The 70,724-nt window shown below is 51.4% G+C and overlaps 2 protein-coding genes and 1 long non-coding RNA gene across 3 annotated transcripts; 2 read left to right on the top strand and 1 right to left on the bottom strand.

Moving 5' to 3' along the window:
• The first annotated feature begins 16,385 nt into the window (after positions 1–16,385).
• Positions 16,386–17,321, top strand: LOC142076409 (olfactory receptor 14C36-like). The gene has a single exon (XM_075138709.1). The coding sequence runs from the start codon at positions 16,386–16,388 to the stop codon at positions 17,319–17,321; it is 936 nt and encodes a 311-aa protein (XP_074994810.1).
• Positions 17,322–19,826: 2,505 nt separating this feature from the next.
• LOC142076397 (uncharacterized) lies at positions 19,827–26,333 on the bottom strand. The gene is made up of 2 exons (XR_012671184.1): positions 25,738–26,333; positions 19,827–21,572 (listed from the first exon to the last, which is right to left on the bottom strand). It is a non-coding gene; the product is annotated as an uncharacterized LOC142076397 (long non-coding RNA).
• Positions 26,334–45,566: 19,233 nt separating this feature from the next.
• On the top strand, positions 45,567–46,502 carry LOC142076408 (olfactory receptor 14J1-like). Its single transcript, XM_075138708.1, has one exon. It carries the CDS (start codon positions 45,567–45,569, stop codon positions 46,500–46,502), a length of 936 nt encoding a protein of 311 aa, XP_074994809.1.
• Positions 46,503–70,724: the final 24,222 nt, after the last annotated feature.

Below are 70,724 nucleotides of genomic sequence, written 5' to 3'. Positions count from 1 at the left end.
GTGCCTGAACCCCTCCTGCCTGGCCTTTCTGGGAGCAGTTCTCTCTTCCTCGCTGCCCATGGCTCTGCTGCCTGGAGCTCTTCTGGGCCAGGACCTGTTTCTCTGCCCTCACCTCTCCTCCCTCTTCATGCTCACAGAGCCCATCCGCCCTGCTGCGTGCTCAGCTCTGCCCTGCAGACACCTCCTGGCAGCAGGGCACTGCCCAGGGACATCTCGGTGTGTGCAGGGGCTAGGAAGCAGCTCAGGCAAGTCCTAACGAGAACTGGGGTCTCATTGCCTACTCCAGAGCAGAGCAATCAATTCCCATCTCCCACTGCCCACCCAGACAACCCAGGGGAGAAAACTCAAAGCACACACTGCTTCCCTTTCAGGTAATCCCCTACCTTGACACCCATCTTTAACATGACCCTCTGCAAATGTCCTCCGGCTGATGGAGAAGCCTGAGCAGCCCTGACCCACGCTGCACCCTCTGGACAGCAGAAGGACCGTGCCCTGCCGCGACTCACTCCTTCCACCCACAGCTTCTCCCCACAGCATGGTGGAGAGCTCCCCGGGCAGGCTGAGTGCTGACCCTGGCAGGCGGCAGAGTCCCTGCCCTGGTGCACAGCTCCCTGGGGTGCAGGGACCCTGCTCGGAAGGACAGCCCTGGCCACCCCTGCCTGCACACACGCCTTCACACCCTGGAGCAGTGCCCGGGAGAAGGCAGCCGTCATGCCCTCTCCTTCTGACGGTACAGCAGGGAAGCCCTGCTCTGCAGCACGTCCTCCTCCTCTACAGCAGGGAAGCTGTGAGAGTCCTCCTGAAAGATCATAGTTGCTGTGGCATGTACCAGCTTTTGGATATCCATCCAGGAACACCAGCTACCGTGTCCTGCACCCAGGCACTTACCATGTAGAGGGCTGTAAAGATCTCTCCGCGCAGTGAGCTCTCAGCATCCTCCCACTCCAGACTGCCTTTACGCTCTCTCTGCCTCGCTCCCTCCCCTCGCTGCCTGCAGGCAGTGCCCTCAGCCCTGCTGCGCTTTGCAGAGGAGCTGCTCCTGGGCAGAGCTGTCTCTCTGCAGCACTGCCCACTTGCCAGGAGCTCCCTCCTTCCAGGAGCCCAGCCCAGCTCAGCAGCAGAGGACCAGCCCAAGGCAGCACTTGCTCTGCCCCTCACGGCTCCCTCGAGGGGTCCCTGGGGCTCCAGGGGAACCTGCTGGGAAACAGCCTGAAGTCATCCCTGATCTTCCCTCCCTCAGCTGCGCAGAGACACTTCCTTCTCCTCTCAGGAAAAGACTTGGCCATGAGAATCCCCTTTCTTTGTCCCAGCATTAGACAGGACTCCCAGGAAGGTGACAAGCAAAGACCTAATTTCTCCAAGCTGGGGGGATATCCTCACTTGAATGAAATAGGCATTTCAGTGTGGCTTTGTAGTCCTAGGGCTCGAAAGACATTCAGCTCTCTGTTGTCCACGCCATGTCTCTGCTCTGAAGCAAAACCTTTGCACACAGGGGGTCTTGGGCGCTTGGGACCAGGTTTCCTTAGGGCAGGGACAAGCTTGCCTGCTTCCACAGCTGCAGGGCTTCAGCCCAAACGTGCAGCAATGGCCTCAGCCAGGGCCACAGGCAGGAAGAGCTGGAGCTGCTCCTGAGGAGACAGAGCTGTGACATGGTTGCAGAGCTCAGGACAGCTGCTCTTCAAGGACAGCATCCTCCAAGCTCAGCAAGGGTCCAGATTGAAACTCCCTCTGAACTTGAAAGGCCATTGAAGGGCACCATCAGGAGCGTTCACTGCTTCAGGAACAGTTAAAGAAGAAACAAAGATGCTGTGTGGCCACTGCTGAATGTGGTGAGAGCAGGAGCAGATAGATCTGAGGTTCTCTGTGTCCTCTTTGCCTCAGTCTTCCCCAGCAAGGTCTGCCAGACCTCTGGGACTCAGGGCAGGACTCTGGAGGAGATCAAGCAGCGGTGCATGGGGATCAAGTCAGGGATCACTTGAGCCAACACAATCCTTACCAGTCGAGGGGACAGGAGGGGCGGCATCCCAGGGAGCTGAGAGAGCAGCCCAACGTCACAGTGAAGCCACTCTCCATCATCTTTCAAAGGTGGTGGTGTCTGTGGGGATTCCCTGATGACTTGCAGCACCCAAACCTTGCACGCACCTTTCAAAACTGCTCCAAGGATGTGCAGAGGAGCGGAAGGCTGTGCCCCAGATCATGTTCCCTCAGATCCCATTTCTGGGGGTTTGAAAGAGAAGGTGACTGGATTTACTGGATTTAGCTTGTCTCTCGCCATCCTCTTTGCTTTCTGTGATGAAAGGAGAGGACTGCAGGACACAGGTAGACCAGTGGTTGTCTTTTAACCTGGAAGTCAGTGAAGGTTTCAACATGCCTGGAGGCATCGAGCTAGTAGGGTCCTGCAGGGGTCTGTCCTTCCACCTGCCCTCTTTTACCTTTTTTTAATGCCCAGGAGGAGATGAGCGGGGGCTCTGTGGCTGGGTAGCAGCTCTGTGGGAAAGGCTCTGCTGGTCCTTGGATTTCATCAGGCAAAACAGGAACCATCACCAAAGAAGGCCAACAGCATCCTTTGTTTCTCTCTTCATTCCTTGAAATTACAAGTGCTTCTCTTTTATTATCCTAATACCCTCCAAAACGAACACCCTACCCTCTTAAACCTTTCCCCATTGGCTGTGCATTTCTTGTTTTGCTCCTGCTTTTGCTCCTGCGGTTGGTGATTCCCCAGCCTTTGGTGGGAGCCTGGACCGGAGACCCCCAGTAGTCCCTTTTCCCACCATCTGTTCCATGTCCTTGTGCTTTACAGTGTCCCCAGGTTGTGGAGGATCACAAAATCAAATTAAGCAGGTGATAGATTCAAAAATAAACTTGATTTAAATAAAAATAGTTTAGCAGATAACTAACTCGAAATGAGGCTCATCAAAATCATTCAGCCTATAAGATGAGGGCTCTCAACCTCGAGGAGTTTCTTGGGCAGCGTCCCGACCCAAGGGGAGAGTCCCCGACTGCAGACCTGCTGCTCCGAGGAGGACCCACTCAACTTGCCCTCTGGTGGGGCTCCATTTATACCCCAGTTGAATCTGACCTGTGGTCAACTCTGAGTGGCTGAGGGCCTTAACTTTCTTACTCCTCGCCCGAGGTGTATACATGACCTAAAGTGTGTACGTAATGGCCAGCACTTGCCACCTTATAGGCGCAAAATTAAGGGCGCAAAAAGTAAGGATGCAGTGGTCCTGGTGCCTCTGGTCTTCGATTGGGGTGGGGGCACCCGCCACACAATCCACCCCCTGACCACAGTCACCATTCGACTGGTTTCCTTGGAGTGATGGTACAGTCACCTCTTGCCTCCAAAGTTAAAAGGGAGCGCAGTCTCGGTGAGGTCCGTGCTCACCGTGAATCTTCATTTCTCAGTTTAAGGTCGTACTGGAACATCAATTGTACCAACAAAGTCTAAAGGAACACCAATTAGACAAACAGATTTCGAGGCAGTATACTCCATGGTTAATATAGATTTCGTTATTGTGCCCTTAACACAACTTACAACAACACAAATCACAACAATCACAACTACTACCATTATCAGAGATTGGAGAAGGCTGGTTAGCCATCCTGACAAAGAAAACCCAAACACATCGAAAACTCTCCCCAACCAATTAGTCCCCAGTGCAGCAACAATTGCCTCTGAGTCCTCTGCTACTTTTGTCATTTTGTTGATCTGGTCTTGAAGGGGTCCTGACACGTTCGGCATGTGGGCACAGCACTCATCTACCCATCGGTTCACGACTCCACATACGCCTTTCTCCTTTACCAGCATCAGATCTAATACGGCTCAGTTTTGAATAGTCATTCTACTGGTATGCTGTCATTGATCATCTAAAAGCCCCGAACTATCAGACGTGACGTTGGCCAAGGCTGACAGCTCCAGACCCAGTTCCAGAATAGCCTGCCGGTTCCGTACCAGAGCAACTCCCATCCCAAAAATTGATTCCAGCCACCATCCTACTTGTGTTGAGGCTTCCCACCATTCCCCCTGCAAGTCCCTTGGGCTGCGATCCCACCGCTTATGTGGCATGGATCCTCCCTGATAAATGGGACAGAGAGAGAGCACAGCGAATGTGCAGGCTAGTCCCGGGATGGTTGGGTATCATCGGGAACACAGGCGGCCGTCAGAACATGCCCCCACTGAGTTAGGAGGTGCAGAGACAAAGGATGTTTGGCCTGAACCTGGCATGGCAGTAAGGGGACGACAGTAATCTTTCTTCCTACAACCCAGGGCAGAGGGCCAAAAGTAACTGGCATTGCTACATAGGCAGCCCTGTGTTAAAGCTTCCTGAGCAGGAGGGTATAGCCATAACAGTGGCATTTCATCTCTGTCTTTACACCCGATCTGTGCCTGGCAGTTCCAGAGCGGAGATTTCCCTACTGGGAATACCTTATCCTTTTCCCCATACCAGCTGGGCGCATGAGTGTATCCAGCCCACGTGCAGTTGAGGGGGCAGTCCCATGAATTCCCATTACGCATGCTGGGACATCCATTATTATCCTTTTTGGGGTGTTTGATGCACCATGAGGCATTTAATGGTTTTGTATACTGTAGGGAGAGGTCATCAGTGCTCCAGCGAGCACTGTATTCGCTAGCTCCCCATGGAATTTCGGGGCATGGCGTAGTGCTGTTCCAGCTCCACCCCATGGATTCATGGGTGGTTGAAGAATATGATCACATCTGGCATCCTGTCGTGGTTTAACCTGGCAGGCAGCCAAATACCACGCAGCCGCTCACTCACTCCCCCGCTCCGCTAGTGGGACGGGGAGAGAATCGGAAGGGTAAGAGTGAGAAAAAATCGTGGGTTGGGATAAAGACAGTTTAATAGAACAGAAAAGGAAAAATAATGATAATAAATAATGATAGAATATACAAAATGAGTGATGCACAATGCAATTGCTCACCACCCGCGCTGACCGATAACCAAGTAGCGATCGGTACTTCCTGGATCATGCCTACCGTTCATATACTGAGCATGACGTCACATGGTATGGAATACTGCATTGGCCAGCTGGGCTGGCTGTCCTGATTATGTTCCCTCCCATCTCATGTACCTAGCTCAGTCAGTAGGCATGGGAGCTGTCCTTGGACCAGGAGGGCACTTAGCAACAACTGAAAACATCGGTGTGTTATCAACATTCTCCTCATACTAAATCCAAAACACAGCACTAGGAAGAAATTTAACCCTATCCCAGCCAAAACCAGGACAGTATCCACCCCTTATTCCATACCATTTACGTTATGCTTAGGTCTCACATTTTTCGATATATTTCAATTAATCACCACTATCTTTTTTTATATATACATATATATATATGCACACACAGATATCATTCCCTTAGTCTATGGACTATCTCTTTAAAATGTCCATTGAGTTCATTTAGTCCACAACTTTGGGCTCCATCTGTCATAACAGTCTGTCAGGGCGAGAGAGATGGTGTGTGGTGTTGGGCTGTTGCATCCTGAAGCCAGTTCTCATTTCGGTACTGCTTCGGTAGAACGGAACGAACTCGTTCAGTTCTATCATCGTTGCACTTTGCTCAGTTTCATCGGAGTTAGTTCATTCTTCGTTAATCTGGGTGATTTTCACTGCTATACCATTGATAGCAACCATAGAAATAATGATATACAATATCATATAAAAATTGACATCAAAAAATTCAGTTCATTGACTATTTTCACCCAAAATCAAATCCCCTTGAGGTACACACCGAACTTCCACATCCTTTCTCATCACCCACCAAGTGCATCCAGGTCCTTGAGCAAAAGCAATCCCACGGATGGGTTTTCCCTTGCCAGAGGCAGGAGTAACCCAGACTGTCTTCCCCAGCATATTCCTTACGTGCACGACAGGGACTTTATCTCCATCTGCAGTACGTAAGAGTCTTGATTGGGCAGGGCCAGCTCGATTGGCAGATCCCCTGGTATTGACTAACCAGGTGGCCTTTGCTAAATGTGTGTCCCAATGTTTGAATGTCCCACCACCCATTGCTCTCAGCGTAGTTTTTAGCAGTCCATTGTATCGTTCGATTTTCCCGGAGGCTGGTGCATGGTAGGGGATGTGATAGACCCACTCAATGCCATGCTCTTTGGCCCAGATGTCTATGAGGGTGTTTCGGAAATGAGTCCCATTGTCTGACTCAATTCTTTCTGGGGTGCCATGTCGCCATAGGACTTGCTTTTCAAGGCCCAGGATGGTGTTCCGGGCAGTGGCATGGGGCATGGGATATGTTTCCAACCATCCGGTGGTTGCTTTCACCATGGTGAGCACATGGCGCTTGCCTTGTCAGATTTGTGGGAGTGGGATAGAATCAATCTGCCAAGCTTCCCCATCTTTATACTTCAACCATCGTCCTCCATACCAAAGAGTCTTTACTCGCTTGGCTTGTTTGATTGCAGCGCATGTTTCACATTCATGGGTAACCTGTGCAATAGTGTCCATGGTTAAGTCCACCCCTTGATCATGAGCCCATCTATACATTGCCTCACTTCCGTGATGGCCTGAGGCATCATGGGCCCACCGAGCTATAAATAATTCACCCTTATGTTGCCAGTCCAGATCCACCTGGGCCACTTCAATCTTAGCAGCCTGATCCACCTGCTGCTTGTTTTGATGTTCCTCAGTGGCCCGACTCTTGGGTACGTGAGCATCTACGTGACGTACTTTTACAGTCAGGTTCTCTACCCGGGCAGCAATATCTTGCCACAATGCGGCAGCCCAGATGGGTTTACCTCTGCGCTGCCAGTTGTTCTGCTTCCATTGCTGCAACCACCCCCACAGCGCATTTGCCACCATCCATGAGTCAGTATAGAGATAAAGTACTGGCCATTTTTCTCGTTCAGCAATGTCCAAGGCCAGCTGGATGGCTTTCACCTCTGCAAACTGGCTCAATTCACCTTCACCTTCTCCTGGTGCTTTCTGCCAGAGGCTCCAGGTAGGGCCATTCTCCCCGGCTGCGGTGCAGAGCACATTCTTCACATCTTGTCCTGCCCGGACTGGCCCAAGGGCTACTGCATGAACTATCTCCTGTTTAATTTGTTCAAAGGCTTGTTGTTGCTCAGGGCCCCATTTGAAATCATTCTTTTTCCGGGTCATGTGATAGAGAGGGCTTACGATCTGACTGTAATTTGGAATATGCATTCTCCAAAAGTCCACAACGCCTAAGAAAGCTTGTGTTTCCTTTTTGCTAGGTGGTGGGGATATGGCTGTTATTTTATTAATCACGTCCGTTGGGATCTGACGACATCCATCTTGCCATTTTATTCCTAAAAACTGGATCTTCTGTGCGGGTCCCTTGACCTCACTTTGTTTTATGGCAAAACCAGCCTTCAGAAGGATTTGAATTATTTTCTTCCCTTCCTCAAAAACTTCTTCTGCTGTGTTGCCCCCTACAATGATGTCATCCATGTATTGCAGGTGTTCCGGAGCCTCACCCTGTTCCAGTGCGGTGTGGATCAGTGCATGGCAAATGGTAGGGCTGTGTTTCCACCCCTGGGGCAGTCGGTTCCAGGTGTACTGGAAGCCCCTCCAAGTGAAAGCAAACTGTGGCCTGCACTCTGTTGCCAAAGGGATGGAGAAGAAGGCATTAGCGATGTCAATTGTGGCGTACCACTTGGCTGCCTTTGACTCCAGTTCCTATTGGAGTTCCAGCATGTCCGGCACGGCAGCACTCAGTGGTGGCGTGACTACATTCAGGCCACAATAGTCTACTGTTAGTCTCCACTCTCCATTGGACTTTTGCACGGGGCATATGGGACTGTTAAAGGGTGAGCGAGTCTTGCTGATCACTCCTAGGCTCTCCAGTCGACGAATCAGCTTATGGATGGGAAACAGGGAGTCTCGGTTTCTGCGATATTGCCGCTGGTGCACCGCTGTGGTAGCAATTGGTACCTGTTGTTCTTCAACCCTCAGCAACCCCACAACAGAAGGGTCCTCCGAGAGACCGGGCAAGGTGGACATCTGTTTAATTTCCTCCGTCTCCAGGGCAGCTATACCAAAAGCCCACCGATACCCTTTTGGGTCCTTGAAATACCCTCTCCTGAGGTAGTCTATGCCAAGGATGCATGGAGCCTCTGGGCCAGTCACAATGGGGTGCTTCTGCCACTCATTCCCGGTCAGGCTCACTTCGGCCTCCAACACAGTTAACTCCTGGGATCCCCTTGTCACTCCAGAAATACAAATGGGTTCTGCCCCTTTAGAGCTTGATGGCATCAGGGTGCACTGTGCACCGGTGTCTACGAGAGCCTTATACTCCTGTGGCTCTGATGTGCCAGGCCATCGAATCCACACAGTCCAGTAAACCCGGTTGTCCCTTTCCTCCACCTGGCCGGAGGCAGGGCCCCTCCAGTTCTGGTCATAGAATCCATCTCTCACTTCTTGCAAACGCGAGTCAAGAATTTCTTCATTACAATTACAATCCAAAGTAAGATCAGCCTTTCTACTCTTTCTGGGGAACTGTTCACTGGAAACTGGACCATCGTGAGACAGGTTTTTCCTGAAAACCGGAGCAGCATTTTTCCTGGGAGAACCCCCTTGTGTCATTGTTTTTCCTTGCAACTCACGTACCCGTGCCTCTAGGGTCAAGGTAGGTTTTCCATCCCACTGCCTCATGTCCTCTCCGTGGTCACGCAGGTAAAACCACAGGGTGCCACGAGGTGTGTACTTTCTATATCCTCTCTCTTGAGCAGAACAACGCTGACTCCTAATGGCTGAGATACAGGTCCGTACAGGTGGAGAATAGGACATATCCTCTTTGAGTTGCTGGACCTCCCAGGACAGTTTCTCCACAGCTGAGACAAGGGAGGAGGAGAGAATTTCTTCGTATTCCCAGAGTCTGCCAACCACGTCATCCACTGTTGGTGCTTCTTCCTCTTTCCAGCACAGTACTTCCAATGAACTGGCATGTGACGCTGTTGCACTCCGTACCAACTTCCTCCACATGGGTCGCGTGCACTGGACTTCATCCGGATCTTTGGGCATTTGGTCGTTGTCCAGATCACTATAAACCAGGCTGAGGACCTGTGTCCCTTTTGCAATCGCTTTGTCAATGACCCCTTCCCTAGCAAGGGATCCCAGCTGCTTCCCCTCTAATTCCAGGCTGCTGGCCCCATTATCAGAGGAGCCAGGTAACAATGTGCTCACCTGGATGACGGCTTCCACATATCTCGTAGCTCACTCAGGGATAGGGATCGGGTGGTTTCATCTCATTTATGAGTTCTTCCTCTTCCTCCTGCCCTCCTCCTGATGGCCCTGCTTTTCCATCATCCCTTTCTAAATGACCTGACTTTTGCCTCCAAGATTTCTTCTTCTGTACAGGGGTGACGGATACCAGCAAGGGTTGGTCCTCTGGTTCAGCTGTAGTACCTGTTGCTGGGGTTGGAGGAGCCGCAGTCGTTTTGTCATCGGATCCGGAGACCTTCTTTCCCCCTTGAGGGTTCTGAATAGTGTTGAACAGGGCTCGGTAGGCATGGGCCAGGCCCCAGCCCCTTGCAGTAATCTGGGTCTCTCTGGAATTGCCAGGGTGACAGCATACATTTTCCAATAATTTTACTAGTTTTTCAGGATTCTGCACTTGTTCAGGGGTGAAGCTCCAAAACATTGGAGGTGACCACTGTCCTAGGTACTTGCCTATGCTTTCCCACACACCCTGCCACTCAAAACTATCCAGCCTCAGGGCAGATATCTGGGTGGTATCCTTAAATAGTTTAAACTTAAACAAGGCCTGAAACATATTCAGAAGACATAGCAATAGGAACACGCTGGTTTCAGCATCCCAAAGATATCCAAAATCTTCCAGAGCTATTGTAATCAGCCTGGAGGAGAAGGGGAAGGTGAAGGAAGCTATCTCCCCTGTAAATTGGCTCTCCGAGGGGAAGGGGTAAAAAGTGTAATTATTAATAGTTTCCAAAGATAGCTCCCGAAGAACAGGAATGGTGGCAGTGTGTTATCAACATTCTCCTCATACTAAATCCAAAACACAGCACTAGGAAGAAATCTAATGCTATCCCAGCGAAACCAGGACATAGATGATCAATTACAGCATACCAGTAGAATGACTATTCATAATTGAGCCGTGTTAGATCTGATGCTGGTAAAGGAGAAAGGCGTATGTGGAGTTGTGAACCAATGGGTAGATGAGTGCTGTGCCCACATGCCGAATGTGTCAGGACCCCTTCAAGACCAGATCAACAAAATGACAGAAGTAGCAGAGGACTCAGAGGCAATTGTTGCTGCACTGGGGACTAATTGGTTGGGGAAAGTTTTCGATGTGTTTGGGTTTTCTTTGTCAGGATGGCTAACCAGCCTTCTCCAATCTCTGATAATGGTAGTAGTTGTGATTGTTGTGATTTGTATTGTTATAACTTGTGTTAAAGCGCACAACAATGAAATCTATATTAATCTGTTTGTATAATTGGTGTTCCTTTAGACTCTGTTGGTACAATTGATGTTCCAGTACGACCTTAAACTGAGAAATGAAGATTCACGGTGAGCACTGACCTCACCGAGACTGCGCTCCCTTTTAACTTTGGAGGCAAGAGGTGACTGTACCATCACTCCAAGGAAACCAGTCGAATGGTGACTGTGGTCAGGGGGTGGATTGTGTGGCGGGTGCACCCACCCCAATCAAAGACCGTAGGCATCAGGACCACTGCATCCTTAATTTCATGCCCTTAATTTAGCGCCTTTAAGGTGGCAAGTACCAACCATCACGTACACAGTTTGGGTCAGTAATTATGGTCATGTATACACCTTGGGCGAGGAGTAAGAAAGTTAAGGCCCTCAGCCACTCAGAGTTGACCACAGGTCAGATTCAACTGGGGTATAAATGGAGCCCCACCAGAGGGCAAGTTGAGTGGGTCCTCCTCGGAGCAGCGGGACTGCAGTCGGGGACTCTCCCCTTGGGTCGGGACACTGCCCAAGGAACCTCCTCAAGGTTGAGAGCCCTCATCTTATAAGCCAGTGACTGTGCACATTTTAGATGCTCATTTCTGAACCCGGCCGTGAAGTCTAAATTCCCTGTACACCATCCTGAACCTGTGGTTTAGTGATGTTGTTGGAGTGTTGAATGATTTTGGTGAGCCTCATTTCAAGTTACTTTGCTGCTAAACAATTTTTGCTTAAATCAAGTTTATTTTTGAATCTATCACCTGCTTAATTTGATTTTGTGAGCCTCCACAACATGGGGACACTGCAAGGCACAAGGGCATGGAAGAGATGGTGGGAAAAGGGACTACTGGGGGTCTCCGGTCCAGGCTCCCACCAAAGCCTGGGGAATCACCAACCGCAGGTCGGCTGTGACTTTGTAGAGCTGAAACCTGAAAACCTCCAAAGATGGAGAGCACAGAGAGTCTCTGGGTGTCCTGCTGCACTGCAGCATCACCCTCCTCGCCAGTTTTTCCTGAGGCCCAGTCTGAAGCCCCCAGGAAGAAGCTTGTGGCTGTTGTCTCTGCCATACCATCTGCCATTGCAGAAGAGCTTGGCTCCACCACCTCTCCAGGCAGGTGTCGCCTGCTTTTAGACTGCCCTGTGCCTCCCCTTCAGCAGACTAAAGAGGCCCAGTTGCCTCAGCCTCTCCACACAGCTCATGTGCTTTAGGCTCCTAAGCCCATGGTAACACACTTCCTCTGGACCTTCTCCAGTTTCTCCATCCTCCTTTCAAAATGGGAAACCCATGGGCTCCTAGGGCATCCACCAGAACTCCCATGGCCTTCTCCTCAGAACAATCCTCAGCCAGTCAGGTCCCAGCCTGTCCTGATGCACGAGGTTCTTCTGACTCAGTGCAGACCTTGCCCCCTTTGCCTTTAAAACTTCAGGAGGTTTCTGTTGGCCATGTCTCCATGTGTGTCAAGGTCCCTCTGGACTGAAACTCCAACACGTCTGCAGTTAAGGTTTGTGGGCAGTGTCTCAAACAAGATAACAAGATGGGGAATTGCAGGACACTCCAAGGACTGAAAGAGAATGATGTGCTTAATGGAATTGCTACCCAAGGTTGAAAACCAGCAACCATCTCAGAAATGCCAAAAGAGGGAACGAAAGAAGAAATGCACGGCCAATGGGGAAATGTTTCAGAGGGTAGGCTGTTCTTTTTGGAGGGTATTAGGATAAGAAAAGAGAAGCACTTGTAATTTCAAGGAATGAAGAGAGAAGCAAAGGATGCCGTTGGCCGCCTTTGGTGATGGCTCCCGTTTTGCCTAATGAAATCCAAGGACCACCAGAGCTTTTCCCACAGAGCTGCTACCAGTCACAAAGCCCCTGGTCTCTGTCATTGCACAGGATTGGTGCACATCAAGGCAGGACTTGCAAATTTGTCTTTACTGGACATCAGGATGTTACTTTTTGCAAATCCCTCTGGCCTTTCTTTGTCCTTCATGATGGCAGGCCTGACCTCCACTGCAGAGTCTGCTTTCCTCAATATAGTGTCCATCTACAAATGCGATGAAAAAGCACTCGCTCATCTCCTGCAGGCCATTAAAAGCACGTTAAAGAGGGCAGGTGGCAGTACAGACCCCTGCAGGACCCTACGAGCTCGATGCCTGCAGGCAGAGTACCACGCATTGATCACGTCCCTCTGAGCCAGACCATCCATCTGGTTATTTACCCATCTACTTATCCACCCATGCAGACCAAAATATACGACCTTGGGCACAAGAATATTGTGGGTGGGTGATGTGGAAAACTTCACTGACCTCCAGGTGAAAAGACAACCACTGGTCTCCCTGTGTCCTGCAGTCCTGTCCTTTCATCACAGAAAGCAAAGAGGATGGTGAGAGACAAGCTAAATCCAGTAAATCCAGTCACCTTCTCTTTCAGACCCCCAGAAATGGGATCTGAGGGAACACGATCTGGGGCACAGCCTTCCGCTCCTCTGCACATCCTTGGGGCAGTTTTGAAAGGTGCGTGCAAGGTTTGGGTGCTGCGAGTCATCAGGGAATCCCCACAGACACCACCACCTTTGAAAGATGATGGAGAGTGGCTTCACTGTGACCTTGGGCTGCTCTCTCAGCTCCCTGGGATGCCGCCCCTCCTGTCCCCTCGACTGGTAAGGATTGCGTTGGCTCAAGTGATCCCTGACTTGATCCCCATGCACCGCTGCTTGATCTCCTCCAGAGTCCTGCCCTGAGTCCCAGAGGCCTGGCAGACCTTGCTGGGGAAGCCTGAGGCAAAGAGGACACAGAGAACCTCAGATCTATCTCCTCCTGCTCTCACCACATTCAGCAGTGGCCACACAGCATCATTGTTTCTTCTTTAACTGTGCCTGAAGCAGTGAATGCTCCTTCTGGTGCCCTTCAATGGCCTTTCAAGTTCAGAGGGAGTTTCGATCTGGAGCCTTGCTGAGCTTGGAGGATGCTGTCCTTGAAGAGCAGCTGTCCTGAGCTCTGCAACCATGTCACAGCTCTGTCTCCTCAGGAGCAGCTCCAGCTCTTCCTGCCTGTGGCCCTGGCTGAGGCCATTGCTGCACGTTTGGGCTGAAGCCCTGCAGCTGTGGAAGCAGGCAAGCTTGTCCCTGCCCCAAGGAAACCTGGTCCCAAGCGCCCAAGACCCCCTGTGTGCAAAGACTTTGCTTCAGAGCAGAGACATGGCGTGGACAACAGAGAGCTGAATGTCTTTTGAGCCCTAGGACTACAAAGCCAGACTGAAATGCCTATTTCATTCACGTGAGGATATCCCCCAGTTTGGAGAAATTAGGTCTTTGCTTGTCACCTTCCTGGGAGTCCTGTCTAATGCTGGGACAAAGAAAGGGGATTCTCATGGCCAAGTCTTTTCCTGAGAGGAGAAGTAAGTGTCTCTGCGCAGCTGAGGGAGGGAAGATCAGGGATGACTTCAGGCTGTTTCCCAGCAGGTTCCCCTGGAGCCCCAGGGACCCCTCGAGGGAGCCGCGAGGGGCAGAGCAAGTGCTGCCTTGGGCTGGTCCTCTGCTGCTGAGCTGGGCTGGGCTCCTGGAAGGAGGGAGCTCCTGGCAAGTGGGCAGTGCTGCAGAGAGACAGCTCTGCCCAGGAGCAGCTCCTTTGCAAAGCGCAGCAGGGCTGAGGGCACTGCCTGCAGGCACCAAGGGGAGGGAGCGAGGCAGAGAGAGCGTAAAGGCAGTCTGGAGTGGGAGGATGCTGAGAGCTCACTGCGCGGAGAGATCTTCACAGCCCTCTACATGGTAAGTGCCTGGGTGCAGGACAATGTAGCTGGTGTTCCTGGAGGGATATCCAAAAGCTGGTACATCCCACAGCAACTATGATCTTTCAGGAGGACTCTCTCAGCTTCCCTGCTGTAGAGGAGGAGGACGTGCTGCAGAGCAGGGCTTCCCTGCTGCACCGTCAGAAGGAGAGGCCATGACGGCTGCCTTCTCCCAGGCACTGCTCCAGGGGGTGAAGGCGTGTGTGCAGGCAGGGGTGGCCAGGGCTGTCCTTCCGAGCAGGGTCCCTGCGCCCCAGGGGGCTGAGCACCAGGGCAGGGACTCTGCCGCCTGCCAGGGTCAGCACTCAGCCTGCCCGGGGAGCTCCCCACGATGCTGTGGGGAGAAGCTGTGGGTGGAAGGAGTGATCCCCGGCAGGGCAGGGTCCTTCTGCTGTCCAGAGGGTGCAGCGTGGGTCAGGGCTGCTCAGGCTTCTCCATCACCCAGAGGACAGTTGCAGAGGGTCATGTTAAAGATGAGTGTCGAGGTAGGGGATTACCTGAAAGGGAAGAAGTGTGTGCTTTGAGTTTTCTCCCCTGGGTTGTCTGGGTGGGCAGTGGGAGATGGGAATTGATTGCTCTGCTCTGGAGTAGGCAATAAGACCCCAGTTCTCGTTAGGACTTGCCTGAGCTGCTTCCTAGCCCCTGCACACACCGAGATGTCCCTGGGCAGTGCCCTGCTGCCAGGAGGTGTCTGCAGGGCAGAGCTGAGCACGCAGCAGGGCGGATGGGCTCTGTGAGCATGAAGAGGGAGGAGAGGTGAGGGCAGAGAAACAGGTCCTGGCCCAGAAGAGCTCCAGGCAGCAGAGCCATGGGCAGCGAGGAAGAGAGAACTGCTCCCAGAAAGGCCATGGCAGGAGGGGTTCGGGCACCTCCCTGCCATCCCCTGCAGTGCAGATGCTTTCCCTGGAGCAACCCCCTGCTCTCCTCACTCACACAGCAGAGCCTCTGCCCTTCATGTCATGGACACTTGGCCATGAGTTTCTTTCCCAGCAGCCTGACCACCAAAGAGGAGAAAAACTCAAGTCTCTGACTGTGTCTCCCTCCCCTGCCTCCCTTGGCAGGGGAACTCTGGCACGTTCTCCTCTTCTCCCTGCCGCCCTTGTTCTTACTGTGACACTCACTGCTGTGGGGGGTGAGGATTCAAGTGCAGCTCAGACACCAACGCTGTGTCTACTGTCATGCCCGTATGTCCGTGGAGGAAAAGCATCCAACTCGCACCCTGTTAACCTTTGGGGCTCTGGGTACTGCAGGGTGTGCGGCTGGCACACATCTCACCCTCCTTCCAGGACACAGGAAATTTAGGAGAGTTGAGTCTTTCCTTGGGAGGTCCTGCTGGGCTGCAGGCTGCCCGCCAGTAGGGCAAAGCTCTCCCGGGGCATCTCTATGTCATGCAGGAGCCCCATGGAGAAGACACCTCGGTGCTAAGGCCATTGAAATGCTGCTGGGTGGCTGTATGTGGGCAGCTGTAAGGAGCCCTCTGTGTCCGTGGTTGGGAGGGGAGAGCTGAGCTCCTCCTCAGGTACAATGGGGTGAGGGCTTTGGAGATGTGCACTCAGAACGTGGATTCCTCTGCTCCCAGCAGTGTCCGGTTTCTTTAGGGGGGAACACGGGAGTGCCATAGTCCTCCAGCTGAAAGAGCTGCCAGCACAGGGCAGCTGAGATCAGGACTGATGGACAGAGCGGCTGTCCTCACTTTGCACTGAGGGACAGTCAGGTCCTCTCAGGACCCACACGATTTCAGTTGCAGTACAGCAGAAATGCCCAGGATTTCTGCATTAGAAACACGGCTCAGCTGTGGTGGGGCAACCAGACCAGAAGGCACAAACCAAAACCCCCACAGCTCTGCTCTGCAGGCAGGTGAATTGGCAGCGACAATGCTGAGAAGCTCTTTGATATCACGAGTGGATTTAATCTGAGATCACCCCATGTTCCTGTTTACCTATTGCTGTGAGGCAGGATTGGCTCCTGCAGAGCCCAGAGCAGAGCCTGCGGCTCCCTGGGGCACCCTCAGCCAGCACCAACCAGAGCTCGTGCAAGGCACCTGCCAAAGGTCTTCCTGAATGGAGAGAGACACTTTGGGGGTTCCTATGAGAAATGGCTTTGATTTTGCTCAGAGAAGTCTCTCCTAACTTGTCACTGTCTTTTCCCTCTTGGACAGTCCCCCATGCCCAGAGGCAGCAGATGTCCAACACCAGCTCCATCACCCACTTCCTCCTCCTGGCCTTCGCAGACACGCGGGAGCTGCAGCTCTTGCACTTCTGGCTCTTCCTGGGCATCTACCTGGCTGCCCTGCTGGGCAACGGCCTCATCATCACCGCCATAGCCTGCGACCACCGCCTCCACACCCCCATGTACTTCTTCCTCCTCAACCTCTCCATCCTTGACCTGGGTACCATATCCACCACTGTTCCCAAATCCATGGTCAATTCCCTCTGGGACACCAAGGTCATCTCCTACTCAGGATGTGCTGCCCAGCTCTTTCTCTTTGTGTTTTTGATATCAGCAGAATTTTATCTTCTCACCATAATGGCCTATGACCGCTATGTTGCCATCTGCCAACCCCTGCACTACGGGACCCTCCTGGGCAGCAGAGCTTGTGTCCACATGGCAGCAGCTGCCTGGGGCAGTGGGTTTCTCAACGCTATGCTGCACACTGCCAATACATTTTCACTACCCCTCTGCAAGGGCAATGCTGTGGACCAGTTCTTCTGTGAAATCCCACAGATCCTCAAGCTCTCCTGCTCACACACGTACCTCAGGGAAGTTGGGCTTATAGAGTTTAGCCTTTCAGTAGCTTTTGGGTGTTTTATTTTCATCGTGCTGTCCTATGTGCATATCTTCAGGGCCGTGCTGAGGATCCCCTCTGAGCAGGGGTGGCACAAAACCTTCTCCACGTGCCTCCCTCACCTGGCCGTGGTCTCCCTGTTTGTCAGCACTGCCATGTTTGCCTACCTGAAGCCCCCCTCCATCTCCTCCTCATCCTTGGATCTGGTCGTGACAGTTCTTTACTCAGTGGTACCTCCAGCAGTGAACCCCATCATCTACAGCATGAGGAACAAGGAACTCAAGAATGCCCTGAAGAACCTGATTCAATCCATAGTATTTCAGCAGCAATAAGCTGCCCATCTCTCTTCACAAGGTTTCTCCAAGTGATCTCAGGCAACTTGTGTCCTTTGGGCATTGTACTGGTTATAATCGTGATCAGAAGTGTTTGCTTTCATCCTCCTTCTCAAGAGGCTGAAGCCAGTCTGTCTGGCCCAAAGGCCTTCTCTCCATGAGTCTATCACTGCGCCAATGCTGGCCTCCTTTGTGGCATGTCTGTAAATAAAGGGGATTGCCTGCGTGCAGCGTGTGCAGCTTGGGCTCTTCTTTCCACAGAGGAGTGCAGAATACGCTCAGGGAATTGCAGGCTAAAAGGCCCTGCTGTTGGGCTTGGGTGCTGCATTGGCTTAGGGGGACAAGGGCATGGCTTGATGTGTGAGGGAATGAGGGCTGGAGTGAGCCTTCACTTTACTGGTGCCCAATGCCATGGAGATCCTGGACGGTCAAAAGGTATCTGCTTGAGGCTCTCTCACATATGGCAGGGCTGGTCAAAGATGCCCGACCTTCAGACAGGGGATCTGAACCCACCAGGAGAGCACAGGGCATCTCTGGGTCACTGGGTGCCTCGGGGTGGATAGTGAATGGAGGTTTCCAAAACTTCCTCCAAAAGTGGAGTCACCCAATGGAAAAGGGCTAACCTGAAGGATGCATAGCCCAAAGGGAGTCATCCCATGTTCCTAGGGCAGCTCTGCAGAGCAGCAGCACCAGCTCTGGGCCCTGTGGGCACCTCAGGGGAGGGAGCCAGCAACAACTGGCCAGGCCAGCACAGACACACTCCCCTGGGGAAAGGCTCTCTGTGGAGCAGGGGTTTCCCTGGAGAAGAGTGGAGCACCACGCGTGGGTCAGAAAGAAGGCAAGAAGCAGGAGAAAGAGGTTTTTCTGTTCACCAGCTTGGGACAGCTCCTGTGCCACTGGACCTGGGGGTGGGGGTGGCACCGGCTGTCTGGGGGCTCTTCTGGAAAGGACACAACAGCACCCCAAGAGTGACGGAACCAATTCCTTGGGCCATTGCTGTCCTTGAGCCCTGGGAGTGATGGGGAGGATGAGAGCCCCTCCCCACCCCCAGGAGCTTCTGTGTCCTTCCGAGAGGTTGGGGCTGTGGTGGGAGTGCCCAGAGCTCTGCAGCACCCTGCAGCAGGCACTGCTGTGGGGCAAGCCCAGGCTGAGACTCACATGGAGCCTGCTGCCAACCAGCACCCCCAGGCCCCTTTCTGCAGGGCTGCTCTCCAGCCACTCCTCTCCCACTCTGTACTTGTGTCCGGAGCTTTACTCCGTCCCGGGTGCAGATCCCGGCAATTGGACTCGTTGAATGTCATGCCCTTCATGATGACTGCTCAATGCTCCAACCTAGCCGGATCCCTCGGCAAGGCCTCTCGTCCCTCGAGAGAGTCAACAGCACCTCCCAGTTTGGGATCATCAGCAAACTTGCTAACAACGGATTCCACTCCTGCCTCCAGGTCATTGAGAAATACATTAAACATTGATAAATGTATAGAATGGCCCCAGGATGGAGCCCTGAGGAACACCACTGGTGAGCAGCTGCCAGCCAGATGCAGCCCTGTTCACTGCGACACTTTGAGCCCTGCCGTCCAGCCAGTTCTTCACCCGTGAGTGCTCCGGGAACCCCCTCATCTCACAGCTGCACAACTTGCCCAGAAGGATGCTGTGAGGGATGGTATCAAAAGCCTTTCCGACATCCAGAAAAATGACATCCACCGCCTTCCCTTCATCCACGAGGCAGGTGACCTTATCTTAGAAGGATATCGGATTGGTTAAACAGGACCTTCCCTTTGTGAACCCATGCTGACTGTGCCTGATGATTGCATTGTCCTTTAAATGCCTTTCCATGCCACCCACAGTCCTAGAATCCTAGAATATCTCAAGTTGGAAGGCACCCATAAGGATCATGGAGTCCAACTCCCTGCTCCTCACAGCACTACCGAAAACTAAACCATATGACTTTCAGAAATCTAAACAAATTGGCAAAGATCAATTTTTCTACAAAAACACCCCCAGTGCTATGAAGATTCCCTCCATGGCACTGAACTATATCTGTCACTCTTCTCTAGTGGCACTCAGAAAAGAGAAACAACGTCTAAAATCTTGCTGCAGGGGAGGTCGGAATCGGATGTTGCTTATGGAAAATTTTGTAACAGCCATATCTAAAACTCTGTATTGCTTTATCTGGAATAAACACCTCTCCTCCTTCAGTAAGTTACGTCATCTCCTTCGGAGCAGGTTTCCTCTCTTTGTACCTAACGTACAACCTTGCAACTGGCATGTTGTGCATCAGAAGAGATCAGCTTTGGTTCCATATTCATCTGCATATATATATACGTATTGATTGACCTAATTCTTTTTGTGCATTTACAATTACTAACAAGTATAATCTGTGGTTAAGTTGTTTTAGTATTTGTAGGAACTTGACTAACTCTTTGTACAGCTGTCAAATTGATTAATGTTTAGGCACTGCTGAACACACTTGTTGCATAACGACGCGAGACAGAGACTTCTTCAATATGAAGCAGGAATCATGTCTGTCTTTATTTGCTTGTTAGCAAAGTATTTATAATCAACTCGCGACCTTCGAGTACATTTTTGGTCTTTGTCCAAAGCACAATTACAGATAAACAGGATCTTAAAACAGAATACAAGATAAAGCCAGATTATATTATAAACAAATTACAAGCTCTGTAATTAGCAAAATGTTCCTCCAAATTACGTTCCACCTTCTTTAATGATATTCTATTCCTTATTTATTGTTTCCTACTTATCGCCAAGCTCCTTATTCTTTGTACACAACTTTTCCGAAAGTCATAACTCAGCTTAATTACTGGATTTTGCCAAACCGTAACTTTTCCATAAGTCATAATTCAGCTTAATCACTAGACTTTGCCAAATCCTTATCTACCACGTTGTAACATCGTTCAGTCATTTTACTTAATTGCAGAAAATCCCACAACTCCCCTTTTTTGTTTTATAAAGGCTCTATTTGCTATATTCTGTAATATTCCCATAGCACACTGAATCAAACATGGGAAAATAATGAGTACAATTACGACAATTAAAATTATCATCAATACCCACTTCAAAATCATTCTCCACCACGATCCGACATTAAGGGAAACTAGCCAATTATCAAAAGGATTTCTTTCTTCCATTAACTTCCCCAATCCATCCTGGAGTTCTCTTAATTTACTCTGTATAGATTGAGATTTGTCCGTCAAATTAAAACAACACATCCCAGCAAACTCTTCACAACCATGACCATGGGCTAAAAGCAAAAAGTCAATTGCCGCCCTATTTTGCAAGGTTGCCTTTCGAATACTGTCGAATTCTGTGGCCATATCATAAAGAATTAAAGAAGTGCGATTGAATTGTTTTCCTGACCAACACATTAAGTTCCTTGCTACCTTTCCCAAATGCATTAAGGCCAAGGGAGGCAAGAATAAGGACATTGTCGTCAGAGTAGACTGTCCCTAAATTAGGACATCATCTGTACAATTCTCCAATAACGGTGTGGTAGATCGCTTTTGTCTATGACCACTCTGTCCCTGTGCTTGGTATAACATCTGCAATTGCTGCAAATGTTGTTTCTTTGGCAACAATAACGTCAATTTTCCGATCATACATGGCCCTCCAAATGACAATGGGGGAACCCCGGGCCAAGCTCTATCTCCACAGATCAAAAAATACCCAGGAGGCAAAGCGTATGCTTTGGTTCGGTTATAAGGTATATCTTGCATCGTATGATTGCAAAAACTCTCATTTAGATATTGTAATTGTTGAGGTGAAACATTGGTGGGCAGATCATTACTACTCAGGGAACTAAATTTGACACATCCATTGTTGGGAAATGTTCCAAGCAAATCTAACTCTTGAGGAGGCAACATTGCCTTCTTCAAATTCTTAATTAAGAATGCATTAACTGTAGTATTAATTGCCCAGCTCATAACATTAGACATTTGCTGTATAATTGACATATTTACAGACCCCTGGATCCAGTCAGTAAAATCTGATATATTCACATAAGCAAACCCGATCAAGCAGGTCCGGAATGGATTTCCTACTTGCTTTAATGAAAGACAGAAGTCATTCGTGTCTGTCGCTTGAGCCCATCTTATCCAAACATTGTCCTGATTCTGCATTTCAGCCAATTCCACTGGTACTGCATGAGCTCTTCCAAGGGTCAAGAAGCTTGCAAAGAGGATAAGGCAGCAACTGTAGGTCGAATCCATTTTGCAGGCAACCATTTAGGTCCAATATCTGTTAAAACACAAGCATACCCTCTTCCCCAGGTTAATAGTTCAGCAGGTCCCTGCCATTGATTAGTTCGGGCGTCATACCACAATACTGGAGGCCTGATTTGAAGTTCCTGTTTTTCCTGTTCTGGAACTAGCGTCTGTATAAACAGTAAGACCAGCTACAGGGGTAACAGATAACATTACGTCTGGCTCCAAGCAAAGTGTTGTGGAAAACAACCGGTGTTTCGGATAATGATTAGACAAAATTCCCTTAAAGTCGTAAGTAGCTAGTGCGAATTCAGTTATGGTTTGAAACATTTGTTGTATCTGCATATCTGTGTACGGTAAATAAATGACTTGAGGGTCAATCCCACTTATGTCTATGACCCTTTGACGAGTAGAATAAATTAAGTTAGATATCGCTACAATCCGTGGAATAATTGTTTGTTTTTGTGTTATAGACGGATATTTCCATTCGATAACATTCATAGGGTCCAACTGGTGTGGAAGCCATTGAAAAATTAAGGCAGCTAAATATTTTTCAGTGTTGAGTATTGCTACAAAAAGGGGTATATTTTGAACAATGCGATTCGCATATCCTCGCGTAATTTTATTAGCAATAGTTTTAAGAGCGTTCTGCTGCAATTTGTCAAGTTTTCGGGGGGCATTCGCCCCCCCTCCTCCTTTCAGCAGGTGCACCAATGGAGCAATATCCTCATTGGAAATTCCACAATAGGAGCGAAGCCATTGAATATCTCCTAATACCTTTTGAACATCTTGTAATGTAGAAATATTGAGATTAATCACAAGTTTTTGAGGCTTAACCTGTAATTGTGTAACTTTAAATCCTAAATAAGAATAAGGTGAATGTTTTTGAATTTTATCAGGCGCCACTATTAAACCAGCGGCATTTAATGCCTGATGAAGGAAATCGATAAAATTAGAATCAAGGTTTTCCGCTGCACAAAGAATATCATCCATATAATGATAAATAATACAGTTCGGAAAAGTAAAACGAATGGGTTGTAAAGCGGCAGCTACGTAATACTGACAAATGGTAGGAGAGTTTTTCATTCCTTGCGGCAATACTCGCCACTGATATCGTTTATAAGGTGCTTGTTTATTTATAGTTGGCACCGAAAAGGCAAATTTTTCTTTATCTTGTTCAGCCAATGATATCGTGAAAAAACAATCTTTTAAATCAATTACTAAAATTTCCCATTGAGCAGGAAGCATAGTTGGAGTTGGTAGACCAGGCTGCAAAGGCCCCATTGTTTCCATGACAGCATTAACAGCTCTTAAATCCTGTAAAAGTCGCCATTTTCCTGATTTCTTTTTTATAACAAAAACAGGAGTATTCCATGGACTAAATGATTCCTCTAAATGACCTAATTTCAACTGTTCCTCTACCAAGGTCTGCAAATGCGACAGTTTCTCAAGTGTTAGCGGCCACTGCTCTACCCAAACAGGAGCAGTTTGCTTCCATTTTAAAGGTATTGGGTCCGTCAACTGTCGCTGTGCAGTGACCGCTAAGTAAAAGGCGATGTCTGTAACACAACTCCCCATTGCGTTAAACAGTCCCTGCCTAGCAATGCGATTTCTGTTTGCATAACATAAGGTCGGACTTTTGCAGATAGGTGGGGTTCATTTGTCTTACACATAGTCACATACTGAGTACTAAGCATTGTAGATTGTTTTCCTCCTATTCCTTGAATCATGGCACTAATTTCTTGTAGAGGCCAAGTAGTTGGCCATACCTTTTTTGGAACAATTGTAATATCAGCACCTGTATCTAATAACATCAACAATGTAAAAGTAAAACCATCATTTTGCTTAAGTTCTACTTCAATTGTAGGTCTGTTTTTCAGGATAGGTATAGAAAAATATACAGAAGGATCATTAGTTGATCCAAATCCACTTGCCCCTCTTATTCTTTCTTCCTTATTGGGCACCATTGCCTGGAATGGAATTAACTGTGCTATTTCTGTTCCTTTTTCTATCGTTATGGGTGGATACAATGCTTTAATCATAATCTTAATTGTCCCGGTATAATCTGAATCAATAAGACCTGGGAGAACAAAAATTCCCAAACGAGAAGCAGATGATCGTCCAATTATCAAAGCACTGAGCCCATATCCCAGCGGTCCCTTTTCCGTAGAATCTACCACCTGTACCATATCATTTAATAATTGAACAGTATTAGCAACCCTAATATCTACTCCGGCGCTTCCGGCAGTTTTCCCCCGGAGACGGTCCAAGCATCCATTGAACTGGGTACCCAAGCATAGGGAATCCGCTGGTTTTTCTTGGAGGTATTTAGTGTCATAGCGCCCCTCTGGTTGGCGCTCATTATCATGTTTCCCGACTGCAAAAGCTGCCCCTGTTTAGTAAATCGCGCACGGCATTCCTCTACAACATGTCCTTGTCGCTGACACCGCGTACAATATTTGCTTCCTGAATTATTTTGAGATTTCTTGGGACAAGTCTTTTTAAAATGTCCTTTTTGTCCACATAAAAAACAAATTCCCAAGCGTTGCCGAGTATTTCTAGGTTGTAAAACAGGTTGAAGGGCAGCGGCCAAAGCTTTAGCTTGTGCCTGGGCATATACTACAGCCCTATCTTGTTCTGCTACTAGATCTGCCCTAGCACAGGCTTCCATCATTTGTACTAGCCCAGCCGTTTTTGGTAACGTTGAAAGTATTCGTTTACACACATCATTAGCATTTTGTACAGCCAGATCAAGCATTACAGCTGACTTTGCTTCGGTCGATAAGTTTGGTGATTTCTCTATTGCAGTTCTTAACCTATCCAAAAATGTAGAAAAAGATTCCGATGGCAGTTGCAGTATTTTAACATAAGGTGGGGATGCGGTCGCAGAAACCTGTAGTGCTTTTAATGCGATGGCAGCAAGAGATTGAGATTGCTGTAATATTCGTCGATCTAACCGAGCTTGTGCCCTAGGATGCACAAAAGCTCCTTGTCCCATCAACATATCGATTGTCGCAAATTTCAATGGGTCCCCATCTTGCAAGTCCAAATTTTTCATTACTGCAAGTTCACAACGTTTTCTCCAATCATCTTTAAAAACTAATTTTTGCATGGGTGACAAAATTAACGATACCAATGTTTCTATATCAAAAGGGGTGAGAATATTTTGCGAAAATACCACATCAATCAAGTTTCTTACATATGTATTATCCAAACCATATTGCATTATTGCTTTTTGCAGTCGATCTAATAACTGCCAATCGAACTGCTGCCATTCTCGCACCTCCGCTCCTGCAGCGTTATGATGAAGGTGCACAGGAAAAGCCTTTAATGGACCTAAGAATTCGCCTTCAATAGCTGCATCCCGTATTATTCCATGCCATTTCTGACCAGCGTCCACAGTCTGCGTTTTTTCGTCTTGCATACTTGTACTCTTAAAACCTGTTACTGATTGTCGTTGCAGTTGTTGATATAGATTCTGTAACAGTCCTGATTGTTGTCTCATCACCTCCTGCAGCCTCGTACCCAACTGCCCGAGAGCAATTTTTTGCCTATCACCTTCTAACTGTAATGCAGAAGCTTGCCTTTTTAATTCCTCCTCCTCACGCTTTATCTGCCGGAGTTCCTCTAATGGCGAATTTTCTTGCTCCATTATTTCATCTTCACTGATTGGAGGTGCAGTAAGGGCTGCAGACTCCATACCCGCCTCTGCACCAGTTTCTTCAGGGGAAAAATAATCAGGCGGCAATGGGATTTCAAAAATAGACTTAGCATCTCTTACATTTGCTGGCAGAACCACAGGATCAGGTGAAGAAATAGAAGCCTGCTCACTCTTTTTGGCTTTTTCTCGGAATGAATATCCTAATGCTCGTTCTGCAGCCTCCATAATTTCAGACTCAACGTGAGTCTTTTTCATCAACTGATTTATTAAATACCATACATGACTAAGGGTTACTGCTTCCTTATTTCCAACTTGCACGGATTCCCATAGATCCTTTCCTAAAGCCTGCCAGCAGTCTTCCTTAAAAACCTCATCCATCGTTGTTAAAATGTTCCTTCTCTGTCCCCATTGCAACAAGTCCAAAGCTCCCTTTTCCTTCAGAGCTATTTCATGCTTCTCTGCCAGAGATAACAATATAGCTAAAACAGCTTTCACTTCTACTGATACAGTAGATCCCATTATGAAGCAAGCCGCTCACCTGGTACCAGTCAGTTTCCAGCGGCGCCCGTCGTTATCCCAGCCGTCTTATGACTAAGGCTGACTCAAAATATTCATAGTACAGTTTTCATTCTCCAACGTCGAATCACGTCGGGGTCACCAATTGTTGCATAACGACGCGAGACAGAGACTTCTTCAATATGAAGCAGGAATCATGTCTGTCTTTATTTGCTTGTTAGCAAAGTATTTATAATCAACTCGCGACCTTCGAGTACATTTTTGGTCTTTGTCCAAAGCACAATTACAGATAAACAGGATCTTAAAACAGAATACAAGATAAAGCCAGATTATATTATAAACAAATTACAAGCTCTGTAATTAGCAAAATGTTCCTCCAAATTACGTTCCACCTTCTTTAATGATATTCTATTCCTTATTTATTGTTTCCTACTTATCGCCAAGCTCCTTATTCTTTGTACACAACTTTTCCGAAAGTCATAACTCAGCTTAATTACTGGATTTTGCCAAACCGTAACTTTTCCATAAGTCATAATTCAGCTTAATCACTAGACTTTGCCAAATCCTTATCTACCACGTTGTAACATCGTTCAGTCATTTTACTTAATTGCAGAAAATCCCACACACACTTGCTGCTAAACACCCTTAACCCTTAGTCATAAACCGTTGCCCAGGTCTGAGACTAAGGGTAGATCCTAGGCCGCACCTAGACTCCTCTCTGAGAAGGAGTTTAGAGAGCAAGGGGGTCTACTCTGAACCTCGTGACTCAACGGAAGGGCCTCCTTATTCCTTTTGTAACTGTCCATAAACCGTTGTCCAAGTCTGAGACTAAGATTGGGTCCAGTTTGATCTTCTCTGAACCTCGTGACTCAACGGGAGGGTCCCCCTGACCCTTTTATCCTCAGTCTCTGTACAAATCACTCCAAGACAATTCTGAAACGATTTTTCCCTGTGTATACTTAATCCATGTAATGAGAGTGAACATTGCCATCGAATTCTGTTAAGTCACATTTCTATAAATTTCTATTAAAATCACCCTTTGCCAATACCTTTGCCAGTGATTCTTTACGCGGCCTTAAAACCACTCATTCGTGACAAATACATCATAAACTGAAACATTCCATACTCCTTTCATGTCATTGAACCATTTTTCTGTACAGATTTATGCTTATTTTTAAAAGCCATTCATTGCACTGATGCTGCTAAAATTCCTGCAGAACAGCTGGTTCTTGCCTTGGAACTCTCCCTTCTCCTCTCTACGTACAGTAGCAGAGAAGTCTTGAGGGCATGCATTCACTTCCCAAAATTTTTTAAATAATCAATTGTCATGGTTTAACCCCAGCCATCAGCTGAGCCCCACACAGCCGTCACTCACTTTTCCTTACACCAGACTTCTCCACTGAGGTCTGCAGCTGGGTGTTACAGCTCCTTTGCACCAGCTCCCCCCTGCTTTCCTTAGAGAACTGGGCTGCCCACAGGCACAGAAAGGTTTCTCTTCATTGCCGACAAACAAAAGTTAAACATGACACAATTTAATAAACTTTAAACCTCTCTCCCCTGCTGTATGCTACGTCCAAGCAGATCTAACGTGGTCCACCTTTCACAAGGGATTTCCGTTCAAGAACAGTTTTAGACAGAGACATAAGAAAGGGCAGGCATAAACACAATTCAGGTGTTGACTAAAGAGTTAATTAGACTCCTGAAAGATGTGGCAAGTTTGTAACTCCCTGAAGCTCAAAGCAGACACCAGACAGTTGAGAGGCATCTGAATGACCAAAGAGCAGGTGGAGGAGGAAACCTGAGAGCAAAGCAAAGGGCACATCCAGACAGTTTGCTGACAAGATGTCCTTAGACATGGCCATTGAATCAGGAGAGGTGGAAACACCTGAATGACGGGGGAGATGAAATAATAGACAGAGCAGTGGTACTACAAGAACAGGGGAAGATCAATATTTTTTCTCCTGCCCTGAGAACACTTCCAGGAAATTCCTGTTGTGTCATGGTGGGAAAACGTTGCCATTTCTTAAAAGTACTCCAATGATTTGGCTGATGAAAATGTGCTTGTATTATTTTTTAAATGTTAAAAAAGAAATTGTGGACCTTTCCAGGTAGACACCAGTTGTCTGACCATAAACAGGCAGTGCCACTTCTAGGGGCCCCAGTGTAGCTGAGTGCTGGCCTGGGATCAGCATCTATCACAGAGAACCTGTGGGAGACCAGAGCACCTTCAAGCTGCATGTGGAGGCTGGGCAAGGGTTCCCAGGGCATCTACACTGGCACCAGGTGTCTGTGTCCCCGTAGCTGAAGACATTTGTGTCCTACATCCATTCCCAGTTCTGGAAAACCCTTGCCTTTTCAAAAAAAGGAAATCCCCCCAAGGACGGGAAGAAAGCTGAGAAGTGTGTTGACACCTTTCTTTGCTTTGGATCTTTAGCTTCTCTTCTTCTTACTTTCATTTTCATTGACATTAACGGACATGTGACAGGCCTACAGGCATTAAACCAAGGTCACGTGGTGTCTTGCACACAGCCCCGTGCCCCCCAAAACCTTCCCTGCCCAGGACTCCTCAGTCTTGGCACAGAGTGAGTCACACTGAGGTGTCGACCTCTCTGCACTGGTTCACATGTTGGTTTAGAAGGTTGCTTACAGCACAGGAGGATTCATGCCCCATTGACATCTGCTCTGCTCCAGTGAGAAACAGGGCCCAACTTCACAGGGTCATAAGAGAACGGAGGTTGAAGGGACCTCAGGAAGTCTGCAGGCCAACCTGTCAGAAACAGGGTCAGACCACGTTGTTCAAGGCTTGATTGAGATAGAAAACCCCCAAGGACAGAGACTGCACAACCTCTCAGGGTGGCCTGTTCCAGCACTTGGCTGAGCTCATGGCGAAAACAGTTTGCCTTATCTCCTGGCTGAACCTCTCCTCTTTCACCTTCCTCCCACTGTCTTTTGTCCTCCCACCATGCACCATGGTGAAGAGTCTGGCTCTGTATTCTCCATATCCTCCTCGTAGGTACTGGCAGGCTGGGATGAGGTCCCCCTCAGCCTTCCCTTCTCCAGGCTGCACAAGCCCAGCTCCCTCAGCCTCTCCTCACCAGCAAAGCACTCCAGTCCCCGGCTGTCCTGAGGGCCCTTCGCTAACCCCACTCCAGCTTGCCAATATCTTTCCTGAATTGGGGATCTGAAGTCTGGATTGAGTATTCCAGAGAATCCCTTCCCTCAATCTCCTGGCCATGTTCTGGTCGTCCAGCCCAGGATGCTGGTGGCCTCCCTTGCAGCCAGGGCACACGGCTGCCTCCTCTCCAGCTCCCTGCCCACAAAGACCTTTCCCACAGGGCTGCTCCCAGCCTGGCAGCCCTCAGCCTGTGCCATTGCCAGGGTGAGTCCCCTGCAGGGGCACAAACTGCCATTTGTCCTCCTGGGATTCCATGAAGTTCCTGCCAATACGTGCTCTCCTCCTCCTTGAACCTCTTCACTGAGCACAGAGGCCTGGGAGACCTTTTCAGTAGAGACTCAGGCAAAGAAGGCCTTGAGTCCCTCAGCCCCATTGGTGTCTGCTGTTTATTAGATCACCGTCCTCGTTCAGCAGCAGCCCTGCATTGCCCTTGTTCAGCCTTGGTCTCTAACACAGCAGTTGAAGCTCTTCTCTTTGCTCTTGACTTTTCTTGCAGCCACCAACTCCAGGTGGTCACCCCCCGGCAGCTGCTTCACTGCCCCTGGCAGTGCCCTGTCCTGTGCTGGCCCAGCCCCGCTGTCCCACACATGGTCCCACGGCCCCACTGTGCAGGCACAACATGAGAAAGGGTGTATTGAGGGTGAGGAACAGTTTCTCTCGCATGATGCCCATGACATCCCTTCGTGCCCTGTCCCCCTGCTGTTCCTCCTACTTGAGACAGCCTCCCCCAGGTCCTGGAACCTACCCAGGCCTATGCGCATCCCATGGGGGGTTTCGCAGACATCCCTGCTCCGGGGCCTGGCAGGGTCTGGAGGAGAGAGGTCGAGCAGGGCTGGCCATTCCCCCAGGGCAGGCACTGAGCCCAGCAGGAGGAGGGAAATGGCCGTGCAGCAAAACTCACCCATAAACCTGTGGAGAGCGGCCAGGGTTGGAAGAGGCCGAATAGGGAGGCCACCAGTGAAAGCTCGCTCCAGGCCCATTCCCTAACACATCGCCCCATGCCCTCCTCCCCTCAGCCCATGAAGAACCCAAGCACAGCAGCACGGCCTCGTGGGGCCAATTTCTTCAGCCTGTTCCTGACCTCAGCTTTGGAAGAAGAGCCCAACCTCCAGACACCGGCACTGAGGAAACCCCCTATTATTACAGAGATGTGACATGGGAGGCCAGCTGTACCTTTAGGCCAGACACATGTGCAAAGAGCTCTGGGTCAGTCAGATTGGCTTTGTGCCTGTGGAGAAGTGGAGTGCATGCAGACATTCCTGGAGAAACAGAATTATCACAGGTAAATGCCCAAAGCACAGGAGGTTCCCCAGCTACATTGGAAATCACCTGCAAAGAGACGGGGGCAGATTACTGCTGCTGAGAGACCACGGATTGAATCAGCTTCTTCAGTGCGTCCTTGAGCTCCTGGTTCCTCATGCTGTAGATGAGGGGGTTGACTGCTGGAGGTACCACTGAGTACAGAACTGTCACCACCAGATCCAGTGATGGGGAGGAGATGGAGGGGGGCTTAAGGTTAGCGAACACAGCAGTGCTGGAAAACAGGGAGACCACGGCCAGGTGAGGGAGGCACGTGGAAAAAGCTTTGTGCCGTCCCTGCTCATGGGGGATCCTCAGCACAGCCCTGAAGATCTGCACATAGGACAGCACGATGAACACAAAACACCCAAAACCTAAAGAAAAACTAACCACAAGAAGCCCAACTTCCCTGAGGTAGGTGTGTGAGCAGGAGAGCTTGAGGATCTGTGGGATTTCACAGAAGAACTGGTCCACAGCATTGCCCTTGCAGAGGGGCAGTGAAAATGTATTGGCAGTGTGCAGCAGAGCAATGATAAACCCGCTGCCCCAGGCAGCTGCTGCCATGTGGACACAAGCTCTGCTGCCCAGGAGGGTCCCGTAGTGCAGGGGTTGGCAGATGGCAACATAGCGGTCATAGGCCATAATGGTGAGCAGAGAATACTCTGCTACAACTAAAAAGAGAAACCAAAAGACTTGAGTAGTACATCCCAAGTAGGAGATGGCCCTGGTGTTCCAGAGGGAATTGACCATGGATTTAGGGACAGTGGTGGAGATGGAGCCCAGATCAAGGACAGAGAGGTTGAGGAGGAAGAAGTACATGGGGGTGTGGAGGCGGTGGTCGCAGGCTATGGCGGTGATGATGAGGCCGTTGCCCAGCAGGGCAGCCAGGTAGATGCCCAGGAAGAGCCAGAAGTGCAAGAACTGCAGCTCCCGTGTGTCTGCGAAGGCCAGGAGGAGGAAGTGGGTGATGGAGCTGGTGTTGGACATCTGCTGCCTCTGGGCATGGGGGACTGTCCAAGAGGGAAAAACAGTGACAAGTTAGGAGAGACTTCTCTGAGCAAAATCAAAGCCATTTCTCATAGGACCTCCCCAAAAACGTCTCTCTCCATTCAGGAAGATCATTGACAGATCCCTTGCACGAGCTCTGGTTGGTGCTGGCTGAGGGTGCCCCAGGGAGCCGCAGGCTCTGCTCTGGGCTCTGGAGGAGTCAGTCCTGCCCCACAGCAATAGGTAAACAGGAACATGGGGTGATCTCAGATTAAATCCACTCGTGATACCAAAGAGCTTCTCAGCATTGTCGCTGCCAATTCACCTGCCTGCAGAGCAGAGCTGTGGGGGTTTTGGTTTGTGCCTTCTGGTCTGGTTGCCCCACCACAGCTGAGCAGTGTTTCTAATGCAGAGATCCTGGGCATTTCTGCTGCACTGCAAGTGAAATCGTGTGGGTCCTGAGAGGCAAAGGGACTGTCCCTCAGTGCAGAGTGAGGACAGCTGCTCTGTCCATCAGCCCTGATCTCAGCTGCCCTGTGCTGGCAGCTCTTTCAGCTGGAGGATTCTGGCACTGACGTGTTCCCCCCAAAAGAAACCGGACACTGCTGGGAGCAGAGGAATCTACGTTCTGAGTGCACATCTCCAAAGCCCTCATCCCATCGTACCTGAGGAGGATCTCAGCTCTCCCCTCCCAACCACGGACACAGAGGGCTCCTTACAGCTGCCCACATACAGCCACCCAGCAGCATTTCAATGGCCTTAGCACCGAGGTGTCTTCTCCATGGGGCTCCTGCATGACATAGAGATGCCACGGGAGAGCTTTGCCCTACGGGAGGGGAGCCTGCAGCCCAGCAGGACCTCCCAAGGAAAGACTCAACTCTCCTAAATTTCCTGTGTCCTGGAAGGAGGGTGAGATGTGTGCCAGCCGCACACCCTGCAGTACCCAGAGCCCCAAAGGTTAACAGGGTGCGAGTTGGATACTTTTCCTCCACGGACATACGGTCATGACAGTAGACACAGCGTTGGTGTCTGAGCTGCACTTGAATCCTCACCCCCCCACAGCATTGAGTGCCACGGTAAGAACAAGGGTGGCAAGGAGAAGAGGAGAACGTGCCAAAGTTCCCCTGCCAAGGGAGGCAGGGGAAGGAGACACAGTCTTGGTGGTCAGGCTGCTGGGAAGGCAACTCATGGCCAAGTGTCCATGACATGAAGGGCAGAGGCTCTGCTGTGTGAGTGAGGAGAGCAGGGGGTTGCTCCAGGGAAAGCATCTGCACTGCAGGGGATGGCAGGGAGGTGCCTGAACCCCTCCTGCCATGGCCTTTCTGCGAGCAGTTCTGTCTTCCTTGCTGCCCATGGTTCTGCTGCCTGGAGCTCTTCTGGGCCAGGACCTGTTTGTCTGCCCTCACGGCTCCTCCCTCTTCATGCTCACAGAGCCCATCCGCCCTGCTGCGTGCTCAGCTCTGCCCTGCAGACACCTCCTGGCAGCAGGGCACTGCCCAGGGACATCTCGGTGTGTGCAGGGGCTAAGGAGCAGCTCAGGCAAGTCCTAACGAGAACTGGGGTCTCATTGCCTACTCCAGAGCAGAGCAATCAATTCCCATCTCCCACTGCCCACCCAGACAACCCAGGGGAGAAAACTCAAAGCACACACTTCTTCCCTTTCAGGTAATCCCCTACCTCGACACCCATCTTTAACATGACCCTCTGCAACTGTCCTCTGGGTGATGGAGAAGCCTGAGCAGCCCTGACCCACGCTGCACTCTCTGGACAGCAGAAGGACCCTGCCCTGCCGGGGCTCACTCCTTCCACCCACAGCTTCTCCCCACAGCATCGTGGGGAGCTCCCCGGGCAGGCTGAGTGCTGAGCCTGGCAGGCGGCAGAGTCCCTGCCCTGGTGCACAGCCCCCTGCGGTGCAGGGACCCTGCTCGGAAGGACAGCCCTGGCCACCCCTGCCTGCACACACGCCTTCACACCCTGGAGCAGTGCCCGGGAGAAGGCAGCCGTCATGCCCTCTCCTTCTGACGGTGCAGCAGGGAAGCCCTGCTCTGCAGCACCTCCTCCTCCTCTACAGCAGGGAAGCTGAGAGAGTCCTCCTGAAAGATCATAGTTGCTGTGGCATGTACCAGCTTTTGGATATCCCTCCAGGAACAGCAGCTACATTGTCCTGCACCCAGGCACTTACCATGTAGAGGGCTGTGAAGATCTCTCCGCGCAGTGAGCTCTCAGCATCCGCCCACTCCAGACTGCCTTTACGCTCTCTCTGCCTCGCTCCCTCCCCTCGGTGCCTTCAGGCAGTGCCCTCAGCCCTGCTGCGCTTTGCAGAGGAGCTGCTCCTGGGCAGAGCTGTCTCTCTGCAGCACTGCCCACTTGCCAGGAGCTCCCTCCTTCCAGGAGCCCAGCCCAGCTCAGCAGCAGAGGACCAGCCCAAGGCAGCACTTGCTCTGCCCCTCGGGGCTCCCTCGAGGGGTCCCTGGGGCTCCAGGGGAACCTGCTGGGAAACAGCCTGAAGTCATCCCTGATCTTCCCTCCCTCAGCTGCGCAGAGACACTTCCTTTTCCTCTCAGGAAAAGACTTGGGCAGGAGAATCCCCTTTCTTTGTCCCAGCATTAGCCAGGACTCCCAGGAAGGTGACAAGCAAAGACCTAATTTCTCCAAGCTGGGGGATATCCTCACGTGAATGAAATAGGCATTTCAGTCTGGCTTTGTAGTCCTAGGGCTCGAAAGACATTCAGCTCTCTGTTGTCCACGCCACGTCTCTGCTCTGAAGCAAAGCCTTTGCACACAGGGGGTCTTGGGCGCTTGGGACCAGGTTTCCTTAGGGCAGGGACGAGCTTGCCTGCTTCCACAGCTGCAGGGCTTCAGCCCAAACGTGCAGCAATGGCCTCAGCCAGGGCCACAGGCAGGAAGAGCTGGAGTTGCTCCTGAGGAGACAGAGCTGTGACATGGTTGCAGAGCTCAGGACAGCTGCTCTTCAAGGACAGCATCCTCCAAGCTCAGCAAGGCTCTAGATTGAAACTCCCTCTGAACTTGAAAGGCCATTGCAGGGCACCAGAAGGAGTGGTCACTGCTTCAGGAACAGTTAAAGAAGAAACAAAGATGCTGTGTGGCCACTGCTGAATGTGGTGAGAGCAGGAGCAGATAGATCTGAGACCTCTGTGTCCTCTTTGCCTCAGTCTTCCCCAGCAAGGTCTGCCAGGCCTCTGGGACTCAGGGCAGGACTCCGGAGGAGATCAAGCAGCGGTGCATGGGGATCAAGTCAGGGATCACTTGAGCCAACGCAATCCTTACCAGTCGAGGGGACAGGAGGGGTGGCATCCCAGGGAGCTGAGAGAGCAGCCCAAGGTCACAGTGAAGCCACTCTCCATCATCTTTCAAAGGTGGTGGTGTCTGTGGGGATTCCCTGATGACTCGCAGCACCCAAACCTTGCACGCACCTTTCAAAACTGCCCCAAGGATGTGCAGAGGAGCGGAAGGCTGTGCCCCAGATCGTGTTCCTAACCTTTTAAAACTTTCCTCACTGGCTGTGCATTTCTTGTTTCGTTCCCTCTTTTGGTATTTCTGAGATGGTTGCTGTGGAAGTTTTCAACCTTGGGTAGCATCTCCATTAAGCACATCATTTTCTTTCAGTCCTTGGAGTGTCCTGCAATTCCCCATATTGTTATCTTGTTTGAGACACTGGCCCACAAACCTTAACTGCTGACGTTTTGGAGTTTCAGTCAAGAGGGACCTCGACACACATGGGGACTTGGCCAACAGAAACCTCCTGAAGTTTTAAAGGTGAAGGGGGCAAGGTCTGCACCTGGTCAGAAGAACCTCGTGCATCAGGACCGGCTGTGACCTGACTGGCTGAGGATTGTTCTGAGGAGAAGAGCATGGGAGTTCTGGTGGATGCCCTAGGAGCCCATGGGTTTCCTATTTGGAAAGGAGGATGGAGAAACTGGAGAAGGTCCAGAGGAAGGCTGTTACCATGGGCTTAGGAGCCTAAAGCACATGAGCTGTGTGGAGAGGCTGAGGCAACTGGGCCTCTTTAGTCTGCTGAAGGGGAGGCAGAGGGCAGTCTAAAAGCAGGCGACACCTGCCTGGAGAGGTGGTGGAGCCAAGCTCTTCTGCAATGGCAGATGGTATGGCAGAGACAACAGCCACAAGCTTCTTCCTTGGGGCTTCAGACTGGGTCTCAGGAAAAACTGGCTAGGAGGGTGATGCTGCACTGCAGCAGGACACCCAGAGACTCTCTGTGCTCTCCATCTTTGGAGGTTTTCAGGTTTCAGCTCTACAAAGTCACAGTGGACCTGACCCGCCGTTTGTGATTCCCCACCTCTAGAGAGGTTTGCTGCTTACCAGGGACTCATATAAGGGATGTCACCAAGAGGCCTCCAAGCCTCCTACAATCCACTATTATCCGCTGCTGTTGTTTCACGTGGGCACCAGTGCCTCAGCCAGGAGTAGTCTGAGGGCTATCAAGAAGGATTACAGAGCCCTGGGAGCGATGGGAAGGGACTCTGCACCTGAAGAGCAGCACAGAGGAACTCCAGCCAGTAAGACAGCTTCGTCAGGGCCCAACTTAAATGCCTCTATGCAAACGCACGGAGCATGGGGAATAAACAAGAGGAGTTAGAGACGTGCACACGCCTGCAGGGCTACGATCTTATTGGCATCAGGGAGACGTGGTGGGATGGCTCCTGTGATTGGAGTGTTGGGATGGAGGGATACAGGCTCTTTAGGAAGGACAGGCAGGGGAGACGAGGAGGGGGTGTCGCCCTCTATGTCAATGACCAGCATGGAGCTCCGCCTGGCGATGGATGAGGAGCCGACTGAGAGCTTATGGGTCAGGATTAAAGGGAGGTCAGGGACAGGTGACATTATGGTGGGGGTCTGCTACAGGTCACCCCGACCAGCAAGACCGAGCAGATGAGGCCCTCTACAGGCAGACAGAAGCAGCCTCACGTTCACAAGCCCTGGTCCTCATGGGGGATTTCAACCACCTCGATATCTGTTGGAGGGACAACACGGCAGGGCATAAGCAATCCGGGATGTTCCTGGAATGCGTCGATGATAACTTCCTTCTCCAAGTGATAGAGGAGCCAACGAGGAGAGGTGCTATGTTGTTCTCACCAACAAGGAGGGGTGGTGGGGAATGCTCAAGGGCAGCCTTGGCTGCAGTGACCATGAAATGGTGGAGTTCGAGATCCTGAGGGCACCGAGGGGGCCGTACAGCAAGCTCAGTACCCTGGACTTGAGGAGAGCAGACATTGGCCTCTTCAGGGATCTGCTTGGTAGAGTGCCACGGGATAAAGCCCTGGAGGGAAGAGGGGCCCAAGAAAGATGGTTAAAACTCAAGGATCACCGCCTCCAAGATCAGGAGCGATGCATCCCAACAAAGAGGAAGTCAATCAAAACCACTAGGAAGCCTGCATGGATGAACAAGGAGCTCCTGGACAAACTCAAACACAAAAAGGAAGAGGGTGGGAGCAAGGACAGGTAGCCTGGGAGGAATACAGAGAAATTGTCCAATCGGCCAGGGATCAGGTTAGCAAAGCTAAAGCCCTAAGAGAATTAAATCTGGCCAGGGACATCAAGGGCAACAAGAAAAGCTTCTGTAGGTACGTCAGGGATAAAAGGAAGACCAGGGAAAATGTGGACCCTCTCTGGAATGAAACGGGATGCCTGGTTACCCGAGATACAGAGAAGGCTGAGGTACTCAATGACTTTTTTGCCTCAGCCTTCACCAGCAAGTGCTCAAGCCTCAGTGCCCAGGCCGCAGAAAGCAAAGGCAGGGATTGGGAGAATGAAGAGCTGCCCAATGTAGGAGAAGATCGGGTTTGAGACCGTCTAAGGAACCTGAAGGTGCACAAGTCCATGGGACCTGATGAGATCCATCCATGGGTTCTGAAGGAACTGGTGGATGACATTGCTAAGCCACGATCCATGATAGTTGAGAAGCTGTGGCAGTCCAGTGAAGTTCCCGCTGACTGGAAAAGGGGAAACATAACCCCCATTTTTGAAACGGGAAGAAAGGAAGACCCGGGGGACTACAGGCCAGTCAGTCTCACCTCTGTGCCTGGGAAGATCATGGAACAGATCCTCCTGGAAGCTATGCTAAGGCACATGGAAGACAGGGAGGTGAGTCGAGACAGCCAGCATGGCTTCACCCAGGGGGAGTCCTTCCTGATCAACCTAGTGGCCTTCTATGCTGGAGTGACTACATCAGTGGACATGGGAAGGGCTACAGATGTCGTCTATCTGGACCTCTGTAAGGCCTTTGACACGGTCCCCCACAACACCCTTCTCTCTAATTTGGAGAGGTATGGATTCGATGGGTAGACAGTCCAGTGGGTGAGGAATTGGTTGGATGTTCACATCCAGAGGGTAGTGGCCAACGGCTCAATGTCCAGATGGAGATCGGTGACCAGTGGTGTCCCACAGGGGTCTATATTGGGACCGTTACTGTTTAATATCTTCATCAATGACACAGACAGTGGGATCGAGTGCACCCTCAGCAAGTTTGCAGATGACACCAAAGTGAGTGGTACGGTTGACACACCTGAGGGATGGGATGCCATCCAGAGGGACCTGGACAAGCTGGAGAAGTGGGCCCGTGTGAACCTCAGGAGGTTCAACAAGGCCAAGTGCAAGATCCTGCACCTGGGTTGGGTCAACTCCCAGTCTCAATACAGGCTGGGGGATGAAGGGATTGAGAGCAGCCCTGCCGAGAAGGACTTGGGGGTCCTGGTGGAGGAAAAGCTGGACATGAGACAGCAATGTGTGCTCACAGCCCAGAAGGCCAACCATATCCTGGGCTGCATCAAAAGCAGCATGGCCGCAGGTCGAGAGAGGTGATTCTGCCTCTCCATTCTGCTCTGGTGAGACCCCACCTGGAGCACTGCGTCCAGCTCTGGAGCCCTCCGCCCAGGAAGGACATGGAGCTGTTGGAGTGGGTCCAGAGGATGGCCACAAAAATGGTCAGGGGGATGGAACGCCTCTGCTGTGAAGAAAGGCTGAGAGAGTTGGGGTTGTTCAGCCTGGAAAAGAGGCGGCTTTGGGGACACCTGATTGCAGCCTTTCAGTACTGAAAGGGGCTTGTAAGAAAGATGGAGAGAGACATTTTAGTAGGGCCTGTTGCGACAGGACAAGGGGGAATGGTTTTAAACTAAAAGAGGGTAGATTTTGAGTAGATGGAAGGAAGAAGTTTTTTACAGTGAGGGTGGTGAAACACTGGCACAGGTTGCCCAGAGAGGTGGTAGATGCCCTGTCCCTGGAAACATTCAAGGTCAGGTTGGACGGGGCTCTGAGCAACCTGATCTAGCTGAAGATGTCCCTGCCCATGGCAGGGGGGTTGGACTAGATGACCTTTAAAGGTCCCTTCCAACCCAAAGTGTTCTATGGTTCTATGATACTGATCCCATTACAGATATTGATAACATTACACATACTGATACAGATGATTGTGGTTTAACCCGGCAGGCAGCCAAACACCACACAACTGCTCACTCACTGCCCCCCACCACAGTGGGATGGGGGAGAGAATCGGAAAAAAAAAAAGAAGTAAATTTTGTGGATTGAGATAAAGACAGTTTAATAGTACAGAAAAGAAAGGGAAAATAATAATAATAATAATGGTGATAGAATATACATGTATTTACAGTCTTTTCTTTGGACAGCTGGAAAGTCTTTGTTAATGCAATCAATTCTGCTGCTTGGGCACTCAGCTTCAGACTGAGTGCTGAAGCCTCTGCTACTTCATTTTAGTAGTTTCTGAATAACCTCTAACCCAGTTACTGTTCAGATAATATGAGGACCTGTCTACACATAGTTCAAGATCAGGATCTGGAAATAGTACGTCTGTTAAGTATTTTCAAGTCTTTCTGGCCTCGCAGGCTGTTATCACACAATAAGGATGTGGATTTCCTTCCTCAGGAGTGGGGAGTAGAGTAGCAGGGTTCAGCGTGTTACATTGCTTCATTGTTATGTTTTCCACCATTAAGAGAATCAGCTCATAATGATGTACCCAGTGCCTGGGTAAGGTGCTGTGACAGCAGCATTTCAATTTCATGTGGCCTTTGTACCACTAGAGGGGATCCAAGCACCACATTGTCACTCTGTTCAACCAGGAGTGCTGCGGCAGCTGTCCTAGGGACACAAGCAAAGGGTCCTTGAGCTACCAGACTGTTCTGGTTTTGGCTGGGATAGTTACATTTCTTCACGTACAAACATGAAGTCTGGCAATCCCAGAGCAGGTGCAGTGGTTAATGCGCGCTTCAAAAGCTCAGATGCCTTTCCCTTGTCTGTTGTCCAGTGAAGGGGTTCTCCAGCATCTCGAGCAGGAGTCTGTGTCAGTGGTTTTGCCATTTCCCCAGAAGCAGCTTGTGGCAGGTGCACCCACCCGGATAAAAGACCGGGGGCATCAGGACCGCTGCGTCCTTACTTTTCGCGCCCTTACGGTGGCGAGTGCCAACCGTCACGAACGCACTTTCGGTCAGTAATTATGGTCACGTATACACCTTGGGCGAGGAGTAAGAAAATTAAGGCTCTCAGCCACTCAGAGTTGACCACAGGTCAGATTCAACTAAGATATAAATGGAGCCCCACCAGAGGGCAAGTTGAGTTGGTCTCCTCAGAGCAGCAGGTCTTCAATGGGGGACTCGCGTTAGGTCATGCAGAGAGAAGATTAGAAAGGGAAAAGCTCTGCTAGAGCACAATCTGGCCACTGTCATAAGAGACAACAAAAAATGTTTTTATAAATATATTAATGACAAAAAAAGAGCCAAGGAGAATCTGCATCCTTTATTGGAGGGGGTGGGGAACAGTGCCACCGAGGACGAGGAGAAGGCTGAGGTACTCAATGCCTTCTTTGCCTCAGTCTTTAATAGTCAGAGCCGTTATCCTCAGGGTACTCAGCCCCCTGAGCTGGAAGTAAGGGACCGTGAGCAGAATAAACCCCCCATAATCCAAGAGGAAGCAGTTAACGAGGTTGAGAGCCCTCATCTTATAGGTCAGTGACTGTGCATATTTTAGATGCTCATTTCAAAAGCCGGCCATGTAGTATTAATTCCTCATAAACCATCCTGAACCTATGGTTTACTGATACCGTCAGAGTGTTGAATGATTTTGATGAGCTTCATTTCGAGTTACCTTCCTGCTAAAAAATTTTTGCTTAAATCAAGTTTAGTTTTGAACCTATCACCTGCCTAGTTTGATTTTGTGAGCCTCAACAACACGGGGACACTGCAAGGCACAAGGGCATGGAAGAGATGGTGGGAAAAGGGACTACTGCGGGTCTCCAGTCCAGGCTCCAACCAAAGGCTGGGGAATCACCAACTGCGGGTCGGGTCAGGTCAGCGGTGACTTTGTAGAGCTGAAACCTGAAAACCTCCAGAGATGGAGAGCACAGAGAGTCTCTGGGTGTCCTGCTGCACTGCAGCGTCACCCTCCTAGCCAGTTTCTCCTGAGGCCCAGTCTGAAGCCCCCAGGAAGAAGCTTGTGGCTGTTGTCTCTGCCATACCATCTGCCATTGCAGAAGAGCTTGGCTCCACCACCTCTCCAGGCAGGTGTCGCCTGCTTTTAGACTGCCCTCTGCCTCCCCTTCAGCAGACTAAAGAGGCCCAGTTGCCTCAGCCTCTCCACACACCTCATGTGCTTTAGGCTCCTAAGCCCATGGTAACAGCCTTCCTCTGGACCTTCTCCAGTTTCTCCATCCTCCTTTCAAGATGGGAAACCCATGGGCTCCTAGGGCATCCACCAGAACTCCCATGCCCTTCTCCTCAGAACAATCCTCAGCCAGACAGGTCCCAGCCTGTCCTGAGGCACGAGGTTCTTCTGACCCAGTGCAGACTTTGCCCCCTTCGCCTTTAAAACTTCAGGAGGTTTCTGTTGGCCATGTCCCCATGTGTGTCAAGGTCCCTCTGGACTGAAACTCCAGCATGTCAGCATTTAAGGTTTGTGGGCCAGTGTCTCAAACAAGACAACAAGATGGGGAACTGCAGGGCGCTACAAGGACTGAAAGAGAATGATGTGCTTAATGGAGCTGCTACCCAAGGTTGAAAACTTCCACAGCAACCATCTCAGAAATGCCAAAAGAGGGAACGAAACAAGAAATGCACGGCTAATGGGGAAAGGTTTCAGAGGGTAGGCTGTTCTTTTTGGAGGGTATTAGGACAATAAAAGGGAAGCACTTGTAATATCAAGGAATGAAGAGAGAAGCAAATGATGCCATTGGCCTTTGTTAGTGATGGCTCCCGTTTTGCCTAATGAAATCCAAGAACCACCAGAGCCCTTCCTGCAGAGCTGCTACCCAGCACCACAGCCCTTGGCCTCTCTCATTGCACGGGATTGGTGCACGTCAAGGCAGGACTTCAGGTTTGTCTTTACTGGACATCGAGATGTTATTTATGCAAATCCCTCTGGCCTGTCTTTGTCCTTTGGGATGGCAGGCCTGCCCTCCAGTGCGGTGTCTGCTCTCCTCAATATGGTGTCCATCTACAAATGCTACTCGCTCATATTCTCCAGGTCATTAAAAAAAAGATAAAGAGGACAGGTGGCAGGACAGACCCCTGCAGGACCCTACTAGCTCGATGCCTGCAGGCAGAGTACCACGCATTGATCACGTCCCTCTGAGCCCGACCATCCATCTGGTTGTTTACCCATCTACTTATCCACCCATGCAGACCATAATATCTGAATTTGGGCACAAGAATGTTCTGTGGGGTGATGTTGAAAACTTCACTGACTTCCAGGTTAAAAGACAACCACTGGTCTCCCTGTGTCCAGCAGTCCTGTCCTTTCACCACAGAAAGCAAAGAGGATGGCGAGAGACAAGCTAAATCCAGTAAATCCAGTCAATTTCTCTTTCAGACCCCCAGAAATGGGATCTGAGGGAACACGATCTGGGGCACAGCCTTCCGCTCCTCTGCACATCCTTGGGGCAGTTTTGAAAGGTGCGTGCAAGGTTTGGGTGCTGCGAGTCATCAGGGAATCCCCACAGACACCACCACCTTTGAAAGATGATGAGAAGTGGCTTCACTGTGACCTTGGGCTGCTCTCTCAGCTCCCTGGGATGCCACCCCTCCTGTCCCCTCGACTGGTAAGGATTGCGTTGGCTCAAGTGATCCCTGACTTGATCCCCATGCACCGCTGCTTGATCTCCTCCAGAGTCCTGCCCTGAGTCCCAGAGGCCTGGGAGACCTTGCAGAGGAAAACTGAGGCAAAGAGGACACAGAGAATCTCAGATCTATCTGCTCCTGCTCTCACCACATTCAGCAGTGGCCACACAGCATCTTTGTTTCTTCTTTAACTGTTCCTGAAGTAGTGAACGCTCCTTCTGGTGCCCTTCAATGGCCTTTCAAGTTCAGAGGGAGTTTCGATCTGGAGCCTTGCTGAGCTTGGAGGATGCTGTCCTTGAAGAGCAGCTGTCCTGAGCTCTGCAACCATGTGACAGCTCTGTCTCCTCAGGAGCAGCTCCAGCTCTTCCTGCCTGTGGCCCTGGCTGAGGCCATTGCTGCACGTTTGGGCTGAAGCCCTGCAGCTGTGGAAGCAGGCAAGCTCGTCCCTGCCCTAAGGAAACCTGGTCCCAAGCGCCCAAGACCCCCTGTGTGCAAAGGCTTTGCTTCAGAGCAGAGACGTGGCATGGACAACAGAGAGCTGAATGTCTTTCGAGCCCTAGGACTACAAAGCCACACTGAAATGCCTATTTCATTCAAGTGAGGATATCCCCCAGCTTGGAGAAATTAGGTCTTTGCTTGTCACCTTCCTGGAAGTCCTGTCTAATGCTGGGACAAAGAAAGGGGATTCTCATGGCCAAGTCTTTTCCTGAGAGGAGAAGGAAGTGTCTCTGCGCAGCTGAGGGAGGGAAGATCAGGGATGACTTCAGGCTGTTTCCCAGCAGGTTCCCCTGGAGCCCCAGGGACCCCTCGAGGGAGCCCCGAGGGGCAGAGCAAGTGCTGCCTTGGGCTGGTCCTCTGCTGCTGAGCTGGGCTGGGCTCCTGGAAGGAGGGAGCTCCTGGCAAGTGGGCAGTGCTGCAGAGAGACAGCTCTGCCCAGGAGCAGCTCCTCTGCAAAGCGCAGCAGGGCTGAGGGCACTGCCTGCAGGCACCGAGGGGAGGGAGCGAGGCAGAGAGAGCGTAAAGGCAGTCTGGAGTGGGAGGATGCTGAGAGCTCACTGCGCGGAGAGATCTTCACAGCCCTCTACATGGTAAGTGCCTGGGTGCAGGACAATGTAGCTGCTGTTCCTGGAGGGATATCCAAAAGCTGGTACATGCCACAGCAACTATGATCTTTCAGGAGGACTCTCACAGCTTCCTTGCTGTAGAGGAGGAGGAGGTGCTGCAGAGCAGGGCTTCCCTGCTGCACCGTCAGAAGGAGAGGGCATGACGGCTGCCTTCTCCCGGGCACTGCTCCAGGGTGTGAAGGCGTGTGTGCAGGCAGGGGTGGCCAGGGCTGTCCTTCCGAGCAGGGTCCCTGCGCCCCAGGGGGCTGTGCACCAGGGCAGGGACTCTGCCACCTGCCAGGGTCAGCACTCAGCCTGCCTGGGGAGCTCTCCACAACACTGTGGGGAGAAGCTGTGGGTGGAAGGAGTGAGCCCCGGCAGGGCAGGGTCCTTCTGCTGTCCAGAGAGTGCAGCGTGGGTCAGGGCTGCTCAGGCTTCTCCATCACCCAGAGGACAGTTGCAGAGGGTCATGTTAAAGATGGGTGTCGAGGTAGGGGATTACCTGAAAGGGAAGAAGTGTGTGCTTTGAGTTTTCTCCCCTGGGTTGTCTGGGTGGGCAGTGGGAGATGGGAATTGATTGCTGTGCTCTGGAGTAGGCAATGAGACCCCAGTTCTCGTTAGGACTTGCCTGAGCTGCTCCTTAGCCCCTGCACACACCGAGATGTCCCTGGGCAGTGCCCTGCTGCCAGGAGGTGTCTGCAGGGCAGAGCTGAGCACGCAGCAGGGTGGATGGGCTCTGTGAGCATGAAGAGGGAGGAGCCGTGAGGGCAGAGAAACAGGTCCTGGCCCAGAAGAGCTCCAGGCAGCAGAGCCATGGGCAGCGAGGAAGAGAGAACTGCTCCCAGAAAGGCCATGGCAGGAGGGGTTCAGGCACCTCCCTGCCATCCCCTGCAGTGCAGATGCTTTCCCTGGAGCAACCCCCTGCTCTCCTCACTCACACAGCAGAGCCTCTGCCCTTCATGTCATGGACACTTGGCCATAAGTTGCCTTCCCAGCAGCCTGACCACCAAAGAGGAGAAAAACTCAAGTCTCTGACTGTGTCTCCCTCTCCTGCCTCCCTTGGCAGGGGAACTCTGGCACGTTCTCCTCTTCTCCCTGCCGCCCTTGTTCTTACTGTGACACTCACTGCTCTTGGGGGGTGAGGATTCAAGTGCAGCTCAGACACCAACGCTGTGTCTACTGTCATGCCCGTATGTCCGTGGAGGAAAAGCATCCAACTCGCACCCTGTTAACCTTTGGGGCTCTGGGTACTGCAGGGTGTGCGGCTGGCACACATCTCACCCTCCTTCCAGGACACAGGAAATGTAGGAGAGTTGAGTCTTTCCTTGGGAGGTCCTGCTGGGCTGCAGGCTGCCCTCCCGTAGGGCAAAGCTCTCCCGGGGCATCTCTATGTCATGCAGGAGCCCCATGGAGAAGACACCTCGGTGCTAAGGCCATTGAAATGCTGCTGGGTGGCTGTATGTGGGCAGCTGTAAGGAGCCCTCTGTGTCCGTGGTTGGGAGGGGAGAGCTGAGATCATCCTCAGGTACGATGGGGTGAGGGCTTTGGAGATGCGCACTCAGAACGTGGATTCCTCTGCTCCCAGCAGTGTCCCGTTTCTTTTGGGGGGAACACGCAAGTGCCATAGTCCTCCAGCTGAAAGAGCTGCCAGCACAGGGCAGCTGAGATCAGGGCTGATGGACAGAGCGGCTGTCCTCACTCTGCACTGAGGGACAGTCCCTTTGCCTCTCAGGACCCACACGATTTCACTTGCAGTGCAGCAGAAATGCCCAGGATTTCTGCATTAGAAACACTGCTCAGCTGTGGTGGGGCAACCAGACCAGAAGGCACAAACCAAAACCCCACAGCTCTGCTCTGCAGGCAGGTGAATTGGCAGCGACAATGCTGAGAAGCTCTTTGATATCACGAGTGGATTTAATCTGAGATCACCCCATGTTCCTGTTTACCTATTGCTGTGGGGCAGGACTGGCTCCTCCAGAGCCCAGAGCAGAGCCTGCGGCTCCCTGGGGCACCCTCAGCCAGCACCAACCAGAGCTCGTTCAAGGGACCTGCCAAAGGTCTGCCTGAATGGAGAGAGAGACACTTTGAGGGGGTCCTATGAGAAATGGCTTTGCTTTTGCTCAGAGAAGTTTCTCCTAACTTGTCACTGTCTTTTCCCTCTTGGACAGTCCCCCATGCCCAGAGGCAGCAGATGTCCAACACCAGCTCCATCACCCAGTTCCTCCTCCTGGCCTTCGCAGACACACGGGAGCTGCAGCTCTTGCACTTCTGGCTCTTCCTGGGCATCTACCTGGCTGCCCTGCTGGGCAACAGCCTCATCATCACCGCCATAGCCTGCGACCACCGCCTCCACACACCCATGTACTTCTTCCTCCTCAACCTCTCCATCCTCGACCTGGGCTGCATCTCCACCACTGTTCCCAAATCCATGGCCAATTCCCTCTGGGACACCAGAGCCATCTCCTACTCGGGATGTGCTGCACAGCTCTTTCTGTTTGCCTTGATGGTCATGGCAGAGTATTATATTCTCACCATCATGGCCTATGACCGCTATGTTGCCATCTGCCAACCCCTGCACTACGGGACCCTCCTGGGCAGCAGAGCTTGTGTCCACATGGCAGCAGCTGCCTGGGGCAGTGGGTTTCTCACTGCTCTGCTGCACACTGCCAATACATTTTCACTGCCCCTCTGCAAGGGCAATGCTGTGGACCAGTTCTTCTGTGAAATCCCCCAGATCCTCAAGCTCTCCTGCTCACACACCTACCTCAGGGAAGTTGGGGTCATTGTAGTTACTGCCTGTTTCGGTTTTGGGTGTTTTGTGTTCATCGTGCTGTCCTATGTGAAGATCTTCAGGGCTGTGCTGAGGATCCCCTCTGAGCAGGGACGGCACAAAGCCTTTTCCACGTGCATCCCTCACCTGGCCGTGGTCTCCCTCTTTGTCAGCACTGTCATGTTTGCTCACCTGAAGCCTCCCTCCATTTCCTCCCCATCGTTGGATCTCGTGGTGACAATTCTGTACTCAGTGGTACCTCCAGCAGTCAACCCCCTCATCTACAGCATGAGGAACAAGGAACTCAAGGATGCCCTGAGGAACTTGATTCTAGAAGTAGTATTTCAGCAGAAATAAGCTGCCCATCTCTCTTCACAAGGTTTCTCCAAGTGATCTCAGGCAACTTGTGTCCTTTGGGCATTGTACTGGTTATAATCATATTTGTTCAGAAATGTTTGTTTTCATCATCCTTCTCAAGAGGCTGAAGCCAGTCTGTCTGGCCCAAAGGCCTTCTCTCAATGAGTCTATCACTGCGCTAATGCTGGCCTCCTTTGTGGCATGTCTGTAAATAAAGGGGATTGCCTGCGTGCAGCGTGTGAAGCTTGGGCTCTTCTTTCCACAGAGGAGTGCAGAAGACGCTCAGGGAATTGCAGGCTAAAAGGCCCTGCTGTTGGGCTTGGGTGCTGCCTTGGCTTAGGGGGACAAGGTCATGGCTTCATGTGTGAGGGAATGAGGGCTGGAGTGAGCCTTCACTTTACTGGTGCCCAATGCCATGGAGATCCTGGACGGTCAAAAGGCATCTGCTTGAGGCTCTCTCACATATGGCAGGGCTGGTCAAAGATGCCTGATCTTCTGACAGGGGATCTGAACCCACCAGGAGAGCACAGGGCATCTCTGGGTCACTGGGTGCCTCGGGGTGGAAAGTGAATGGAGGTTTCCAAAACTTCCTCCAAAAGTGGAGTCACCCAAAGGAAAAGGGCTAACCTGCAGGATGCACAGCCCAATGGGGCTCTGCACTGCCAGAGAGGCAGCGGAGACACAGCAGGCACGAGGAAGGCAGCCTGAAGAGTGCTTCACATCATCTTCAGTGAGGAGCCATGGGCTGGATCCAGTGACACACCTGAACACATCCTGAAAGAGCTGAAAGGCCCTGTGATTTCTCGGAGTATCACAGCCCGAGGCCATGGGAGAAACCTGTCAGGGGCAGTGATGCCAGTCTGGCCAGATCTGCTTCACTCCCGCACCAGCATGGCCAGGATGGAGTCAGCCCATGGTGCCAGGGCAGCTCTGCAGAGCAGCAGCACCAGCTCCGGGCCCTGTGGGCACCTCAGGGGAGGGAGCCAGCAACAACTGGCCAGGCCAGCACGGACACACTCCCCTGGGGAAAGGCTCTCTGTGGAGCAGGGGTTTCCCTGGAGAAGAGTGGAGCACCACGCGTGGGTCAGAAAGAAGGCAAGAAGCAGGAGAAAGAGGTTTTTCTGTTCAGCAGCTTGGGGCAGCTCCTGTGCCACTGGACCTGGGGGTGGGGGTGGCACCGGCTGTCTGGGGGCTCTTCTGGAAAGGATACAACCACACACCAAAAGTGACCGAACCAATTCCTTGGCCCATTGCTGGCCTGGAGCCCTGGGAGTGATGGGGAGGATGAGAGCCCCTCCCCACCCCCAGGAGCTTCTGGGTCCTTCCGAGAGGCTGGGGCTGTGGTGGGAGTGCCCAGAGCTCTGCAGCACCCTGCAGCAGGCACTGCTGTGGGGCAAGCCCAGGCTGAGACTCACATGGAGCCTGCTGCCAACCAGCACCCCCAGACCCCTTTCTGCAGGGCTGCTCTCCAGCCACTCCCCTCCCACTCTGTACTTGTGTCCGGAGCGTTACTCCGTCCCAGGTGTAGATCCTGGCATTTGGACTCGTTGAATGTCATGCCCTTCAGGATGACTGCTCAATGCTCCAACCTAGCCGGATCCCTCGGCAAGGCCTCTCGTCCCTCGAGAGAGTCAACAGCACCTCCCAGTTTGGGATCATCAGCAAACTTGCTGACAATGGATTCCACTCCTGCCTCCAGATCATTGAGAAATACATTGGACATTGATAAATGTATAGAACTGGCCCCAGGATGGAGCCCTGAGGAACACCACTGGTGACCAGCTGCCATCCAGATGCAGCCCCGGTCACTGTGACACTTTGAGCCCTGCCGTCCAGCCAGTTCTTCACCCGTGAGTGCTCCGGGAATCCCCTCATCCCACGGCTGGACACCTTGCCCAGAAGGATGCTGTGAGGGACGGTAACAAAAGCCTTACTGACATCCAGAAAAACTGCATCCACCGCCTTCCCTTCATCCACGAGGCAGGTGACCTTATCTTAGAAGGGTGTCAGATTGGTTACACAGGACCTTCCCTTTGTGAACCCATGCTGACTTTGCCTGATGATTGCATTGTCCTTTAAATGCCTTTCCATAGCACCCACCATCATAGAATCCTAGAATATCTCAAGTTGGAAGGCACCCATAAGCATCATGGAGTCCAACTCCCTGCTCCTCACAGCACTACCAAAAACTAAACCATATGACTTTCAGAAATCTAAACAAATTGACAAATGTCAATTTTTATACAAAAACACCCCCAGTGCTATGAAGATTCCCTCCATGGCACTGAACTATATCTGTCACTCTTTTCTAGTGGCACTAAGAAAAGAGAAACAACCTCTAAAATCTTGCTGCAGGGGAGGTCAGAATCATTTGTTGCTTATGGAAAATTTTATAACAGCCATATCTAAAACTCTGTATTGCTTTATCTGGAATAAACACCTCTCCTCCTTCAGTAAGTTACGTCATCTCCTTCGGAGCAGGTTTCCTCTCTTTGTACCTAACGTACACCATTGCAACTGGCATGTTGTGCATCAGAAGAGATCAGCTTTGGTACCCTATTCATCTGCATATATAAATACGTATTGATTGATCTAGATCTTTTTGCGCTTTCACAATTACTAACAAGTATAATCTGTGGTTAAGTTGTTTTAGTATTTGTAGGAACTTGACTAACTCTTTGTACAGCTGTCAAATTGATTAATGTTTAGGCACTGCTGAACACACTTGCTGCTATACTCCCTTAACCCTTAGTCATAAACCGTTGCCCAGGTCCGAGACTAAGGGTAGATCCTAGGCCGCACCTAGACTCCTCTCTGAGAAGGAGTTTAGAGAGCAAGGGGGTCTACTCTGAACCTCGTGACTCAACGGAAGGTCCTCCTTATTCCTTTTGTAACTGTTCATAAACCGTTGTCCAAGTCTGAGACTAAGATTGGGTCCAGTTTGATCTTCTCTGAACCTCGTGACTCAACGGGAGGGTCCCCCTGACCCTTTTATCCTCAACCTCTGTACAAATCACTCCAAGACAATTCTGAAACGATTTTTCCCTGTGTATACTTAATCCATGTAATGAGAGTGAACATTGCCATCGCATTCTGTTAAGTCACATATCTATAAATTTCTATAAAATCACCCTTTGCCAATACCTTTGCCAGTGATTCTTTATGCGGCCTTAAAACCACTCATTTGTGACAAATACGTCATAAACTGAAACATTCCATACTCCTTTCATGTCATTGAACCATTTTTCTGTACAGATTTAAGCTTATTTTTAAAAGCCAGTCATTGCCTTGATGCTGCTAAAATTCCTGCAGAACAGCTGGTTCTTGCCTTGGAACTCTCCCTTCTCCTCTCTACGTACAGTAGCAGAGAAGTCTTGAGGGCATGCATTGCCTTCCCACAATTTTTAAAATAATCGTCATGGTTTAACCCCAGCCAGCAACTGAGCCCCACACAGCCATCACTCACTTTTCCTCACACCGGACTTCTCCACTGAGGTCTGCAGCTGGGTGTTACAGCTCCTTTACACCAGCTCCCCCCTGCTTTCCTTAGAGAACTGGGCTGCCCACAGGCACAGAAAGGTTTCTCTTCATTACCAACAAACAAAAGTGTCCTGGTTCCAGCTGGGACAGGGTTAACTTTCTTCCCAGTAGCTTGGGGGGTGTGCTGTGTTTTGGGTTCAGTGTGAAAGGAGCGTTGATGGCCCATTGATGCTTTGGCTGTTGCTGGGTGATGCTTGCACCGGGAGTGGGGAGCACAGCCGGGGTGGTGGACCCAGCTGGCCAATGGGGTATTCTATACCATGTGACATCATGCTCAGTATAAAAACCAGGTGTGTGGGGGGGCTCGCCCCCCGTTCGTGACACGCGGTCGGCGGTCGGTGAGCGGTTGTGTTGTGCATTGCCTGTTTTGTGTATTCTGTTATTGTTGTTGTTCTCATTGTTATTATTACTGTTCTACTTAGTTTTATTTCAATTATTAAACTGTTTTTATCTCAACCCGGGAGCTTTCCTACTTGTGCCCTCCCGATTCTCTCCCCCATCCCACCGGGGGGCGTGATCGAGCGGCTGCGTGGCGTTTATTTTTGCTGGCTGGGGTTAAACCACGACAAAAAGTTAAACATGACACAATTTAATAAACTTTAAACCTCTCTCCCCAGCTGTATGCTACGTCCAAGCAGATCTAATGTGGTCCACCTTTCACAAGGGATTTCTGTTCAAGAACAGTTTTAGACAGAGAGATAAGAAAGGGCAGGCATAAACACAATTCAGGTGTTGACTAAAGAGTTAATTAGACTCCTGAAAGATGGGGCAAGTTTCTAACTCCCTGAAGCTCAAAGCAGACACCAGACAGTTGAGAGGCATCTGAATGACCAAAGAGCAGGTGGAGGAGGAAACCTGAGAGCAAAGCAAAGGGCACATCCAGACAGTTTGCTGACAAGATGTCCTTAGACATGGCCATTGAATCAGGAGAGGTGGAAACACCTGAATGACGGGGGAGATGAAATAATAGACAGAGCAGTGGTACTACAAGAACAGGGGAAGATCAATATTTCTTCTCCTGCCCTGCGAACACTTCCAGGAAATTCCTATTGTGTCATGGTGGGAAAACGTTGCCATTTCTTAAAAGTACTCCAATGATTTGGCTGATGAAAATGTGCTTGTATTTTTTTTTAAATGTTTAAAAAAAAAAAGAATTGTGGACCTTTCCAGGCAGACACCACTTGTCTGACCATAAACGGGCAGTGCCACTTCCAGGGGCCCCAGTGTAGCTGAGTGCTGGCCTGGGATTGGCATCTATCACAGAGAACCTGTGGGAGACCAGAGCACCTTCAAGCTGCAGGTGGAGGCTGGGCAAGGGTTCTCAGGGCATCTACACTGGCACCAGGTGTCTGTGTCCCCGTAGCTGAAGACATTTGTGTCCTACATCCATTCCCAGTTCTGGAAAACACTTTGCTTTTCAAAAAAAGGAAATCCCCCCAAAGACTGGAAGAAAGCTGAAAAGTGTGTTGACACCTTTCTTTGCTTTGGATCTTTAGCTTCACTTCTTCTTACTTTCATTTTCATTGACATTAACGGACATGTGACAGGCCTACAGGCATTAAACCAAGGTCATGTGGTGTCTTGCACACAGCCCCATGCCCCCCAAAACCTTCCCTGCCCAGGACTCCTCAGTCTTGGCACAGAGTGAGTCACACTGAGGTGTCGACCTCTCTGCACTGGTTCACATGTTGATTTAGAAGGTCGCTTACAGCACAGGAGGATTCATGCCCCATTGACATCTGCTCTGCTCCAGTGAGAAACAGGGCCCAACTTCACAGGGTCATAAGAGAACGGAGGTTGAAGGGACCTCAGGAAGTCTGCAGGCCAACCTGTCAGAAACAGGGTCAGACCACGTTGATCAAGGCTTGATTGAGTTTGAAAACCCCCAAGGACAGAGACTGCACAACCTCTCGGGGTGACCTGTTCCAGCACTTGGCTGAGCTCATGGCGAAAACAGTTTGCCTTATCTCCTGGCTGAACCTCTCCTCTTTCACCTTCCTCCCACTGTCTTTTGTCCTCCCACCATGCACCATGGTGAAGAGTCTGGCTCTGTATTCTCCATATCCTCCTCGTAGGTACTGGCAGGCTGGGATGAGGTCCCCCTCAGCCTTCCCTTCTCGAGGCTGCACAAGCCCAGCTCCCTCAGCCTCTCCTCACCACCAAAGTGCTGTAGTCCCCAGCTGTCCTGAGGGCCCTTTGTTAACCCCACTCCAGCTTGCCAATATCTTTCCTGAATTTGGGATCTGAAGTCTGGATGGAGTATTCCAGAGAATCCCTTCCCTCAATCTCCTGGCCATGTTCTGGTCATCCAGCCCAGGATGCTGGTGGCCTCCCTTGCAGCCAGGGCACACGACTGCCTCCTCTCCAGCTCCCTGCCCACAAGTTCCTGCCAATACGTGCTCTCCTCCTCCTTGAACCTCTTCACTGAGCACAGAGGCCTGGGAGACCTTTTCAGTAGAGACTCAGGCAAAGAAGGCCTTGAGTCCCTCAGCCCCTTTGGTGTCTGCTGTTTATTAGGTCACCGTCCTCGTTCAGCAGCAGCCCTGCATTGCCCTTGTTCAGCCTTGGTCTCTAACACAGCAGTTGAAGCTCTTCTCTTTGCTCTTGACTTTTCTTGCAGCCACCAACTCCAGGTGGTCACCCCCCGGCAGCTGCTTCACTGCCCCCGGCAGTGCCCTGTCCTGTGCCAGCCCAGCCCCGCTGTCCCACACATGGTCCCACGGCCCCACTGTGCAGGCACAGCATGAGAAAGGGTGTATTGAGGGTGAGGAACAGTTTCTCTCGCATGATGCCCATGACATCCCTTTGTGCCCTGTCCCCCTGCAGTTCCTCCTACTTGAGACAGCCTCCCCCAGGTCCTGGAACCTACCCAGGCCTATGCGCATCCCATGGGGGGTTTCGCAGACATCCCTGCTCCGGGGCCTGGCAGGGTCTGGAGAAGGAGAGAGGTCGAGCAGGGCTGGCCATTCCCCCAGGGCAGGCATTGAGCCCAGCAGGAGGAGGGAAATGGCCATGCAGCAAAACTCACCCATAAACCTGTGGAGAGCGGCCAGGGTTGGAAGAGGCCGAATAGGGAGGCCACCAGTGAAAGCTCGCTCCAGGCCCATTCCCTAACACATCGTCCCATGCCCTCCTCCCCTCAGCCCATGGAGAACCCAAGCAGAGCAGCACGGCCTCGTGGGGCCAATTTCTTCAGCCTGTTCCTGACCTCAGCTTTGGAAGAAGAGCCCAACCTCCAGACACCGGCACTGAGGAAACTCCCTTTTATTACAGAGATGTGACATGGGAGGCCAGCTGTACCATCAGGCCAGACACATGTGCAAAGACCTCTGGGTCAGCCAGACTGGCTTCGTGCCTGTGGAGAAGTGGAGTGCGTGCAGACATTCCTGGAGAAACAGAATTATCACAGGTAAATGCCCAAAGCACAGGAGGTTCCCCAGCTACATTGGAAATCACTTGCAAAGAGACGGGGGCAGATTACTGCTGCTGAGAGACAACGGATTCAATCAGCTTCTTCAGTGCGTCCTTGAGCTCCTGGTTCCTCATGCTGTAGATGAGGGGGTTCAGTGCTGGAGGAACCACTGAGTACAGAACTGTCACGACCAGATCCAGTGATGGGGAGGAGATGGAGGGGGGCTTCAGGTAGGCAAACATGGCAGTGCTGACAAACAGGGAGACCACGGCCAGGTGAGGGAGGCAGGTGGAAAACGTTTTGTGCTGGCCCTGATCAGAGGGGATCCTCAGCACAGCCCTGAAGATCTGCACATAGGACACCACAATGAAAATAAAACAGCCAAGAGAGAAAGAAAAGTTAACCACAAGAAGCCCAACTTCCCTGAGGTAGGTGTGTGAGCAGGAGAGCTTGAGGATCTGGGGGATTTCACAGAAGAACTGGTCCACAGCATTGCCCTTGCAGAGGGGCAGTGAAAATGTATTGGCAGTGTGCAGCAGAGCAGTGAGAAACCCATTGCCCCAGGCAGCTGCTGCCATGTGGACACAAGCTCTGCTGCCCAGGAGGGTCCCGTAGTGCAGGGGTTGGCAGATGGCAACATAGCGGTCATAGGCCATGATGGTGAGAGTATAATACTCTGCTCCTAAAAAGAAGGCAAACAGAAAGAGGTGGGCAGCACATCCTGAGTAGGAGATGGCCCTGGTGTCCCAGAGGGAATTGGCCATGGATTTGGGAACAGTGGTGGAGATGCAGCCCAGGTCGAGGAGGGAGAGGTTGAGGAGGAAGAAGTACATGGGGGTGTGGAGGCGGTGGTCGCAGGCTATGGCGGTGATGATGAGGCCATTGCCCAGCAGGGCACCCAGGTAGATGCCCAGGAAGAGCCAGAAGTGCAAGAGCTGCAGCTCCCGCGTGTCTGCGAAGGCCAGGAGGAGGAAGTGGGTGATGGAGCTGGTGTTGGACATCTGCTGCCTCTGGGCATGGGGTCCTGTTCTTAAAGAAAGAGTTGATGAAGAGTTAGGGGAGACTTCTCTAAGCAAAATCAAAGCCTTTCCCCTAGACCTTCACCTTGCTACACTCCCCTCAACCCCCATTCATTTCCAGGAGACCTTCCTTCAGCTCCGTGGTTGCAGCTCTGTGCTGGCCGAACAGAAGGGCTTCTCAGCCTCTGCACTCCCAGTGCTGAGGAACGGGGACAGTAGAAGGCAGGTTGAGAGGTGTGGGGTTATTAAAACTCCCCCATCTCACCCTGGGAGTGTTCTTGGATGTCAGAAACCCTCAGCATTTCTGCTGCCCTCAGGGAGAACGAGTCCTGCCAGGCAAGAGGATTGCCTGTGGCTTAGTGCAGAGTGAGGGCAGCTGGTCTGTCCCTCCGACTTGTTCCAGGCTGCCGTGGGCTTGTTCTTCATGAGATGGAGGGTGATCACCCTCTTGTGTTACCCTGAAAAACAAGCAGGCACTACTGAGCCCAGAGGGATCCAGTGCAGACCGCTAAACGTCTCACCCTTTCTCAAGGTCTCAGCACCCCACCCCTAGCCCAGGACACTCACGCCTCATTGCACCAACCCAACAGCATTTCCTCCATTGTAGCACCTCTGCGCTTCTCCATGGGGCTTTCAGATAACAAAAGGGTGCTAGGGGACAGGCTCGCATTCTGGAGGGCAACTCACAGCTGGGAAGGAAACCTCAAGGAGACAGCCAAGTGTCCTAATGAGAGCATCTGATTAAGGGAAACCCAGCTTATTCTCCAGCCCCACAGACTGCACTGCCTTCAGCCCCACAGGTGAGAGGAAAGCTGGGATCCTTGTTCCCATGGGCACACCTGCACGGAAGGACCCCCAAGATCAGCCTGTGACTCTGCAGCTGAAACTCCACCTCCCCAGAGAGCCTGGCAGCCAGAAGGAAACAACAACAACAGGAACAGAGACAAGTGGAGAAAGAAGCAAATGCCCAGCGAGGGTCTGGCTGAGAGGGGCCAGGCCAGAGGCAGCCGGGCGCTCAGGACAGCGTTCCCCTGAGCCAGCTCTGCAGCCACCTCCCAGGCACCACCATTGCCGGGCAGCTGCTCTCAGCCCCTGTGCTCTGCAGAGGAAAATGGACACGTGGCTGGAGAGCTGCCCCACGGCTCTGCTGGAGCTCTGCCTGCAGAGGAGGTGGTTCACGCCTTGGACCCCACAGCCCTGAGGGCAGAGGCTTGGCTGGGTGGGAGAGGAGGCAAGGGGGCTTGCTCAGAAGAAGGGGTCTGGTTGGAGGGGTGAGACAGGGTTTTCTGAATTCTCCCTCCCACCACATTTCTGGTTTTCGTTTCCTCTCATTCCCTGATCATCTCCTTGCTGCCTGGAGATTTTCCTCCTGGTGGCTGTTTCCCTGTGCCAGGTCTTTCCCTGTCAGTGCTCACAGAGCCCACCCCAACCTCTGTGCACTCACCTTAGCCCTACAGAAACCTGCCTGTTTGCAGGGCACTGGCTGGGCGCATGTTCCTGTTCGCAGGCAGAAAAAAGGACAGGTCAGACTAAGCCTGATGGCTCCAGCAGAGGTAATGCTGGTGCTGTGCGTAGGCAGAGGAGAGGCTGAAAACTCATTAGGAGGCTCCTGGAAGACCTACTGATCACTCACAGTTACCAATCAGGAGTGTCAGTGACTTGTCAAAATTAAGAACTCCTTTATCATTCATCCCCTCCCATCCCCCAAGCGTAGGAAATTGAAAAGACAGACTCAGGGAAGTTCCTTATCTTTAGAGTAATCCTTGTGTTGACCTTCTCCTTGAAACCTCCTCTTGGAAATATTCTGGGAGTGAGCTGAAGCTCTGAGCAGCCCTGACCCACACATCACCCTCTCAACAGCAGAAGGACCCTGCCTGGCTGGGGGTGACTCCTTCCACCCACAGCTTCTCCCTGCAGAACCTTGGGGAGCTCCCCGGGCAGGCTGGGTGCTGAACCTGGCAGGCGGCAGAGTCCCTGACCAGCCCCCAGCCCCCTGGGTCGCAGGGACCCTGCTCGGAAGGACAGCCCTGGGTTGCACACCCACCTTCACAGCCCTGCAGCCATCCCTTGGAGAAGGCAGGATCATGCCCTGTCCCTCTGATGGTGCAGCAGGGAGTCCCTGCTCTGCAGCTCGTCCTCCTCCTCTACACTAGGGAAACTCTGAGAGTTGTACTTACAGATCCTGTCATCTGTGGGATTGCCAGCTTGAGGAGACCCCTCAAGGAACCGCAGCTGCATGGACCTGCAGCCAGAGACTTACTGTGTCAAGGGCTGCGAAGAATTCTCCCCCAGTGAGCTCTCAGCATCCTCCCACTCCAGGCTGCCTTTATGCTCTCTCTGCCTCGCTCCCTCCCCTCGGTGCCTGCAGGCAGTGCCCTCAGCCCTGCTGCGCTTTGCAGAGGAGCTGCTCCTGGGCAGAGCTGTCTCTCTGCAGCACTGCCCACTTGCCAGGAGCTCCCTCCTTCCAGGAGCCCAGCCCAGCTCAGCAGCAGAGGACCAGCCCAAGGCAGCACTTGCTCTGCCCCTCGGGGCTCCCTCGAGGGGTCCCTGGGGCTCCAGGGGAACCTGCTGGGAAACAGCCTGAAGTCATCCCTGATCTTCCCTCCCTCAGCTGCGCAGAGACACTTCTTTCCACCAAGGTCATTTCCCTTCCCAGAGTCACATGTAGGTCCTCTAATCACTTCTCCTTGTCTCAGCATTAGAGAGGACTCCCAGACAGTGACAGGGAGGCATTTCCTTTACCCCTGCTGAGGGAATGATCCAGCAGAGTCAATCGAGGCATCTCATCCTGGGTGTGCAGTCCCGGGGCTGGAAGGGGTCTCAGCTCACTCCCCTGCAGACCACAAAGCCACAGGAGGTGGGGTTCCTCTTGCCTCAGTTCAGGTGGGCACAAAATGGGCACCTGCATGGGAGCTCCTTCTCTCAGCCGCCATGGCAATAATGGAGGTGGCTACCAGGAGGGAGCTGCTCAGCCACCAAAACCTGGTGACCTTTGGGGTTCAGGAGGGGGTCCAAGCTATGTGAGGTGACTGCAAGCTCTAAGGGAGCAGTTCCTAGAGACAGGGCAGCATCTGGGAGCATCTTCTTGGAGCCTGATGGGAAGTTAAATTGGCCAGGTGGAATGACGGCAGATGCCCATATGTAGGACAACTGAACCTGTAGCTATTCCCCACGTACGGGGCAGCCTATAGAGGTATTCAGCTGGCCAAATGGAGTCATGCAGCACAGGGAGAGCTCTCTTTCTCTTCACCATCAACTGCATTTCCTACACGTCCTGCGAGTATCATGGCAGCTTTGTCGAGTGCATCCCTTGCGCTCCAATTGTCTAAGCTACTTCAGGGCAGCTGAATCTTCATTTAATATCCACCTACAGGCCTGCAGTGCTACGTGAGATGCCAGGGCTCTGCAGCTGACGTGGACAGCACAGGTCCTACACAGGACCCCTGTCCCCATTCAAACCAGCTGTGTGACAGGCATCACGCACGGCATCTCAGACAGATTCGGTGCCGTTGGGCCAATGACTGAACCGCACCACTGCGCGACCTAAGGCTGTGCCCTTCTCTTTCCAGTAGATGCAGGGCAGCGTATGAATACGAAGCGCATCACACCAGGGTCTCCACTCATGGGCATTCCCTCTCAAACTCTGCTGGTTCTTCTCTCCCCCATCGTTTAACCACCCCTCGATGTCACAGTCACGGATCAGGCCAATGATTTTCACTGTGCCAGTACCACAGGATGTCCACTCCCAAGGACACTCTCAATATCACCTCTTCCTTCCTGAGATCAGCTTCACCTCCACCGCAGGCGCTCAGGGCTGCAGAGACACCACAGAGAGCAAAGCCCTCTCCTGCTTGGACTGCACAGCCCAGCTCTGTTTCTCTCTGGCCTTGGGGACAGCAGGGTTTGTCTTCCTTGTGGACACCTCATCTCTTCCTTACATTGCCACCTGCCATCCACTGCAGCATGGCTGTGCTCTGAGGCAAAGCCTTTGCACACACAAGGTCTTGGGTGCTTGTTTGCAGGTTTTCCTGTTGCAAGTCTGCTCTCAACCCCAATGTTAGTGGTTAATGAGGACGCATAAATCTGTATGTTGGATGTAAAGATGGTTTATGCATGTGGCATAAGTTTTAAGTGTTGGTAAGAGGGGATGTCAGGAATGAGAAATACATAAAAAAGGATTTTCGGAAGATATGTAAACGTATCAAATTATGTGGGACCGGAGCATGACACAGATGGTATGGAATACGAGGTAGAGATTGTCCTGGGTCTGGCTGGGGAGGAGTTAACTTTCCTCCTAGCAGCCCATCGGGTGCCGTGCTCTGCAGTGGTTGCTCGAAGGGTGTTGACAACGCACCCCTGTTTTGGCTGTTACTGAGCAGTACTCGCACAGCACGAAGGCTGTCTCTCCAACCCCACCACCCGCAAAGGCCAGGAGGCTGGCGGTAGGCAAGAGGTCAGGAGGAGACATAACCAAGAGAGCTGACCCAAACTGATCAAAAGGATATTCCATACCATATGATGTCAGGATCAGCAATAAAAGACGAGAGAAAGGGAGGGATGAGGGGCATTCTTAATAATGGCATTTTTCTTCCGAAGCAACCACTAGGCACACTGAGGCCATGCTTCCCAGCAATTGGCTGGACATCTGCCTGACAATGGGAAGGAGGGAATAAATCTCTTCTTCCTTTGCTTCCATGGGTGACCTTTGCTTTTCTCATTCAACTGCCTCTGCCTCAAGCCACAAGCTTGTCCATCTTATTTTCTCCCCCGTCTTGCTGAGGAGAGGGAGGGAGAGAGCGACTGCTTGGAGGTTTAGCTGCGTGCAGGTCTACCCATCACTCCACCTTAGACTTCCGTACATACACGTAGATCTTGGGCTAGCTTTCCTGATGCTGCAATAGTGTATGCTGATGTTTGTAGTCTTTCCCTATGTTTGAGGGTTATGCGATGATGGATGGGCCATCAGTGACCTCTACCAGCTGTTGTGTGGATGACTTTAGGTAGAGAAAATGCCCGAAAGCAGTGGCTTGGAGAATCACACTGCTGCACCTGGATTTCTTCTTCTGGGATTTGCTGTCCACACTAACCTGCAGAGCTTGCGCTTCACAGGCTTCCTGATCATCTGCTGCATGGTCCTCATAGGGAATGGCTTCATCGTGCTTACCACTGTGGTGGAGTCAACCCTCCACAGCACCGTGTACTTCTTCCTGAGGACTTTCTCCTTCCCAAAGATCTGCTCTACATTAATCACACTGCCAAAAACGCTGGTGGGCTTCCTGAAGGAATCCAGCTGGATCTGCTTCCATGGATGTGCTGCCCAGCTGTATTTCCTGGTTTTGCTGGGAGGCACCAAAAGCCTTCTCCTGGCTTCCCTGGCCTACGACCATTATGTAGCCACCTCTGACCTCCTGCACTATAGCCTCATCATGAAAGGGGGGTTCTGCGTCACATGGTAGTGGAGTCACAGGTGGCTGTCATACCGGTCTAAGTAGGGCAGACCTATCAGGTATTCACTTTGCCCTTCTAAGCATTCCATGACCTTCATCACGTCTTCTGTGACACCCCCTCTGTTGGAACTGGTCTCTGCAGACACGCCCTGGAACCAAGTGACGCTGCACACCATCATCCTGGTATTCGCAGTCCTTCCCTTTTCCTTTATCGCTATTTCTTACACTACAATTATCAGGGCAATTCTGAAAATGCCTTCAGTTTGGAGCAGGCACAAAGCCTTTTCCAACTTGCTCCTAACACCTTGGGGTGGTGACTCTCTTCTTTGGCCTGGTCACTGTTGCCTACCTTAAACTCCAGTCAAGGGACTCTGCAGACACTGAGAAATCATAGAATCATAGAATGGTTTGGGTTGGAAGGGACCATTAAAGGTCATCTAGTCCAACGCCCTCCCTGACACGGGCAGGGACATCTTTCACTAGATCAGGTTGCTCAACACCCCATCCAGCCTGACTTTGAATGCTTCCATCTACAACTTCTCTGGGCAACCTGTTCCAGTGTCTCGCCAGCCTCACCGTACAGCATTTCTTCCATATGTCGGATCAAAACCTACCCTCTTTCAGTTTAAAACCATTACCCCTTGTCCTGTCACTACAGACCGTGGTCAAAAGTCTCTCTCCGTCTTTCTCATAAGCCCTCTTTATATATACCTAGGGTTGACTGGACACACTGGAGAGGATCGGAAACAACCTCCAAATGACTGGGTGCCTCAAAAAATTCCCTACGCGTGCTAAAGATGATGTACACTCAAATGCTCTAGGACGTCTTTAATCGACTGCTGCTTGTTCTTTGTGGCTTAAGCTTTGATAGAGAGTTATTGTTGGCCTGGCTTGCATTTCTGTCCCTTGAATTTCCTTTAAGTCTTGGAGCTTGTGTGTATGACACAGCCTTTGAAGGGGAAAACACATAAACATGGGCAGAGAGGAATGAAGAGGACTTCTTGGGCCATCCAGATAGGTGGCTGTTATGGTCCTTATCGTCTGTGGTCAGTGCTAGTAAATGCCTCCTAGAGTCAATATCCTCAGGACTTGGTCATGGCCGGGGGGAGGCAAACAGTCTGCTCTGTTTCACACATGCCTGATGTAGGCATTTGGATCTCACCAAGTCCCCCACACTTCCATGAACATAAAGAATTGCCATTTCTACAACATGAATCAGCCTGTTCTCAGAGAAACAATTAAACACCCTAATGGAAAACCCTTTCTTTCCCAGACAGGTCCAAGATATGTGGGTGTGGGTTCAAGGGGGAGCCTCGCAGGATGACCTTGCCTACTGAGGATGGGGGTTTCTGCCTCTGGGTGTCTGAGACTCCTGATGGGATGCAAGAAAGAGCATTTGGGGATTGTGCAAGACTTCCTGTGGAACGTCTAGGAAAGAACCAAAGGCAACAAGAGGAAGGGATCATGGTGATTTGGGGAGGAACAAGCATGGGAGAACTGAGGGAAAAGGGGATAAGAGGAGCTGATCATGTGTAAACAGGTGATTGGTCAGTACACTTGTCTGGCCATGCCCAGCAACTGATTGCCCCAGACTGTTGCGTCTTCTTATTAAACTCCAATTTCCCACAGCTTTCTGGGCTGAGGAAAATCTCTGGTTTTGTGTACGGATGGAGGCCCAATTGCCAGCCACTGGAGCGGCAACCACAAGTCATACAAGTTCATGTTCTTCAGGGACCCAGAAACTGGAGAGATTGGAGAGTGTGCATATAATGTTGGTGTGTATGTCACTGGGTGTAATCACTAGCGAACATCAAACCAGAGCAGCCAGTGAGTAGAAGCAGCAGCCTGGGAGCCCCGTATTTAGAGACCCTAAGTCTGGGCTGGACACTGGAGAGCCCAGAGGATCTGCAAGTCGGCTACTGGAGTGAGAAGGTGGCCCAAACCACCTCCCGGGGAAACGGTGGGGTCTTGGGGGTCTGGTCTCAGCCAGAGGTCTGGACTTGGAGGGGAAGTTGTCCTTTATGTGAGAGCAGCAGGAACGCGTGGAGCTCTGCCTGGGGACAAACAATGAGTCAGCTGAGAGCTGAAGGGTCAGCATGAGAGGGCAGAACAAGATGGGCAACGTTGTGTTGGGGGGATGTCTGCTATGGACCACCTGCTATGGAAGAGGAAGTAAATGAGGTTTTCTTCAAACAACTGGAAGAACCCTCATGTTTGCAGGCCCTGGTCCTCAGGGGGGACTTGAACTATTCCAACTGCCTCTGCTGAAGAGACAACATAGCGAGGTGCAAGCCATCCAGGAGCATTTTGGAGCTCATTGACACCGTCTTCCTGACTGGGGTGACAGAGGAGGCAATGAGGTGAGGTGCCCTGCGGGACTTCATACTTTCAAAATGGAAGAACTGGTCAGGGATGTAAAAGGCAGGAGTGAGAAGGTAGAGTTTAGGATCCTGAGAGAAGGGAACAAGGCAGAGAGCCTTGATGTTGAAGGATCTCCTTTTCAAGCTCCCAAATGGAGGACATCCTGTGGTGGAGAGAGCTGAGGGCTCTGGCAAGGCTGAAAGCCCCCACCATAGCCGAGGTCTTTGTCTCCTGGGCTATGGCTGTTCTCTCTGCACCTGAGGACTCTAAGGAGACACCTTCTCCTTAGAGCACAAGAGCCTCATGGCCTCCTCATCCCCACCCAGGAGCCCTGGGAGCTGTCCTGCACTTGGCATCGCACATCCCCACAACACGCTGGCCCTCGGAAGAGCCGTGAGCAAGGTGTGAGGGACATCATCTCCCTTCCCAAGGAATGGCGGACAGGGCTTGGCCCTCTGGCTTAATGTAACGCATCCAGGTTTACTGAGCAGTTTTCTGCACGAACCAGTGCCCAGGGTTGCTTTGTCAGTAATGTCTCTCAGTGGGACCCATTAAGGCTCCAAGCAACTTTGGAGTTTGCAGCTGACTTTGACTTCTTGAGAGGTTTCTTCAGCCTCCTCTCAGTGCCTGAGTTTCATGGACTCGACACCAAACCCATCAGAGGGGTCATTAAAATGCCTTGGGCTGGGCCTCTGCTGCTGAGCTGGGCCGGGCTCCTGGGACGGAGGGGGCTCGTGGCAAGCGGGCAGCGCTGCAGAGAGACAGCTCTGCCCAGGAGCAGCTCCTCTGCGAAGCGCAGTAGATGTGACATACCACGGGTTACTCAGCATCAGAGCCACCTTTACATTGCGGTTGGACTCAATGATCTTAAAGGGCTTTTCCAACCTAAATGATTCTATGATTCTATGATTCTATGATTGCCTTTGCCTACCTGTCATCACCGCCTCTCGTTTTCTGCTCTAACGAGCCCCTCGGGAGGCTTTGTTAGTAACGGCCCCCAGTGGGACCCATTAACACTCCCTGAAACTGTAGGGCTTGCTTCTGGCACTGACTTCTTCAGTGGTTTCTTCAGGCTCCGCTCAGTGTCTTAGTTCATGGTCTCAGCATCGAATACACCATGGGACTCGTTAAAATGGAAAAAGACATGCCTCTTCCCATTATTTTTTGCAAGTCTTCAAGACTTACACAGCTAATTGGAGAGGTGTCCAGAGAGTACGTGAAGGGGAAGATTTCAAAGCTTTCAATGAGCACTTAATAAAGGAGGATTTTTAATTTTTAAGAGTTTGGGGCTTTTTTTTAAATTCACAGCAGAAGTGATAGCAGCATTCTCCAATCAATATTGATGCGGGTGGGTGGTGTGTGTGTGTCTCCAAATAAAGTCAAGATGGGTAGGAAGAGCTCCTCCTTGAGGTCAGGCGTGGACAACCTCCCTGCTCACCTCCCCACCCCTGCCCTTTCTCTCATGGGCCACCTGGGACTTGCATTACTTCTCCTTCCATCAGACTTCTCCAGTGAAGTCTGCAGCTGGAGGTTACAGCTCCTTTGCACCAACTCCCACCTGCTTTCCTTAGAGACCTGGTTGCGCACAGGCCCAGCTGCCTTTCTCTTTGTTTCAAAGCAACAGAAGGAAAACCTAGCAAAGTTGAGCAAACAATAACCCCCACCCTCCTCAACTGTCTGCTGAGTCCAAGCTGCCTCCAGTGAGGTTCACCATCCTCAGGGGATGGCCTCACTAGAAAGGTCTGAGAGAGAGAGATCGGAAAGAATAGCTGTAAGCACAAGGCAGGGGTTGGCTGAAGAGGTAATTAGACTGCAGAAAGACAAGGGCAGGCCTCTAACTCCCTGAAACTCAAAGCAGCACCTGGGGAGTTGAGAGGGATCTGAGTGAACAAGGAGTAAGGGGAGGGGAAAACTGGAGAGCGGAGGAGAGGGTACAGGCACAGACAGGCTGCTGGGAAGGTGCCTTTAGGCTTGGGCAGGCAGAATACTCTAGACTGGATGAGACCAGACTAGCTCAGCTGGAAAGGACCTACAGTCATCATCTACTGCATCTGCAAAGGTGAGGGAGGTTAAAGACACAGTATCACGAACAGAGTCTTGGCAATGATAGCACAGAGGAAGGTACATCCTTCACCTCCTGCAGCTGATACGCTTCCTGGAAATTCCCATTTTGTCCTGGTCATTTTAAACGTTGTCATTTTATTACAAGTTTTCCGTCATCTCAGCTGATGAAAAGGTGTTCATGTGTTTTTTAAAAGTGTCAAGCAGTTCCTTCCCTTTCCAGGCGGAGCTCAGCTGTCTGGCCATGGACATCGAGGGCCGCTTGTAGAGGCCCCGCTGTAGCTGAGGTGTTTCCCTGCCACTGGCCACTGCCACACAGGACAGGAGGTCTCCTGCAGGAGACCAGAGCCCCTCGGGAGCTGCTGATAGAGGCCAGGCAGAGGGTCCTAGGACACCTGCACAGGCACCAGGCACCCGTGTCCCTGTGACTTAAGACATCTGTGTCCGTGTAGCTACATCCCACCCCGCTTCTGGAAAACATTTTTTCTTTCAAAATAGTAATTAAAAACAACCATTCATTAAATCCCCCAAAGATTGGTATATCAAAACAAAACACATTATTTCCTCCTAATCTGGGAAGATATAAAGACAAGGAATTTAAAAAGCTGAAAATCGTACTAAAACATTTTCTTTGCTTTAGATCTTTCCTCATTTCTTCTTTCTTTCTTTTTTATTGGCTTTTTCTGAACATTTCTATCATAATCAGGCCTGCAGCATAAAAAAAGGTATTTCTATGTCTTGCAGAGATCCCAGCGTGCTAAAACTCCTCTCCATCCAGGAGCACCCACGCCACTCCTCGCTCTTTGCAAGAGAGAGTCACCCACTAAAGCAGCAGGCTCTCTCACCTGATCCTGGGAAGCAGGGTGACCAATTTCAGTGAATGCCCTGGGTTTGGGTGGCCAGATTCGTACTCATCTCTGCAAATCTGTACAACAGTGTCTACTTCAAGGGGTCTCTAGGTCATCTATGAAGACGCCCTTTTCATTCCCTCCAGGGTAAATGAAGAGTGAGTCCATTTTTGGTGGAGAAAGGGAGGAGACTGGTCTCCCCCAGCATCAGACAATTGTCCGCGTTGTCTAGACTTCCCTTTCTCATCAACGGAGAGAAAGTTGTCTCCACTGAGGTTTCTGGAGATACCTTTCCTGGTGACCAACGAATGATCCAGAAAGGCTCCCATAGGTCCTGGGAGAGGTTTCCAAGCAGCATATTGCTATGTGAGCTACCCCAGGGCATCTCAGATAGCAAGAGCCGCTGGAAGTGGGCAAAAGGAATTAATCAAATGAATTTGGTCCATCACCTTCCCAGGGACTGAGATGCGGCTGACCAGCCTGTAGTTCCCTGGGTGCTCCTTCTTGCCCTGATTGACAATGGGTGCAATGTCTGTCTTTTCCGAGTCCTCAGGGAACCCCTTCTTTGCCCTGACATTTCAAAGATGATCGAGAGCAGCCTTGCAATGATACCAGCCAGCTCCCGCAGCAACCTGGGCTGCATCCCCTCTGGTCCTATGGACCTGTGTGTGCCCATATGGCGTATGTGCTCCGCAGACACATCTTCCTCTGCCATGGATGCAGCTTTGTCACCACAGATGTTGGTAGGAGAGTCGAGGGCCAGGGAGGTCTGGGAACAGATCTTACCAGGAGAAGAGGATGGAAAAAAAGGCAGTGAGTTCCTCACTGAGCCTTTTCCAGGTCTTTATCACTCCATGTCCTGCCCCACTGAGCCACGAGACTATATTTTCTTCAGCTGACTCCTTGTGTTGCCAGTGTACTTAGAGAAGCCCCTCTGGTAGCCCTCCCCATCCCTTGCTAGTTCCAGCCCCAGCTGAGCTTTGGCTTTCCTGTGTCCATCCCCGCACCCACGGCCGTGTGTCTATCGGCCTCCTGGGTGACCTGTTTCCCCTGCCACGCCCTCTGCACCGCCTTTTGCTGTTTGAACTCTTTATCCAAGGAGTCCCTGTTCGTCCCACCAGCCTCCAGCCAGGCCCTGCCTGACTCCCAGAACGTTAGACTCTTCCTGGGCTTTGATGCTATTGCCCCTGCAAAGTCAAGAGGGCTCCATGGAGCTTGGCTTTCCAGGATCCTGCCAAGCAGATGCTGAACAAGCTGGAATCTGCTCTCTCGGCCATGGTCACTGCAGCCATGGCTGCCCTCACCATTGACCTCCTCATCCAGTTCTGCCTTGTTTGTGAGGAAGAGTCCAGCCCTCGTCAGTCATCAATTGCCTGTGTCAAAAACAGGAGGGGTGAGGCAGGTGGAGGGGACCCGTCTGGGTGCTGGCTGTGAGGACACCTCTGTTGCAGCCAGCCGAGCGGCTGCGCAGGCAGGAGGGCAGGCCACACTCAGGGACACCCTGCTCAACCCTGTCTCCTCTGGAGCAGATCTGACACCAAGCAGCATGTGGCTCCTTGCCCAGGTCTCCTTTGAATGCCACGGGCTGCCCCTGTGGCCTGGAGACACCACGGGGATCATCTGCAGGCTTGCTTTGGCAGCTCAACCTTCCCAGAAGTTGCGTGTGATGTATTATTCCCAGCCAGGTTTTTCATAGCGTGCCGCAGAAGATTTCATGGTGTGTGCACTGAGGCACAGCCTGAAGAAGAGTGGGTGTGCACAGCAGTGCAGAGCTTTCCAGGACAGCACTGGCATACTTGTGGAGGTAAGTGTACCTTGCCTGGGTTCATCCATACTTTCACCTTGGGCCAAAGTAGACTCAGAAGCAGAGCTGGGAATTCAACTTGGAGGGGGTTCACCTGGAAAGAAGAGCCCAGGAGTGAGCTAATAGCCAGGCTGTGGGGGGGCTCATAAGGTGCCTGGAGGCCCAGAAGGAAGGAAGGAAGTGATTTTAAAAGTGCTGTGAGGATAAATTACACTGAAGGAGGATCAAGAACCACTGTCAGCTCTAAGAGGAGCCTGTACAAGCAGGAGTGGAGAGGCACCCAAACAGCGATTGTCTGAAAGAAGGGGAGGCAAATCTCAGGTGGAGTCCATGGGACATGGGAATGCACCAGGAGAAACTCCTTGCTGTCCACAAACACTGGGAAGGTATGAAATAGTCACAGGTGGGATTCAGTTCCTCTGATGCCCAAAACCTACGAGTAGGAGCTTCAGAGTCTAGATACTGGCCTTTGAGATGGTTGAAGCTGGACGCAATGAGCTTCAGGGGTAATGTAGAGCCATCTGAGGCGGTGCCTCCCAGCCTCCCCTGACAGTCAAACAAGTGGAGGGGATGTCACCTGACTTGTCTTAGCTGGTCACATAAAACACAGGACGATTCACCAACTCCAGTTGAGGTTTCCCTTTCCTAAAAGCACACCTCTGCACCAAAGGCAATAAATATCAACTCCATTTCTGTAGCCTGCCCTTGCTTTCACCTCCTAACGGCTGCTTCGTGTCCCTGGCAGTGTCCTGCCCCTGGCATGGCCCAGCCATACTGCCCTACTGTCGCGAATGAGTGGTTTAGAGGCCGCTTAAAGAATCACCACCAAAGATATCAGCAGAAAGTGATTTTCATAGAGATTTATAAAGGTGCAACCTAACAGAATTCGATGGCAAGGTTCACTCTATTACTTATTACACGGATGAAACAGATAAAGGAAAATCATCTAAGGGTTTATATTTGAGGGACTATATGTGTTTGGCAGCAGTCTAGGTTTCATTCACAATTTAGTAACACTTAATTATCAACTAATCATTTACAAACTTTAGTAACGCTTAATCATTAACTAATTCAATATTTGCAAAGTGACTTAGTAAGTCTTCTACAATCACAACTTAATTGCAGATTATGCTTACTATCAGGCCACACACGCAGAGAAACATATATATATATATATAAAAAAAAATATACAGAAGGTATACGTGTTAAAAATTCCCCTCAATTTCAGTGAAGAAATATTCACGTCGAATGTCTAGGCATTCCCTCTCAACGGGCGAAGGGTTGAGCTTCGAAAGGCACTCACCCAGGACCCAGTGGTCCTCCGAATATCGCAGGCCCGAAAGATCGCGAGCTCTGAAGGCGTCCCACTCTGAGGGAGATGCTGGGTGCAGCCGCTGCGGTCCAGGAGAGCTCAAAGGGCCTCACTCAGGACCACCGTTTATAGGTTCGCAAGATGGTTGGCTTTAGTCATCCGTAAATTTCCATCCTGGCCACAGTCCCAGGTGGTAATTACTAAAAAACTCCCCAGGTTTCGGTGTTGTTCTACTGGACGCCTGGGCCAGGCAGTAGGAGTATGTTCCCATCCTCAGCTGTGCAGAGTTTCTGATACAGTCAAGGAGCGCTCAGCTGCCAGACTTCAATACACCAAGGCTGAGGTTTCATGGGAATTTCTGAGATCAACAAGCGGCCCAGGGAAGAAAGGGGGGGGATGAATGCACCACCACACTACACATGGTCCTACGGCTCTGCAGAGAAGGAACCCCATGGAGCAGGTACCTACGGGGTGGGGAGGTGTCCCCCAGCACAGTCCTCTGACAGCCCTCAGTGCCCCACCCTCCTGCTTTGGCAGCCTCCCCCAGTTCCTGGCCCCTGCCCAGCCCCAGCCATGTCCCACACAGGGGCTGGCGACAGCCCTGCTCTGGGGTCTGCCAAGGTCTGGGCAAGAAGAGAGGCTGGGGCAGGGCCGGCTGTTCCCCCGACACAGGCACCGAGGCCAGCAGGAGGAAGGAGATGACCACAAAGCCAACCTCATCCCCATAAACTGCGGTGGGTTGCCAGTGCTGGAAATGGTGATGGGAGAGGCTGGGGGACCAGAGGAAATGGCCTCAAGTTGCGCCAAGGGAGGTTTAGATTGGACATTAGGAGAAATTTCTTTACTGAAAGGGTGGTCAGGCCTTGGAACAGGCTGCCCAGGGAAGTGGTGGAGTCACCATCCCTGGAGGTATTTAAAAGCCGTGTAGATGAGGCACTTAGGGACATGGTGTAGTGAGCATGGGGGTGTTGAGTTGACGGTTGGACTCGATGATCTTAGAGGTCTTTTCCAACCTCAATGATTCTATGATTCTATGACTCCATGAATCCTGCTCTCTGGTGCAGGAGATGCCCACCACAGACTGACTGTGCCCATCACTGTCAGCCCCTCTCCCCAGGCCAGCACAAGAGTCCTGGCCAGGGGACAGAGCAGCCTGCCCCGGGTGGGTGCCTCCAGAAGGAGGTTTCTGTGTCTCACGGATTCCTCCCTGCAAGCACAGAAATGCTCCCTTGCTCTTCTCCAGAGTCATCCCTGCTCCCCAGAGAGCCTTTCCCCAGGTGAGCATGTCTGTGCTGGCCTGCCCGGCCGGTCCTGTCTCCCTGTCCACGCTCCCTGCAAGGCCCCAAGCTCGCCGTTCTCCTCTGCAGAGCCAGGGGGCTGCGGTGCCCTGGGGCCATGGGGTGACCCTGCACTGGCCATGCTGGAGGAGAGGTGAAGAGATGGGAGCTGAATCAAAGAATTTTCTACTGGTTTCTTTGTTGAGTTTATCTGAACGGGGAGCCTGGATCCATATGTACATGAGGTCTTTGGGTCAAGAAAAGACAGGTAGGAGGCCAAGAAAAATATTAACACAGGTATAAATCAAACAAACAAACAAGAAAAGTAACCACAAAGGAAACATAAAGACACATCTGAAGAAAAGTTAGTCCTGGTTATTCCTGAGATACTGTGGGAGCCCTAGTGGGATAACGGGGACCTTATAATCTGAAGTAGCACATATTCAAATAGTTTCCACAGGGCATCCTTGAGTTCCTTGTTCCTCATGCTGTAGATGAGGGGGTTGACTGCTGGAGGTACCAACGCGTACAGAACTGCCACCACCACATCCAGGGATGGGGAGGAGATGGAGGGAGGCTTCAGGTGGGCAAATATGCCAGTGCCGACAAACAGGGAGACCACGGCCAGGTGAGGGAGGCACGTGGAAAAGGATTTATGCCGTCTGTGGTCAGAGGGAATCCTCAGCACAGCCCTGAAGATCTGCACATAGGACACCACAATGAAAACAAAACACCCAAAAGCTAGACAAAGGCTAAACCCAAGAAGCCCAAGTTCCCTGAGGTAGGTGTGTGAGCAGGAGAGCTTGAGGATCTGGGGGATTTCACAGAAGAACTGGTCCACAGCATTGCCCTTGCAGAGGGGCCGTGAAAATGTATTGGCAGTGTGAAGGAAAGAATTCAGAAACCCACTGCCCCAGGCAGCTGCTGCCATGTGGACACAAGCTCTGCTGCCCAGGAGGGTCCCATAGTGCAGGGGTTGGCAGATGGCAAACTAACGGTCATAGGCCATGATGGTGAGAAGGGCACACTCTGCTCCAAGGAAGAAGAGAAACAGAAAGAGCTGTGCAGCACATCCCGAGTAGGAGATGGCCCTGGTGTCCCAGAGGCAATTGGCCATGGATTTGGGAACAGTGGTGGAGAT

Source organism: Calonectris borealis, unplaced genomic scaffold (assembly GCF_964195595.1).
Source record: "Calonectris borealis unplaced genomic scaffold, bCalBor7.hap1.2 HAP1_SCAFFOLD_49, whole genome shotgun sequence".
NCBI lineage: Eukaryota > Metazoa > Chordata > Aves > Procellariiformes > Procellariidae > Calonectris > Calonectris borealis.
The sequence above is the reverse complement of the archived record's forward strand: the minus strand, read 5'-3'. Positions and strand labels throughout refer to the sequence as shown.

Excerpts from the sequence above, each read along its gene's own strand:
- LOC142076409 (XM_075138709.1), top strand. The coding sequence starts at position 16,386 with ATGTCCAACACCAGCTCCATCACCCACTTCCTCCTCCTGGCCTTCGCA.
- LOC142076408 (XM_075138708.1), top strand. The coding sequence starts at position 45,567 with ATGTCCAACACCAGCTCCATCACCCAGTTCCTCCTCCTGGCCTTCGCA.